This window comes from Ornithodoros turicata, unplaced genomic scaffold (genome assembly GCF_037126465.1).
Source record: "Ornithodoros turicata isolate Travis unplaced genomic scaffold, ASM3712646v1 ctg00001070.1, whole genome shotgun sequence".
NCBI lineage: Eukaryota > Metazoa > Arthropoda > Arachnida > Ixodida > Argasidae > Ornithodoros > Ornithodoros turicata.
In genome coordinates this window covers 119,184-191,272 of record NW_026999458.1, presented here as the reverse complement: position 1 = coordinate 191,272, position 72,089 = coordinate 119,184, and the positions used below count along the sequence as shown (strand labels likewise).

Here is a 72,089-nt window from a genome sequence, read left to right as displayed (position 1 = left end):
CTTGGTCCTCGTAGCATCGTCATCTGCTGCCCTTCAACGTCGCCTGGACGAGGTTGTTGCTTACCTCCACCTAAGGGGACTCGACGTTAACACCACCAAGACGTTCACTGTGTCGCTGGTCGCATCGGACAAAAAGGTCAAGGTTGACACCGAGAGTACGCTCCGGGTACGGGTCCTCGGCGTCCCTGTGCCTGCCATTGCACCTGAATTGGTGTGGCGATACCTGAGTGTCACCTTTGCCGCCACCGGACGCCCGAAGGCCGCTTTGGAGGAGGTTGATACTTGGTTCAAGAGTGTCCTGAAGGCGCCGCTGAAGCCACAACAACGACTAGTGGTACTCAGGTACTGCCTCCTCCCGATGATCCATCACCGCCTTGTCCTTGGCCCGTGGATGATTTAGCTGCTTAGGAAACTTGACGTCACCACCTGCAGCTGTCCGCCGTTGGCTTTATCTTCCGCACGACACACCAGTGGCGTATCTCCACGCTCCAGTCTCAGCTGGGGTCTAGGGATACACACTCTGCGAGTGAATGTTCCTGTCCAGCAGCGCACACGCCTGATGAAACTCACGACGTCACCCAACCCCGCCGACCGGGAAGCCATGCGGTGCGAGTCGATGGTCCAGCTTCTACATAAAGCGAACGTCCTCCTACATGGAGGGAAGCTGCTGACCACTACGAGTGCAACGAAGAAGTACTGGGCTTCCGTACTCTACTGCACTAACGACGGCAAGGCCCTTGCCGATGCTGGACTCGTAACCTATACACACAAGTGGATTGCGGAGGGTATCCGTATCCTGCCGGGACGCCACTTTATCGATACCATCAAGCTGAGGGTAAATGCGCTGCCCTGCCGCACGAGGTCCGGGAGAGGTATTGAGAGCAAAAGAGGATGTCGGACAGGCTGCAAGTCTGAAGAGACGCTGGCGCATTTCTTGCAGACCTGTCACCGTACCCACGGGACCCGGACTCGTCGGCATGACAATATTGTCAAGTTTGTGAATAAGCGGCTGGTAGAGAAAGGCTGGTTCACTGAAGTTGAACCCATCTACATCGTCCCAGAGGGCACACTCAAGTCGGATCTAGTGGCGAAGAAGGATGGGCAGGTGATAGTCGTCGACGCTCAAGTCGTCGGAACGGGCACTAGCTGGAGCTTGCGAACGCACATAGGGTGCTGAAATATGATCGCCAAGACATCATCGAACAGGCGAGAGGGGATTCGTCGGCCGAACCTACTGACAGCAGCATCACACTCACCTTAAGGGGTGTGTGGGCAAAAGCAAGCGCTGACCAGATCCTGGATATGTGCTTGACCAAAGAGGACATTGCGACTATCAGAGTCATCGCACTCCAAGGAAGAGTCACAAGTTACAAAATCTTCGGCAGAATGACGACGGTGGTTAGCAGCCATCGGTGAAGCACCCACAGCATAGTATCACCCAAGTATCATACCCATCATGTTTTTTTTTTTAAATGAAATCCATTGAGAAACGAGTTATAGGCGGTAGTAAGAATAATCTGCTTTCTAAGGCTGCATTTCACAGGCGTGCATTTCCTCGAAGCTGAGAAACGGTGATGATTCCAGAAATACCCGAAGCCGCAATCGAAATGCAGAATTCGCGGCTAGCGGCGAGGATGGATCCATTCATTTGATCACAAGTCAGGATATTAAGAGCAATTTGCCGGGTCTACGGTTAGCGCCTACGCAACAGACAGCGCTACGCAACGTCTACAGCGCTACGGAACGGACCTACCTTTGTCCCCAAAGAGGAGGATGCCCGGGAACCTGGTGATTTTCGACCCATAACGATGGCAGCAATTCTTCTGAGGCTCTATCGAATGTTGACACGCCGGACCCTGTCATTTGTGGACTTTGACTAGTGCTTTTCTGCCCACTGACGGGTGCTGTGAGAATATAACGATTATGAGTATACCAATAGCTGAAGCGAGAAGGAACCGGGAGCACCTGTTTACGGCTAAAATGGCCATGTCGAAACCCTTCGATTGGATTAGCCATCAGGTGGTACTACATGGAGCTGAGGAGGCTGACCTTGCCGAAAATTTCACCTCCTATTTAAGGGAGTTCTACGCTGATGCCCCGACTCTTCTGTCATTTCAAGGGGAGGAGATACTACAGCTTTTTCCGCTCATTTTAATCCATTGGTCACACAATTTAATCAAAGCGCTACTCAATTTAATCCAGTGCTGAACCAAATTAATCCAGGCATCAACCAATTTAATCCAATTGTGTACGACTGTGTATTCATTCGTATTCAGTCATGCCATGACTGCGACTTTCATGATTTCGCCAATGTATCATGAGTTCATGCATGACTACTGATTCAACAACCCCTGGATCTTGCCGTGTCATGCCTTGTTTTATGACTGCTTTTTGTCATTATGACATTTCATGACTATTTTCATGATATGTGCCATGAATCGATTTTATGGGACTGCCACTGCTTCAAACACTGTCACACAGTGGTTTGTGACTACCGAGGGTCATTATGACATTTCATGACTATTTTCATGACATGTGCCATGAATCGATTTTATGGGACTACCGCTGCTTCAAACAGTGTCTTACAGTGGTTTGTGACTACCGAGGGTCATTATGACATTTCATGACTATTTTCATGACGTATGCCATGAATCGATTTTATGGGACTACCGCTTCAAAGTGTCTTACAGTGGTTTGTGACTACCGACGGTCATTATGACATTTCATGACTATTTTCATGACATGTGCCATGGATCGACTTTATGGGACTACCGCTGCTTCAAACAGTGTCTTACAGTGGTTTGTGACTAACGAGGGTCATTATGACATTGCATGAATATTTTTATGCCATGTGCCATGAATCGATTTTATGGGACTACCGCTGCTTCAAACTGTGTGGTCTGTGACTACCGAGGGTCACTTTGATATTTCATGACTATTTTCATGATATGTGCCATCAATCGATTTTATGGGACTACCGCTGCTTCAAACAGTATCTTACAGTGGTTTGTGACTACCGAGGGTCATTATGACATTTCATGACTATTTTCATGATATGTGCCATGAATCGATTTTATGGGACTGCCACTGCTTCAAACACCGTCACACAGTGGTTTGTGACTACCGAGGGTCATTATGACATTTCATGACTATTTTCATGACATGTGCCATGAATCGATTTTATGGGACTACCGCTGCTTCAAACAGTGTCTTACAGTGGTTTGTGACTACCGAGGGTCATTATGACATTTCATGACTATTTTCATGACGTATGCCATGAATCGATTTTATGGGACTACCGCTTCAAAGTGTCTTACAGTGGTTTGTGACTACCGACGGTCATTATGACATTTCATGACTATTTTCATGACATGTGCCATGGATCGACTTTATGGGACTACCGCTGCTTCAAACAGTGTCTTACAGTGGTTTGTGACTAACGAGGGTCATTATGACATTGCATGAATATTTTTATGCCATGTGCCATGAATCGATTTTATGGGACTACCGCTGCTTCAAACTGTGTGGTCTGTGACTACCGAGGGTCACTTTGATATTTCATGACTATTTTCATGATATGTGCCATCAATCGATTTTATGGGACTACCGCTGCTTCAAACAGTATCTTACAGTGGTTTGTGACTACCGAGGGTCATTATGACATTTCATGACTATTTTCATGACATGTGCCATGAATCGATTTTATGGGACTACCACTGCTTCAAACAGTGTCACACAGTGTTTTATGACTTCCGTAGGTCATTATGACGTTCCCTGACTATCTTCATGACATATGTCATGAACCGACACTATGGGACTAGCTTCACACGGCGTCATACAGTGTTTTGTCACTACTGACGGTCATTATAACATTTCATGAGGACTTTCATCATATGTGCCCTGAATCAATTTGTGCTACTTCAAACACTGTCATATTCACATTCTCTGACTGTTTTCATGATACGGGTCATGACTCGACTTTATGCAGATACCTTAGTGTCATGCAGTTTTATGAATATCGATGGTCGCTAAGGTATTCGTAGTCATAAAACACTGTATAACACGATGTGAAGCAGTTGAGTTGCTTCGAGTCGGTCATGATAGATATCATGTAAATATCATGGAATGTCATAATGAGCGTCAGTAATCATAAAACTCTATCTGAAACTGTTTAACGCAGCCGTAGTCGCATAACACGTTTGTACGGTCAAAATTGGAATACGCGGCCGGTATGCGGAGTCGTTATCAGGTGTGATAGGCTAGGCTTTGTTCTGAACAATGCTACAAGGTTCATTTTTAATATACGTGATCGCACAACAAGTATGTCCGAGATTAAAAGGCGGTATAAAATTCCGTTATTGGCAGTGAGACGTAAATAGCTAGGCTTGTTCTTATAAATAAATTATATGATTCGATACAGATAGCACTCGAGAAAATATTATTTTAATTTGTAACACTCGAACTTGTCTAAAAATTTCTATTTTGTGTTCCTTCTTCTCCCCCTTATATAGCGCCTTTACGTAATGGGACTTTAAGGAAATGAAATAAAATAATGTCATGTAATAATAAAATAATGTCGGTTCATGGCACATATAATGAAAATGGCCATGTAATGTCATAATGGCCGTCTGCAGACTCTAAAACACTCGTGATACTGTATGAAGCAACGGTAGTTGGATGAAGCCGAGTCATGACCCAAATCATGAAAATAGTCATGCAATGTATTAAAGACCATTGGTAGTCAAAAAGCACCGTGAATCTGCTTAAAGAGGCGGAAGTCCCATAAAATTGATTCATGGTACATATCATGAAAATAGTCATGAAATGGAATAATGACAGCGAGAAGTTATAAAACAGTATGACACTGTTTGAAACAGCGGTAGTCCCATCAATCGATTCATGACACATATCATGAAACTAGTCATTAAATCGCATAATAACCAACAGCGGTCATAAACACCTCATGACACTCTTTGAAACACTGGTAGTCCTATAAAATTGATTCATGGAACATGTCATGAAAATAGTCATAGAATGTCATAATGGCCATCGGTAGTCATAAAACACTGTATGAAACACTGGTAGTCATATAAAATTGATTCATAAAACATATCATGACAATAGTCATGAAATATCAAAATGACCATCGGTAGTTATAAAACACTATATGACTGTTTGAAGCTACGGTGGTCCCACAAAAATTGATTTATGGTACATACCATGACATATTCATGGAATGTCATAATGACTGTCAGTGGTCATAAAACACTGCATCACACTGTTTGGAGTAGCGGTAGTCTCATAAAATTGATTCATGGCACATATCATCAAAATGGTCAATTCCTGGGTATACTTTTTGACCGCAAGCTCACGTTCAGCCCTCACATAAGGAACCTAAAAAGTAAATGTGGGAAATCTCTGAACATTCTCAAAATCTTGTCACATAGATCCTGGGGTGCAGACCGTGAGGTTCTGCGCCACATCTACACATCTTGCATCCGTTCCAAGCTTGACTATGGATCTGTCGTGTACGGTTCTGCACGAAAGTCCGTCTTGTAAGCTCTAGACCCTGTCCACCACCAGGGACTGCGACTGGTCTTGGGAGCGTTTTGCACATCGCCGGTCGAGAGTCTCTATGTGGAGTGCAACGAGTGGTCATTAGAAAGGCGGAGATTTTACCTTGCCTCCACATATGCACTAGAAGTACGAAGTTATCCAGAGCACGCAGCTTTCTGCTGTGTTACTCAGACACGCTGCAAACAGTTATTTCTTAACAAACCGTCACGTACACCTCCTTTCAACTCGCGAATCCTGCAGGCCTGCTGAAACAGTTTTTCAGAGTACGATTCTACGCCTGTAGGAACCATAGCTGGGCGAACTCACTCATGAGGGCCCTCATGAATGCCCCTCACCCTCACCTCAAGCCTTTGAGGTGAGGGTGAGTGAGGGCAAGCCCGCGATCAGGCCATCCGTGAGTGCACTCATGAGGTTCTTACCCTCATGAGGTCTCCTGTGAGTGCACTCATGAGGTTTTGCCCCTAATGAGACCTCCTGTGAGTGCACTCATGAGGTCTGAGGGGCGCCAGGTCTGTGTGAGTGAAGTCATTGGTGAGGCCTGAGGGGTCTGAGGTCAGTATGAGTGCATTCAGAAATGAGGTCAAATGACACTTACGGGACGTGGGCAAATTATGAAGGCACTAGTGATATGGTTCGAGCGATCCAGCTACCGGCAGGGTGCACTTTAAAGGGCTGGTGTTCCCGTTTTTAGCAATTTCGTCTACATAGCGCTGGGAACAGAGCCACGTGTCCTGAGCTGACTCATTACTTGGTGATATGCTTCCAGCGACCCAACTACAGGCATGGTGCACTTTACAGGGCTCGTGTGCACGTTTTTAGTAATTTCGTCTATGTCGCGCTGGGAACACAGGAAAGCGACCTGATCTGTCTGATGACTTGATGATATGGGTCCAGTGACCCAACTACCGGCAGGGTGCACTTTAAACGGCTGGTGTGTCGGTTTTTAGCAATTTCGTCTACGTCGCGCTGGGAACAGAGCAAAGCCTCCTGAGCTGACTGACTACTTGGTGATATGGTTCCAGCGACCCAACTACCGGCAAGGTGCACTTTAAAGGGCTCGTGTGCACGTTTTTAGCAATTTCGTCTATGTCGCGCTGGGAACACAGTAAAGCGTCCTGATCTGTCTGATGACTTGGTGATATGGTCCAATGACCCAACTACAGGCAGGGTGCACTTTAAAGGGCTGGTGTGCACGTTTTTACAAATTTCGTCTACGTCGCGCTGGGAACACAGAAAAGCCTCCTGAGCTGACTGCCAAGTGCTCTGGGCGTTGCTGTGTTCCCAGCGCGACATAGACGAAATTGCAAAAAAACGGCACACCAGCCCTTTAAAGTGCACCCTCCCGGTTGTTGGGTCACTGGAACCATATCACCAAGTAATCAGTCAGCTCAGAACGCTTTGCTGTGTTCCCAGCGCGACACAGACTAAAGGTAAACACGTGCACACCAGACCTTTAAAGTGCATCCTGCCTGTATATGGGTCGATGGAACCATATCGCCAAGTAATCAGTCAGCTCAGGACGATTTGCTGTGTTCCCGGCGCGACGTAGACGAAATTGCTAAAAACGGGCACACCAGCCCTTTAAAGTGCACCCTGCCGGTAGTTGGGTCACTCGAACCATATCACCAAGTAATGAGTCAGCTCATGACGCTTTGCTGTGTTCCCAGCGCGACGTAGACGAAATTGCTAAATACGTGCACACCAGCCCTTTAAAGTGCACACATGTTGCTGGAACCATATCATCAATGCCTCCATAATTTAATTTGCGCACGTCTGGTATGCGTCATTTGACCTCATTTCTGAGTGCCCTCATACTGACCTCATACACCTCAGGCCTCACCAGTGACTTCACTCAGAGACCTGGCGCCCCTCAGACCTCATGAGTGCACTCACAGGAGACCTTATGAGAGTAAGACCCTCATGGGTGAGGTCTTTCGTTTGTGAGTGCCGTGAGGGTGAGGGCGAGTGAGGGAATGTGCCCGTGAGGGCAGTCAGGGTGAGGGCGAGTGACAGCCTGTGCTCGTGAGGGCGGTGAGGGTGAGGGCGAGAGAGGGCATGTGCCTGTGAGGGTGAGGGTATGTGCTCGTGAGGGCGGTGAGGGTGAGGGCGAGTGAGGGCATGTGCCAGTGAGCGCCGTGAGGGGGAGGGCGAGTGAGGTTTCACCAAAATGCCCACCTATGGTAGGAACTAGTGGGAGCATTGCTCCGTGGCAACCACCGCCCGAACACAATACATCTTTATTGCAGTATAAGAAACACGAAACCCCCACAGCCGTACTTCTGCAAGAGTTTCTGTCCATAAAAGAAGGTTTTGGGGACCACGTCGCATTTTACACAGATGGTTCCAGAACGGACACCGGTGTCTCATGTGCAATGGTTACAGACACATCTTGCAGATCGCACCGATTGCCAAACACAGCTTCCATTTTCACCGCAGAAGTCTATGGCATAATCCTGGCACTTAATCATATACTGCGACTTTCCATCAGGTCATCAGTTGTGTACACTGATTCGCTTAGTTGCCTGCAGGCTATATGTAGCCTGCAACCACCAAAAAACCTGCTCGTTCTGCGAGCAAAACACCTGTCTAGCCGCGTACACTTTGCTGGGTGTCCAGCCACGTCGGGACACCCGGTAACGAGCTGGCGGACACAGCGGCTACCAACGCACTCTCAGATGACATAACCCCCTTTGACGTACCAGCTCAGGATATGAGGTCTGCCTTGCGTAGAGCAATTAATTTAAAATGGCAACATGACTGGGACACACAGACAAATATTAAATTACACTTGATCAAGTGTAATGTAGGCAAGCCTGCAGGTTTTTTTAAAGATAGGCTTTATGAAGTAGTCACGTCTCGGTTGCGTATCGGCCACACATTTCTCACACATGGTTCTTTAATCCTTCAGAAGGACCCACCTCAGTGTGTGCACTGTGCTGGGCAGCTGTCTCATCACACACACACACACACATTCTCACACACACGCACATTCTCATCAGCTGCCCCCTCCAGGAACATCATCGCCAAACTCATTTTTCTGAGTTCTACCAGTATAGAATCCCTCTTCACCCAGCCCTTTTGCTGGGCGATGAGCCGCTTGTCCGTTTTAGCAGTGTTTACAAGTTTTTTAGGGACACCGGGTACCTTAGAGATATTTGAATTCACATACTTTTTCTGTTTATATCACTTTTAAATTGATCGTCTTCTTTTAACTGGTAAATAGATCATGTCTCACAGTATTGGCGCAGTATAGCCTCAGTTGCTCATGCGCCAGTAAAACCTCAATCCTATTCCTATCAGAATGGTCATATAATGTCGTACTGACCGTCGGACGTCGTAAAACACTGCACGACACTGTTTGCAGCACCGGTAGTCCCATAAAATTGATTCACGGCATATATCATGAAAATATTCATTAAATGCCATAATGACAGAAAGCAGCCATAAAACACCGCACAGCACTGTTTTAAGCAGTAATAGTCCCATAAAATTGATTCATGGCGCATATCATGCAAGTAGTCATGGAATGTCATAATGACTGTCGGTGGACATAAAACACTGCATTACACTGTTTGAAGCAGCAATAGTCCCGTAAAATTAATTCATGGCACATATCATGAAAATAATCATTAAATGTCATAATGACAGAAAGCAGTCATAAAACACCGCATAACACTGTTTGAAGCACCGGTAGTCCCATAAAATCGATTCACGTCACATATCATGAAAATAGTCACTAAATGTCATAATGACAGAAAGCAGTCATAAAACACCGCATAACACTGTTTGAAGCAGCAATAGTCCCATAAAATTGATTCATGGCGCATATCATGAAAATAGTCATGGAATGTCATAATGACTGTCGGTGGTCATAAAACACTGCATGACACTGCAAAACCCAGAGGTTGTTGAATCGGCAGTCATAAACTCACGATACATTGGCGAAATCATGAAAGTCTCAGTAATGACATGACTGAATACATACGGAATGCATTGGTATGTGTTGCTTGGATTAAGTTCGGTAGCGCTTGGATTAAATTGGTTGGTGTCTGGATTAATTTGGTTCAGCACTTGATTAAATTGGGTAGCGCTTGGATTAAATTGAGTGACCAATGGAGTAAAATTAGCGGGAAAACCTATAGTCAAGCCTACAGCTCGAATAAGACAGCGTGATACCCTGTCTCCTGTGCTATTTAACATGATGCTGGACAGTTTTCTCAAATCGCTTTCACCAACTATTGGATTCACACTTGGGACGATTAAAGTGGACGCAGTGGCGTTCGCTGATGATGTGGTGCTCTTGGCGTCAACACCAGGAGGCTTGTAGGAGAGACTCGGCATGTTGACACGATTCCTATCTGCAAGGGGACTGACTATAAACTTAAACAAGTCATTGACTATCGGAATAGGCATGGCAGGAAAAGAGAAGAAAGTGTTCGCGGTCATCCGATACCCACAGGGAAGCCCTCAACAAAAATGGCGCTATCTTGGAGTAGTTTTTCCCCAGAGGGGAGGGTGAACCATGTTGCTAAGGGCTTGGATGACTCGCTGATGAGACTGCGGAATGCCTCGTATAAGCCACAGCATAGGTTGTGCATCCTACGACATTATCTCTTGCCTCGGCTGCACCATCGCCTAATACTTGATCAGTAAAATGCTCGTTTATCGGACAGACTCGACGTTAATATAACAGCGAGTCTGATGAATTTCTTACGATTGCCCCACGACACCCCCTGGGCTTTCTTTCACGCTCCAATGCGGCTAGGTGAACTGGGAACCCAATTGTTGAGACTAATGATCCCGGTGCTGGCAACAAAGAATGATCCTAGAGTTAGGGGACTCCTCCAGCCCAGCGGTTGTGGCGACAGTTCAGATGTGGTATGTCAGAGAGCAACAAGAAAAGGCTAGAGTGGAGTCAAGTGATGGCGGTCGGGAGCTGCGGACTCCTCGGGTCGTCGACAAGTATTGTGCGACGAAGCTTTATGCCAGTAACGATGGCGGACCGTATGCCCGTCAATGGCTTCGTGAGGGTACAAGACTGATGGGAAGGAAGCAGTTCGTTGATGCAGTTAAACTCCGGGTTAATGCGCTTCCATATCAAACTAGGTCCCACCGGGGCCTGGAAGGGGAGAAAGTTTGTCGAGCAGGATGCTCTAGTAACGAAACGTAGGTCACATCATATGTCTCTTGCCGCCTCCAGAAAGAAGGCTGGGCCGTCGGGCTGGAGGAGGACCTTGCGACTGCCCGACGGAACCCTGAAACCAGACCTCATAGCGGAAACGGACAACATCGTACGAATCTTAGATGTTCAGGTGGTTGGATCAGGCATCGTACTGGGCCCTTCCCATAAGAATAAAGTGCTTACATATACCATAGACGACCTGCTCCTCCAGGCGGTGGGTTCGGCAGAGAAGGGGGCTCCAGTGGGGAGCGTCACCATTTCGTATAACGCCACCTGGGCTAAAGAGAGTGCAGAAGCCCTATTGAGTTTGGGATTGAAAAAGCGTGATATCAGCTGCTGACTGTAAAGGCGGCGTCCCATAGCCTCGGTTTGAGCAGCAGAGCAACCGCAGCGGAGCAGCAGAGCTGCAGCGACACGAGCGGTCCCGCAGCTCTGGGCGTGAGCAGCAGCGCTGCCGAGCTGCAGAAGTTCCCTGCTGCCCCCGTATCCGAATTTTTGGTTGCTGTGCTGCCGTGTTTCTCTGCAGCCGATCTTGCACGCCAGTCAGAAGTATTGTTTACGTATGGAGCTGCTTAGTGGTGTTCAGTGTTAACAAAGGTGGTGAGTGATGACTTGTTTTCATTTGCGTCGGACGATGTGCAAGTGCTTTTACAAGTGTGCGTTTCAAGTGCAGCGGTTTCATAATTGAATCAAAAACAAAGTTGTATCGTAACATTCGCTTTTCTTGTGATTTTCATTACATGTATATGCAGAATATGGATTACAACGCATAAAGTGTTCAACCCAACCCGTGTTGTCGCTTTATTCACGATGCGTATCATAAAAGGATTATAGAGGGGAGGCTTTTCAGCATTGTGAAGGCGCCATCCTCATTAGTACTTTGCAGGAGATGTGTAGCTTCTGTACCTGTGTGTCATCGCTTGTTCAGGGTCACATATAGCCGACAAAAAGCCTTGAGTCATGGTTCCCATCAGTGTCAATGCTACCAAGCTTCCACTTTGTCAGTCTTCACTATGTTCTGTCCGAGTGACTATCTTCGAGAACGATTAATTCTGGAACTCCAAGTGAGACCCCTTCTCTGGAACAAATGGGATAGTAGATACAAGGATCGCCACGAAGTTTCCAGGTTACGGCTTCAAGTCCAGGAAGCGATGAACCACCCAGAGATGACGGGGAAGAAACACTTTATTGCATAGCAATTTGAAAGCAACACTTATAGCAAGAGTCCCCAAAAGGTTTGGCAAGCTGTAGAATTTGCTTTGCTCTTCCTTCCTGAGTACTCTTACTTCTTAGGAACAGTGAAAGTGTATTACGTGTTTTGCAGCATTTTTTTTAACCAGCGTGAAAACATTGTGCTGCTGTATTTTTTTTATACATTGGCTATGGTTTTCTACTGAGTGTCCCATGTCTCTCTCTAAAACTTCAGGCTCTAGTTACATGTATAAAAGTGAAAAATGTGGAAGCACTAGGAAACGTAATACTGCACACGTGAGATGTTCTAGTATTTGTTCAAAATGTTATACACGATGAAGGTGTAGCGGTTGGCAGGAAAGGAGACGGAGAACTGGTTGCTGTTCTGTCGGAAACCAGAACCGGACTGGCCCGAGATTTATTTCTCGTGCCCCGTGGCTTCCGACAGAACAGCAACCAGTTCTCCGTCTCCTTTCCTGCCAACCGCTACAACTGGTGACCCGAACGTGAGTCTTACCATTACCATCATGTCTACAGGAGACGGCGATCCCAATTTGGCACCACTAACCGCCCCCCTTCAGCCCGGTTCGACAGCCTGCCACCGTCACCGCTGTCACAGTCAAGCTCCCACCCTTTTGGGATCGGAACCCTGCCACCTGGTTCATACAAGCCGAAGCCCAGTTCCATCTGGCCGGCATTACTGCACAATCCACCAAGTTCTATCATGTCATTTCCGCGCTTTCCCCATCGGCGGCTGAGGAGGTTTACGACATCATTGCTTCGCCTCCCTTGGACATCCCGTACGACAACCTAAAGGCTGCCCTGCTCAAGCGAACGACCTGCTCGGAGCGCGCGCGCCTTCAACAACTACTATCGGCCGAAGAGCTCGGCGACCGACGCCCTACACAAGTGTTGCGCCGTATGAAGCAACTACTCGGCGACAGAGCATCATCAACCAGTGACAGTTTCATCAGGGAGCTGTTCCTACAAAGACTCCCGCGGAACGTTCAGATGGTTCTCGCCGCAACCTCGAACCTATCCACAGACAAGCTAGCCACTCTCGCTGACGCTGTCATGGAAGTGGCCTCACCGACTGTAATGAATGTAGACGGTACCACCTCTGATTCCTCCTGCTCCCATGTCTGCTCAAGCACATTCGCATGATCGTTCTCCATGCTTGTCTGCCATCGAAAACCTTACGCAACAGGTGAACAGCCTCACCCACCTGGTCTCTCAGCTAGCCACGCGAAGCCGTTCACCCAGTCCCCGTCGCTACCGCCGTTAGTCGCGCTCTTCCCGCGGCCGCCGCTTCTCAAGCCACCAGGACAACAGGATGTGCTGGTATCATCAGCGGTTCGGCGCCGAGGCCCGACATTGTTTTCAACGGTGCTCGTGGGCGGGAAACGCCCCGCCCAGTCACTAATGGCGGCAGGGCTTTGCGGAAAGTCGCCTCTTCCACGTCGTAGACCGTGTGTCCGGCAGACGATTCCTCATAGACACCGGTGCCGACGTAAGCGTGCTGCCCGCCACTAAAGTTCATCGACGCCATCAGCCCTGCTTCACATTGAAGGCCGCGAACGCTTCGACTATTCCTGTATACGGCCAGCAATCCTTGACCCTTAATCTCGGCCTCCGAAGGGACTTCCGTTGGCTGTTCCACGTCGCCGACGTTTCCAAAGCTATCATAGGTGCCGATTTTCTCACGCAATTTCGGCTTCTCGTCGACGTTTCTCGGAAGCGCCTTCTCGATTCTACCACCAGCCTTTACGTTCACGGAATTCGAAGTCCTATACCACCCTACCACACACTATCGTTCTGCGCACCTCAGTCAGCATATTCGGCGATCCCCGAGGACTTTCCAGAGCTGACGAAACCACCGGACTGGACTGGTCCTGTTAAGCATGACATTGTGCACCATGTCATTACCCATGGCCCACCAGTCCACCTTCGTCCGCGCTGACTCGCCCCCGAAGAATACACTATCGCTAAGGCGGAGTTCGAGCATATGCTCGACCTCGGCATTATCCGCCCATCCAGCAGCAACTGGGCTTCACCATTACACATGGTGCCCAAGAAAACTGGTGACTGGTGTCCTTGCGGCGACTACCGCGCTCTGAATCGTGCCACGGTACCCGACCGCTACCCTGTACCGAATATCCTCGACTTCGCCGCAAACATTGCGAACGCCACCATGTTCTCAAAAATCTACCTCGTTCGCGCCTATCATCAAATACCTATGGCTGAAGAGGACTTCGCGAAAACAGCCATTGTCACACACTTTGAGCTCTACGAATTCCTACGCATGCCTTTCGGATTAAGAAATGCCGCGCAGACTTTCCAGCGCTTCATAGGTTCCATCATCCAAGGCCTTCCATTCGTCTACGCGTATATAGACGATCTTCTAGTTGCCAGCACCACCGCCGAAGAACATGCCGAACACCTGCGAACACTCTTCTCCCGCCTTCAGGATAACGGCATCGTCATCAATGCCGCCAAAAGTGAATTCGGCGTACCGGAACTCGATTTCTTGGGCCATCGCATAAACCAACATGGCATCCTTCCTTTACCGTCGAAAGTCGCTGCGATTCGGGATTTTCCTCGCCCGACTTCAGTTACGCAGCTCCGACGATTCCTTGGCTTCGTGAATTTTTACAGGCGGTTTCTGCCCTCGTGTGCTGCCACATTGGCTCCCCTCGAAGCCCTGCTCACTTCAGGCAAGAAGACCCCTTCAGCCTTCCAATGGACTCCTGACGCCCTTGCCGCTTTCGACAAGATCAAACAAGACATCGCCCACGCCACCCTTCTCATCCATCCTCGGCACGATGCGCCTACCTGCATCATGGTGGATGCGTCCAGTGTTGCCGTCGGTGCGGTCCTCCAGCAGCGTGTCTGGAAGCCAATCGCTTTTTTTTTTCGTGGAAGCTGAAGACCCCCGAGACACGTTACAGCACGTTCGGCCGGGAACTTCTCGCAATCTTCCTCACCGTGAAGCATTTCAGACATTTCCTGGAAGGTCGCCCTTTTACCGTTTACAGTGACCACAAGCCACTTACCTACGCATCTCATAATCTGGAACCGCATACACCCCACGCGAAATCCGGCACCTAGCTTTCATTTCCGAATTCACGACAGGCACACAGCACGTAAGCGGCATCAACAATCCTGTAGCCGACGCCCTGAGTCGCTGGTGCTGCGTGGACTCAGCCCAGGACCCCTCATCAACTGTTCTCTCTCTCGACCTGGTTACATCCGCGCAGTCAACCGATGAAGACCTAGCCGCGCTCCGTTCAAACGGCAACACCAGCCTCAAGCTCGAAGAGATTCATCTTCCTGGCACGGCACGCCCCATAATTTGTGACACCTCTCAGGGCAGTCCCCGACCATTTCCCGTCGTCCGGAAGGACCCACATCACTTCACCATCTCGATAGACGGCCGGCAAGACACCATCTCGCTCCACCGACTAAAGCCGGCCTACCTCGAGCATTCATGCCCTCCACTCGCGCTCTCCGTTCAGAAGCTGGACGCCTGCTGCTCATCTCCGCTGCTTGCTAGGCCGACAGGCCCACCTCCGGCCACTCGCCACGTCGCATGGTCCCCGACGCTTGCTCACTATCAGTGTTATCGCTCTCTGCCTCCAGCAGAGCGCTAGAGAGGGGGCCCTGTAGCAGCCACACTGCCAGCGATACCGCCAGCGCCTCTGGCGCACGGGGCGCGAGAAATAAATCTCCGCCCAGTCCGGTTCTGGCTTCCGACAGAACAGCAACCAGTTCTCCGTCTCCTTTCCTGCCAACCGCTACAAAGGTTTCGAGGACATTTGAGAACGTTGTGGAATTATTCATGATGGCCATACACGTCGCCACCAAAAGTACTAAAGAGTACTAAACTACATACACTTCTTTCATGCCTTAGATGGTCGTCGCTGCAAATGAGGACATGGGCATTGCAGAGCATGATTATTCCTGTGTCTGGCCACCCAGGGCAGGCAGTGCTGTGCTATCTAGGGCAGGTAGTTCGGTGCCATCCATAGTTCCAGCTGAAGAAGAAATGGCGGAAGAGGAGGAAGAAGACGTGCCTCTGACATCAGCAAGTGCAGCGCACAGGGCACGAAAGAGAAGGAGAGTGTCCCAGACTGACGACAGCAACATCGCTGAAGGTCTCCGGGCTCTGACGGCTGAGTTGTATTGCTCGACTGTAGAGCTGCAAACCGCTGTAGATGCCCATGAACATTTTGGGGGTCTTGTGAGTGCCCTGCTGAGGGTAGTTCCACGAGCTTTGCAGCACCAGTGCCGGGTAACAGTCTTGAAGGTGGTGGAGTCATATATGGAAGGCAAGATTGTGCACATTGTAACACAGCAGGAACCGTTAGTAATCATTTCTTCCACTAATATATTGTAGTGAGCTACTTTTCTTTGTCACTTTCGAAATTTTCCTCCCATTTTTTCATACGTACGATGCATTTGCAGACCTTCCTAGAGTGTCTCCTTGACACCAGCCTTCGCCCACTGCCAGGAAACTGCACCTACGGAACTCACAAAGTAGTCGGCAAAAACGTTTCTCACACATGCTGCCTCACGTGAGAAACGCCTTGCAAGCGTCGGTCTGAGGTCCTCCAGGGCATTTGCAGAATTCCTGGCGAGCAGGTTCCTCCACTGGCCATCCTCGGCATCACTGGCATCAATGTTGCGGTCTGCAAACCCTTTAATGGACACAGTCTGTAAGCCACACCAGAAGATTGCAGTTTCACTGGTTTCTTACCTCTTATACAGGGTGTCTCAACTAAGTGCGAACATACATTTTTCTAAAATATATACAGCACTTTTTCTGAGATGAAATAAATTGCAATATAGCATATGCTGAAGGGCACTCTTTAGGAGGGCATTAACAAACTCCTAAGGCAATGTCTTGATTAACTTTTTAATTATAAAAGGTACGAACTTGTCCCAATGAGAATATCTGGTCCCTTCGGTCACCTGATACCGGAGCCGTTCTCAGAACAAACGTCCGTTCGATAGATCAGCCGAAAAAATGTGTGAAGGAACAACATTTTTTTTCTTTGTGTGCTCATTCTGCATCTTCAGAGACGCGTCTTTCCTTCACCCCCAATGTGAGAGGGTAAAAGAGTACACTATCGCCACTTGCGTCCTGGAAATAGATTAAACGAAAACAGAAAATGCGACCCAAGATAAGGGCAGGTCCGATAGAGTCACCCAATACATTTGTTTCCGCAAGCTGAGGCTCATCTTGGACGCATGAGGGGGCACTGTGTTCCTTCGCCCTCTCAAAATGGGGGTGAAGGAGAGACACGTCTCCGAAGATGTGCATTGAACAAAATAAAGGAAAAAAATTGTGTTCCTTCTCGACGTTTTTGCGGACGATCTATCAAACAGCTTTTTGTTATGAGAATGGTTCCGGTATCAGGTGACCGGACGGACCAGGTGTTCTCATTGCGACAACTTCGTAGCTTTTATAATTAAAAAGTGAATTACTGAAAGTGAATTAAGATATTACCTTAGTTGTTTGCTAATGCCCTCCTAAGGAGTGCCCTTCAGCATATACTATATTGCAATTGATTTCATATAAGAAAAAGTGATATATATATTTTTAAAAATAATATGTTCACATTTAACTGGGACACCCTGTATATTATTTCCGTTGAAAACATCGGAAAAAGGGTAGACCTTCATTATTGTTCTGCAATACCCTTGTTTTGTACCTTTTTGCAACCTTTGTTCTACATTAAACATAGTACTACATAACAATTTTAAACTTTGCCAGTGATCTCTTCGCTGTTTAGCATTCAGTTGACACCAAGCGTGTGTACCTATGCACTTATCAGTGGCGTAGCCAGACCTCCAAGGTAGGGGGGCTCGATACGAAAACTCGCCCCCCCCCCTTGCTGATCCTGTGTCGACAACACACACATACTTGTGCACACTGCAAACTGAGGATTAAAAAAAGGAACGATAATAGTTTATTTTGACGTTCACAGTACGATTACATGTATAGGCTGTAACAACCAATGAGGTGGTGTCACGAGATTGGAAGTATTTTCAAAAGCTCATACTTTGAAAACCATTCAAAAGTGCTTCTTAGATAGACGCCATGAACTGCAAGAACTTTCGCGATCGTCACACTGGTCCCCCCCCCCCCATCTATTATGTTCTCGGATTTGCACGATTTGTGTGGGTCGGTCCGTGGCAGGTAGGGGGGGCTCGAGCCCCCCCCCCCCCTAGCACCCCCGTGGCTACGCCACTGACACTTATATAAGTAATACTACAGTACCTATATAACTGAAATATGTTTTTGTTTCTCGAACTGTAAAAGTCATGTTTTGATGTCTATGAAAGTACACAGGCAAATAAAACCTTGTGCAGAATCCAACAATACACATGCATTTTCTTTTTCCCTTCCTAATCCGAAATGTGTCACTGCATAATTTATGTAATTTATGTAATTTATGCAGGGCCTCATGTTTCAGGGCTACACATGGTAAAATCCATTTGTATATCTGACTTACATTATCATCACCCTGAGTAAAGCCCCCATGCCTCCAAAAAACGAAAAAAACGAAAATGGGATTCTGGAAAAGAATTCAGTCACATAGGTTCTGCAACATGCTAGATGTTTTGCACACAGCATAAGAGCTGAGTTTGTTGCTGAGTTTGTTGTGTTCACCCAAAATGGACTTAACATGTCTTTTCTTTTTTCTTGCAGCGTGCGATATCACCCTGTTCTATAGTTCCTCAAAACAAAACCTAATTTTTAGCTCCCAATATATTGAAGAATATTCATAAACACATGAGTCTATATACCGATGCTGCCTTACCTGGTGGACAGTACGCTTCCCTGCCTGGTGTTGCCTCCTCCTGAACCCTGAGAAAGTTGTGCAGAACGACACAGGCTTGAAGCAGAAGGTCCAAGTTTTCCACCTTTACATTGATGGGTCGCCTGAATATCCGCCACCGTGATGCGAGGATGCCAAAGGGATTCTCTACACACCGTCTGGAATGTGTATCAATATAAATGTAATAGCCAAAATAGTCTAAACTAAACTATCTAAACTTTCTAAATTATGAGACCACATCCACATTTATTTATTTATTTATGACAATACCTCACGTGCCCTCGGGGGGCGTTGTGTGAGGGGGAGGTTACATCAGCAAGTATATAATACAGAACAGAAGCAAGTGAACACTTGGCAAAAAAAAAAAAAAAACACTTATGTGAAAACGTTAAGAAAACATATGCGATGATAGGGAAATTAGACACCAAAACTGGCAGCTAGCTGGCTGCTGTTGTTGTTAGCTGGCTGCGAAAGACTGAAAAGTCGGAGTTAGCTACGATAGACTGGGGAAGGTCGTTCCAAGCACTGATGGTTTTGGGGAAGAAAGAAAATTGGAAATGAGATGTACGACATGGAATGTGGTCGATTTTATGGGCATGATCGATCCTAGAGATGTAGTGGGCCATAGTGATGTACCCTCGGATGTGTGCTCGGATGGTTGTGGTGTAGTAGAATTTATGGAATAAATTAACACAGACAAAAGTATTTCCTACGGTGTGCAAGAGGAGGAAGATTGATAGAGGCCTTTAAAGATGTAATACTGGACGGAAAACAATAGTGTGATAAAATAAAGCGAGTTGCCCGATTCTGTAAGGATTCAAGAAGGTCCACAAGTGTTGACTGGTAAGGATCCCAGATGCTACATGCATATTCCAACTTCGGCCTGACTAGTGTTTGGTATGCAAGACGTTTCACCTCAGGTGGAGCAAGTTTAAGGTGGCGACGGATGAAACCAAGTTTGCGATTTGCATCGCGAACAATGGTATGAATATGATCTGACCAAGAGAGGTTTGAGGAGAAATGAAGCCCCAAGTACTTGTAAGAATGAGACTCACGGATGACATCCTAGTCTATGTGATATTGATGTGTTAGTGGTGACCTAGACCGCGAAAAGGGAATATAACAACACTTGGAAGCATTAAAAGGAAGACCCCAAGTAACACACCAGTTAAAGAGAGCCACAATGTCCTGCTGGAGTACTACCTGATCAGAGGAGGACAGTATGGGGCGGTACAATAGACAGTCGTCAGCGAAGAGCCTGATAGAGGATGAGATGGAATGCGGGAGATCATTAATGAAGTCTTTAAGAAATAGCAGGGGCCCGAGGACAGATCCCTGTGGGACGCCTGAAGTAACAGGAAGGAAGTCAGAAAGGGAATCATTCACAATGGTAGCCTGTGTTCGATTAGAGAGGTAACACACAATCCAGTTGTACACGTGGGGATCAAAGTTTAGTAACGAAAGCTTGTAGATGAGGCCAGGATGAGAAACAGAGTCGAAAGCCATTTTAAAGTCAAGAAAAATGGCATCGGTTTGGATACCTCTGTCCATGTTAGAGCTAATATCAAAAGTAAATAGCGACAGTTGGGTTTCAGAAGAGAAACCCTTGCGAAAACCGAGCTGTTCAGCAAAAAAGAAATTGTTCAGTTCGAGATGAGATGAGATAGCCGAGTAGATAATATGTTCGAGGATTTTGCAGGGAATACTAGTCAGAGAGATCGGGCGTTAATTAAGAGGCGATGACTTATCACCGCTCTTAAAAATTGGAACGACCTTGCCCTGTCGCCAGTCCTGAGGCACGTAGCCATATTCGAGACATTGCGTAAAAATGAACGACAAGAAAAGTGACGAAGGTTGTTTGGTGTTTTTGAGTACCTTGGAGTTAATAGAATCTGGTCCACAGGAGTGAGATAATTTCAAGCAATCAATAAGATTCAGTACCCCGGCGCGAGATACCTCGATTTTGGGCATGGGATTTAAATATCCTGTGGATGTGGGAGTCCGGGGGAAACTTTGACGCGTATCGTGTAAGAAAACACTGACAAAAGCTTCATTGAAAGCAGTTGCACAATTGGCGTCAGACATTTTGGGACCATCGGGATAAGTTAGGCAAATGGCTTCCCGTGAAGATGGATTCATGATTTTCCAAAATTTACGAGGATTGCTCAACAGCATAGATGTCAGTTGCGTTGAATATAAGTCACGTTTTGCCTGGCGAATGGCCCTAAGGTATTCATATGAACTCAAACGATAATTTGCGTACGCAAAACTGTACCAGAACGTCTAGATTGCCTGTAGAGGCGCTTTTTTTTTATTGTGAGGTTTCTTGAGACGATTGGAATACCATGGAGCTGTAGAAGATGTTCTTATTACAACAGATGGAACGTATCTATCACTCAGCTCGTTTATCTTGTTGCGAAAAAGCAGCCAGTTCTCCTCGACCGAACGCTCACAACCACCGGTCAAAAAGAATGAATAATAATTAAATAATGCATAATTTATTCTGTCAAAATCGGCTTTGTCATAGAGTCTTATCGTCTTACGAAGCTGCTTCCTGGCTGGACGGTACAAAACGAAGTGGCACATGAATAGCTAAGTGGTCACTCAGATACAAAGGGAAGGAAAGAGGACCAATGATCGAAGGGTCATTAACAAGTAGCAAGTCAAGAATGGTGGCAGTGGTGGATGAAACACGAGTAGGTCCAGAAACTAGCTGTGTCAAACCAAAAGTAATGCAAGCATCAACAAAACTAGATTCCTCAGAAGAGGAACCACAAGGAATCGCCCAGTTTATACCCGGGAAATTGAAATCACCGGTTATACAAATCTTTGCTTTAGGGTGGTTGGGTACAAGTATCGACAAAGCATCGGTGAATAAAGACACAAAATTCACAGAATCTGGCGGCCTGTAAAACAGGCCAACAAGCAGATCGACATGTTCTAACCTTAACTTAACCCAAGACGTTTCTAAAGAAGATTCAACATGTATAGGTGAACACTGGAATCCCTGCTTAACAGCGATAAGGACACCGCCGCCACGACAATTAACACGATCATGACGGTAAAGCACAAAGTTGGGGTGTAAAGAAGAAATTTCATGATTACAAATTTCTGGGGTTAACCATGTCTCAGTTAGGAGAATGATGTCACAACAACAATCGTTAACAACACTGAATAAATTATCTTGTTTATTCATAATACTACGTATGTTGGCAATTAAGACGGATATTTGATTGGAAGGTGGCGGCGGTTGGGGAGCATGTGTAATTTCTTTTGATTGTGATTGTGAGTTTAATGGCGCAGCGACAAGCATGTGTAACTTCTTTCACAGATTGCTATATCTGAACCTCCCGCACGCAGTGAGAACTAAAGTCAAAGGCAAAACACTTGTCACCATAAAACAACTTCTCGAACCGAAGCCTGAAAGGCTGATTAAGTGATCGTCCATATTCGACAAGCTTCGGTCTAGCACGTCGTGTAGCTAAAGAGTAGTCTTGAGAAACAGAAAAGCCTGTTTCACGGAGCGCACCACTCTTCCTGATAACGGTATCCTTGATTTTGGTTGAGACAAATTTAACAATGATGGGGCGGTTTTTCCCAGGTGTGTACCTACCCAACCTGTGGGCACGCACAATTTCATGTGAGGCGATGTCTACTTTCAGGTGGGACGAACAGGCAGACGTTATCAGCCTTTCAGATTCCGCCCATGACTCTGTTGCCGAATCAGACAACCCGAAGAATATCAGGTTGTTGCGACGCGAGCGGTCTTCAAGGTCGCTTAGACGAGACGATATATTAGTGACCGTAGAGGATAAGGCAGATACTGAGGTCTTAACAGCGCAGAGACTTCCCTTCGGTCTCTCTCTGATAAGGTTACGTGTATTGAGATTGAGCTGGGAAAACTTCGAGATTTGTCATGTGACACATGACAAATCTCGAAGTTTTCCCAGCTCACTCTCAATACACATAGCCTTATCAGAGAGAGACCGAAGGGAAGTCTCTGCGGTTTTCTGGCTTTCCTGCATTTTGTGAAATTCCCGGAGCAAATTAGCTTGGCCGTCCTGTACGTTAGCTAAGATTGATATTAGTTCGTCTTGTGATCTAAGAGCTGGAGGCCCCGGGTTTAGCTCAACATCACCCGAGCACAGTAGTCGTAACCAAAAGAAGGGAGAAACAAATTAAGAGTGCAAAATGTGAAGCGCTGAGCATATAGGAAACGACATCGGCCAAAAGCTACATGATACCGTAGGCCCCGGATTGAGTTCAATGTCACATGACAGGGCAAGCAAACGACTAATATATGAGCATATGACACAATGCAAGCAGGTATAACGTTTGCGAAACCCTGGGCACGGAATCGCCACAAAACAAACATCATCGCTCCGAAACGAGACCTCTGATGAAACTATTATCTGCCAATGGTACTTCCTCGAAAAATAAACAAACAAACAGAATCTGCATGAAAATCTGAAAAGCTAATACTTTCCTACACATATGGATTAGACTTGGCATTTATTGACAGAATAGTTTTTTTACTGCTTGTGCTCAGATGAGGACACGTCGCTCTAAACATTTTGCACGTTACATGTTGCAATAAAATAATGATATGAGTGACCTCGTCAAGCCACGTGCAGTGGCTTTTTGTTCCGGGTTCCGGCTTCTTATGTAGGCTAAAACAAATATTCAATAAATAAATAAATATGTTGGCACAACGCACGATGTCTGACATCGAAGGCTACCTAGTGCAAACTTCTGTGGAGTGCATCTGCTTGGCACTTTCCGGAGTCATCTACATAGCTCGACAGCCGTATGTTGTACACACGTTTGGTGTCATTGAGGTCGGCACCTGGAAAGGGCCGCAAGAAATTACGCCGCAGCTGAAAGGCCTCGTCTCCTACGAGAACGTAGGAGGCCTCCTTGCTGCTGGGAGTCCGAGGCGACCTTGTTTCAAGGTCTTAGCCAACGAGCAGGATTTAAAAACCAGGCCGTCAGACTGGGACCCATATGCCCCGATGTCCGCATACAAAAACTTGTAGTTCGCATCGACTACGGCCATATGGACGATGGAGCGAGAGCTCCACAATAAAATGCAGCTTTGTAAAATATGCTCCGACTAACTCAGGCAAATCTCATAATGTCACACCACCTTGTAGTTGTAAAACATGGACCCTGCTCGGTGTGGGGCTTCCCCATCATACGCCGATGGGTTATTTTTATATGCTGCCTCCTATGCTGCTTTATATGCTGCCGCTGCCTCCGAAGGTGGACTGGGGATTCCCAACCTTAGGATAGCCATTCCATCGATGAAGGTACCGAAATATTGGGCAACTACCCTCCGTGGTTCCAACGACGGGGCAGTGCTTAAGAAGTGTCGGAGGGCACCGTTTACACAGGCTTTCATGCGAGAAGGTACGAGACTATTGCCTGGGCGCGGCTTCGTAGACATCAATAAGTTGCGCATTAATGCCTTTCCGACCCTAACAACGACCGTAGGGGGAGAGAGGCTCCAGTCGTCTGTAGAGCGGGATGCTCTTCAAATGAGATTCTTTATCACGTTTTGGAGAAATGCCCCAGAATGTACGGGGGCCAGGATCCGCAGATACAAGAATTTGGTTTCGTACGTGGCAGACGTCCTGCACAATCGTAACTGGGAGGTTACATTGGAGCAGCACATCAAGTCCCAGTGTGGTAACGTGCTCGTGCCCGATATTGTGGCGAAGAAGGATGGCCGAGTAATGGTGGTCGACGCACAGGTAGTTGCTATGGATGTTACTCCTAAACCGGCCCATGCCAATGTAGAGGAGGTGGTGTCCCTGTACATGAGTCCCGACCGACGGTGATGGTATGCCACGGAGAGACGATGACGGTGGCCTATCTCCTTAGCCGTGCCGGTGGAACTCAGGCTGGTGCGCCAGGCGCGTGGCCATCTTCGTCGTTGCCCACGGCCCGCTGCACTGCTCCCCCCTCAGACGCGGAGCGGCGATAAGAAAGATCGAAGAATCCCGTCGACACAGGAGGGAGAGAGCAAGCACGACCGTGGATGACGCGCACTACTGAACATGTCCATGGCACGGCACAGCACACGTGGCAGGAAGAGGTCGATGAGGGGCGAAGTCGTTGAAGTCGTCTGGGGTGCCGCAACTGGCACGGGAGCTAGAGCTCGTTGAGGCGATCCCAGCAAGAGCGAGGCTGCGCTAGCCGGGTTGGCTGCCGAGAGGCCAGCTGAAAACGTGCCGTGGCGTCGGCTGCCGAAACCGGCAGGCGAGCACGTGGCTCTGGTGTCGCGGCCGGCAGCAGGATGAGCGTCGAGATGCGTGAAATGAAGCGGTGGGTTGTGCGGGTCGGTCGGTCGTCAGATTGTCGCGAAGTCAAGTCATGAGCAGGGCAGAGACAGGGCTCGTCGTTGTCAGCAGGTGCCGTTACAGTAATCGATACTTTATCGGTATCGGAGTGCGTATCGCAATACTTTCTTTGCCCACCCTTTCTTCGCCGACCATATTTCTCACTCTTATTCACTGTCAATGTCGTTTTTATGGTCCGCCTAGCCCTCGACACGAAGGTTGTGGACAGGCCTATGTGCTCCGTAACCGGAAGTATGGAATTATACTAAGCACGTGTTCACCGTTTTTCTTTGAAACTGAAGGAAATAACAATGCTGTGTTCAACAAAAGAGTTGAAGTCAACGAAATGAGGTCAAGACTTTGATAGCGCGATAGATAGGATTACACTGTTAAGCTGCCGTGTCACACAGAGTGACGCTCACATACGCTGTGGCACTGTTAACTTCGGATAGGATTCCTTGGTCATTGGACTCCATGGTATGTGTGGGCCTGACACTAACGTAAGCGCTACACTGGCCTCTGCCAGCTGCCGGAGAGACCACGTCTTGCAAGGATGGCAGAAGACGATTTGAAGAACCAGCTATTGATAAAAGTCAAGCATAACGTTTCCGAGCTACATATGAAATATGCTGTCTTTTCACTGCAAAACTGTTCACGTAAGCGATATTTCTATGTTGCGCCATCTACGTATTTCAAACAAAAGTATCGCCTAAAGTATCGCGTTACTTTTTTTAGTAACGGTAGGGGTACTTCGTTACGTTAAAAAAGAAGTATCGATGTCGGTATTTCGATATTTTTTGCTCAAGTAACGAGTATCGGTATCGCGATACCACATTTCGGTAACGGGTACAACACTGGATACAACCACGACTTTGTCCTTCAGAGGCGTGTAGGCAGTATCCAGTGTCAAGAATTTGCTTGATATAGAAGTCAGGAAGACTGAGATGAAGCCAGTGACAGTTAAATGCCTTCACGGTGGCGTCCATTGTTTTCGCATCTTTAACAGAATAACAGCAGTGATCAGATGGTGCAACGACCAGGGTGGCCTGACGGCGTTCTGTGAGTTTCTGTCGCCTAGTTCACTGTATTTTGGTGTAGGGTACTTCTTGCCCGTTTTGTATTGTAAGCGTGGAATAAAGTGGCTTTCCCGAGGCCTTGGCCAATGATGGTGCAAAAAAAAGGGAACAAAAAAGAGCTAAATGACACAAAGGAAGACTTATGTCTGGATTCTCGATTCACCCTGGGTGTTAAGCGCACGCGAAGGGGCCCTTCTGTCCATGCTTCGTGAATGGACGGAAGGGTCCCTGCGCGTGCACTTAATCCTCAGGGCGGAGCGAGAATCTGGGCCCAAGTATTTCTCACCCTGCCTTTTGCCCCCCCCCCCTCGAGGCCCCCCGTGGGCGAGTCACCTCGGTCCACTACTGGCTGACAGATGGAAGTCATGTGCTGCCTTCCTGGACGCCGTTAGAATCCGCATCAACTCCCTACCAACTCATGTAACGATGTCACGAAGGCAGCAACAACGGGACCGTGACTGCAGGGCGGGCTGTCTCATCCAGGAGACTAGGGTTCCTATAACAGAAACGCTGACTCAGATCGCCCAGCATTTTCCACGCACGCATGGGGCCCGCATATGTCGTCATGACGCTATAGGGAATATCGTGGCCAACACGCTTCAACAACAGCGCTGGTCGGTTCTGAGGGACCGGTGCCATCACAAATGCGGGCTGGATGAAACCACACATCGTCATCAACAAGGACGAGGACTCTATTGTGCTGGATGTCCAGGTGGCGGCTGGTTCTGCGCCGTTGAGGGACGCCCACCAGAAGAAGATCGTCTACTACTAGACGCGGGATGTGTTAAGTGCTGTGCGGGGGAGTAGACTGTCACCGCCCAGAGTGACTTCAGTGACTTTGACTTACAGGGGGGGGGGGGGGTGCCGAGACCCCACAGAATATCTTGTGGATTTAGGGCTAACCAAGAGCGACTTGAAAGGGATCTCAGTGCGTGCTCTTGAGGTAACGGCGGCAGCCTGGAGAAAGTTTAATAGGGCAACAGGTCGCACTGATGGCCACCCTCCTTAGGGTTTCGGTCCTCCAGGTATTTGTGAATTCAGGTTTTAGTAGCACTGTCAATTCAGGTTTTAGAACTCTAGAATCTTTAGTCAATGTATTTCTTTGGTGCCCTCCTACCTGAGTGGAGAAAATGTCAATAAACAATTTAGCTAGATAACACAAAGGTCGGCCAAGTATCATTTCCACCATGCTTTCGTAATACAATCCATTCAAAAACGAGTGAATAGCGGCAGTAAGAATAATCTGCTTCCCGTAGCTAAATGACACAAAGGACGACCGAATATCGTACCCACCATGTTTCGGAAGTAGAATTCATTGAGAAACGAGTTATAGGCGACAGTAAGAATAATCTGCTTTCCCCTGACTCTCCCCTTGTATCTGACCTTTGTACAATGGCCACACTGGCACTATGGGATCTGGACTTTGAATTAGATCTGGGTGTTTTTCTGACCGCTCATCTAACAGGAGAAATGCCCCGGAGGAGTAACAGACCTCCCCGTAACCCTGCTTTACGTCCTACTTTGAGTAAGAAAGAGCAGTGTCGGAAGGAATGTGGCGAAGGCTTAATCCCCATATTTCAAGAACAGATGAGCCTGTGCCCACCAAATGCTGGACAAGCACGGAATGATCTGAACTTCATGGCCTACTGGGCGGCCACTTTCACTACGCCTGCCCCTACTGAGCCCTCACATCCTGGACAAAATGAGGGTGTAGTGAAGACAGCACTATGGGATCTGATCACGATTCAGGAAGTTAAGGGCAACCCCCACGAAGAGAATCAGCTCCAGTCCCGGAAGGGTACAAAGCAAACGATCGCAAGAAAGCTGCCAGCAGAGGTACTTGCCCTCATATGCAACCTGCTACTCAAAAACCGGAGGCTGCTGTATATGATGAAGGCTAGTGTCACCTTTGTGCCTAAGACTGAGCACCCATCAGCACCATCCCAGTACAGGCCGACATCTCAAACACCAGTCCTGCTGAGGCTGCTCCATAGTATTTTGGCGAAGAGCATCTCTTGAGACTGCCAGCTGGATCCCAAGCAGAAAGGATTTGTTAGCAGCGATGGATGTGCGGAAAATATGGCACTCCTGCAGGCCCTGATGACGGGATCCCGTAGGCAACTCTCTCTCCTTTCTACATGGCGACATTAGATTTACGGAAGGCGTTTGACATGGTATCCACTCGTGCAGTCAAGGCCGCAATCATTAGGGCAGGTTTCCTCAGGGACTTCTGCGATCACCTGGATCATCTGTATGGGAAGAGTGAAACCATCATCACCTCTGCAAATGTGACTGCTACGGTAGCACCGAGTCGTGGAGGTAGTCAGAGAGACCCTATATCTCCTTACCTTTTCAACATCGTAGTCAACGAATTCCTTGCAATCTTACCAGATACCATTGGATTGCAGTTGGGAGAGTCTCCCGTCAATGCCTTAGTATTCGCGGACGATCCTGTGCTTGTGGCGACAACGGAGCAAGGACTGCAGCTTCTCCTCGATCAGGCAGTGCACTTCTTCACACCCCGAGGCCTGGAGTTTGGGATTGCCAACTGCTTGACTCTCTCCTTGGTGCCATCTGGACGTGAGAAAATGATGAAGATAAAGGATGACCTCTTATACATAGACGGAGTGCCCCTTGCAATGCCCCTAACCATGGACCAGTGGCGCTACAGTAGCAGGGTTGGCAGTTCAGGGCTGGCAGGAACTGAGCGATCTTCTACACCGACTACAAACGGCGCTACTAACGGCGCAACAGCGTCTATATATATTGTGAAGACGTTTCTTCTGCTGAGGGTCTATTACAAGCTATCGATGGGCAGGACCTCAGTACGGCTGCTACGAAGACTGGATGCGGAGACCCTAAGGCCGGTCTGCCAGTGGCTGCTCCTACCACATGGTGTGCCTCTGGGATTTTAATACGGGTCTTGCAGTGACGGAGGGCTTGGCGTTCCATGCTTGGGACTCCTCATCCTGAGGTTAAGGGTGTCTAGGATTCAGCGTCTCTCCGACAACAACGAGACTGCCTTTCGAGAGACAGTGGCGGTTCCGGCGATCCAGGCAGATCTTGCCAGGGCTCAACGCTGCCTCACCAGGGATGGTGACCTTCTGGCCACAGTCAAACAGCAGCAATAATTCTGGGCGAAGAGACTTCATCTTTCTACGGATGCGGCCAGCCTCAAGTAATGCCAGAAGAGTCCCGTTAGTTCACTCCTGGATATTGGATGGCACCCGGCTGCTTACGGGTGCTGCTCTTCTTGATGCCATGCAAATTTGAGCGAATGCGCTACCAAGAAGATCTAGGACAACGTGATGATGAAGCCTTGACAGGGCCTGTCGTGGGGGGTGCCTGCTCCAAGGAACAAGGCAGCCAGTCGCTAACACTGTTACTCATATTGTCCAACACTGTCACCGTGGTCATGGAGCGTAGGTGAAAGGTCACGACGCCTTGGTCAGCCTCGCGGCCAGCGGGTTACAGCAACATTGTTGGCAAGTTTTGAAGGAGCCAACAATCCTAACAGCGCAGGGGCGCCGGAAGTCGGACCTGGTGCTTCACAAGGGCGATACTTCTTATATCGTTGATGGCCAAGTGGTTTCGGATTCAACTCCCCTGTGCCTTATGCATCAACAAAAGGTGGATTGCTACACGACAGAGGACCTTCTGCGTTTAGCGCAAGGTGCCCGGCTCCCAAGACCAAGCGTGACGTCGCTAAGTGTGTCATACAGAGGTGTGTGGTGTTATGAATCAGTTAAGGACCTTCTGAACTTGTGTTTCGCCGGTGGGCTTATTACCGGTTATTTTGTTAACGTTAGGATTCTTTATTGTTCAATTTGTTGCAGTGTGTTGGATTTGCTGGTAGCTTCCTAGTGGAGAAATTCTAATAAACACATTTAGGTAAATGACAGAAAGGACGACCAAGTATCATTCCCACATTGTTTTTGAAATACAATCAATTCAAAAACGAGAGATAGGCGGCAGTAAGTATAATCTGCTTTGTGGGGTAAAATCCAACCTGCTATCTCATCGTGGCACCCCCTGGACCTTGGTGAGCAAGCGTTGCGCAAGCTATTCCCCAAGTGATTGAATCAGACCCTGGTATTAGGCGGTGACATTCATTTGTTGGTACCATTGTGTACCCTGCGTACTTTCTCCTATTGGCGCTATTACTAATCACTTATTTTGAGCCTACCGCCGCTGAGTGCAGGTGACCTGCAGCTACCGAGTGCCCTTGGCTGTCCCTGTGGCCAGTACTACGGAGTGTCCTAACTGTTCCACGACATTGCGAACTGTGATAGGTGTACGCCAGCACCAAAGGATCGCTCATGGCCAGGACCCTGGTCCTGCCCCCAAACTTATGAGTTCCCTTGTGACTACTGTGAGAGGCGTTTCTCCAGTCGACGGGGCCTCTTTTCTCATAAGTCTTGGATGTATCCAGCAGCCGGCATTCAGCAACCAGCAGTAGGGCCCGCTCCGGATCCACCTCAAGAAGTGGAGTATCCGGAGCTCGAGGTCCCGGGCCCAGTACATCTTCCACCGGTGGACTTAACTAAGTCTTCCGTGCATCATCTGGAGATGGTGGCTCCGGCGGCACCCAAGGAAGGCTATGGAACACGACCGCTGCCGAGATCTGCCTCTGCCCCGGGTCAGAGGCCATCACCCATCGGGAAGTGTCCGCAGTCTATTCCAGGATCCTCGCTGGGATGTTGAAATTATTCCTCCGGCGCAGGGATATGCCCGAGAAACCGAATGCCTTCAGGGTCATCTTCTTGGCGAAGAGAGAGGTTCCTTCCCATGCAGGGGAGTTTCGCCCTATCTCGGTGTCTTCGATGGTGCTCCAGGTGTACCATTGGATCCTGGCTGCCAGAATCTCTCGACTCCTGTCTTTCGACGTGCGGCAAAGAGCCTTTCTGTAGATGGCTGTAGCGATAATTCCTGTGTATGCGCTATCTTTCATTTGGAACGACTCTCATCTGGCAGGTCGAGGAACCACAATATCGCGGCTCGATAGTTTGACAATGTCTTACGTTTCTGTGCTGGGTGCTTTATATATCCTTTACTTTATGTAGGCGCAATGCACCATACTTCAAATTCCCAGGATGCCGAAATCTGGTAAACATTCTCGGAGGCGCAGTGCCCACAGTAAATCACTCCTTTAATTTGCATAATTCCAACGTCAAGTTCTCAAAAGCCGCCTAATATTGAGGCTAGGGCAAAAGCAGCAAAGTGACTTTTTGGCAAACATTCCACTAAGATCTGCACTCGCAGTTCTCGAATCTCCTATCCTTATTCCTGAGCCGTTCCAAATAGTTGAGCAGCTGGAGGGATTTGAACACAAAGTGACCAAGCAAAACGAAAAACAACTATACATGTATTTAAATTTTATTGTTCATATTTCGCTGTTTACTTTTCTTTTCTAGCCCATTGAACATCCTTATTTTTCGTCAACATACACTTTTGGTGTTGTAATCACAATATTGTGGGCTTTTCTCTTGTGAGCAGTATTTGAAGCAAATATAGATCCTGGCATGTGTTGTAAAGAGTACAAGCTTGGAGCTTTTCTGTGAAATATTGTGATGGCTTTGTTCTGTTTTCATTGATGCTGGAATGTCTCCTGGAGCCTGCCGTGTCAAGAGGTAGTAAGAATAAGTGGCTAGTAAAATGTTCGATGTAAAATCCCGGGACTTCGGGACGCTAAAATTGGCCAGGATCCCGGGATTTCGGGATTCGGAATATCCCGATTGACAACCCTAATCTGGACATTGTGGGCCCTCCACCTCCATCTTAAGGTTTCCGATACCTTCTCACGTGCGTGGATCGGTTTACGCGATAGCCTGAAGCGGCTCCTATGCCTGACGCCACCGCAGAGACTGTCGCGTGCACATTCCTCGGCAACTGAATTTCCTGCTTTGGCGTCCCTCAAGAGATTGTGACGAACAGGGGCCAGCAATTCGAAAGTCGCCTCTTCCAAACTTTTCCCCGCAGGGGGCACCGGCTTCGGCTGGTGTTTGGTGAGTGGCGCCACCACGGACCCCAGCCCCCAGTCCCAAGGTGTTAACCGTACCGTGCCTAGGGGATGCAAGGTGAAGGGTCAGAAACCTTGAACGGTGGCGGTCGGGGTCTTGGTCAAGCCCCGGCCGATGGGTTTTCCTTAAAACTCCGGGACCTTCCCACATGTATGAATGTGAAGTGTGAGTGACCAATGGGAACATTCATTTTCTTAAACCTCATATGGTTAAAAATTCTATTCCCTCCTCGATCGCGGGCGGCAAGCGCCCGCGGACCGAAGTCTTCAAACAGGCGTTCGACGCCTTTCAAGCAAAATACATTGTCATTATCAGTGCAAGCACTGATAATGAACAGAACACTCCACTTGGAAAAATGTCACCGTTTTTTCATTGAGAAGGCGGTGGCATCGCTCTCAAAAAATGTGACTGAAATTAAGCGCCTCAGATCAGGTGACTTACGGCCGTATTCTTGAACAAGCCTCGACTCGAAACTCGACTCGAGCTGCTCCTCGAGGCCGGTTTTGCGCTTCATAAATAGACCTTGACTCGAAACACTCCTCGAGTGGAGGAACTTCCCCGAGCATTCCTCGAAAATCTCGAGGTAGCATCGGCGCTACCTCGAGAGCGCTCCTCAACTCGAGTTTGGCTGGTGTCATGGCGGAAGATAGGTCGTTCGCTGCTTTCATGGACTGCGTTTTGAGCCAAGATGAGCTCTTTCACCTGGATGCCGACTACGCTACCGGTGTGCGACGACGTTCTTTAAGGGACCATCAAAATCCCTTTGAACATTTTGACGACAATGAATTCCTCGTGCGCTACCGTTTCACGAAGGCAACAGTACAAAGCCTTTTTGAAACATTGCCGCTGGAAAATAGCGTATGCAACCGAGGGCTGCCCATACCTCCCATGCTACAGCTGCTCATCGCAATGCGTTTTTATGGCGCTGGGACGTTCCAAGTCATCGCAGGGGATCTTGTGAATGTGTCACAGCCGACACTGTGCCGCGTTGTGGAAAAGATATCACAGCTCTTCGCAAGGACACTTTTTAAGAAGCTTGTGAAGTTTCCCGAGGCCGCAGAGGAGTTCGACGCAACAATGAGGGATTTCTACCAAATTCCCAGGGGTCACTGGATGCATTGACTGCACCCACGTGAGGATAAAGGGACCCGGAGGTCCCGATGGGGAGGTTTTTCGTAACCGGAAGGGGTATTTTTCGATCAACGTACAGGTAAGTCTGTTTCTGTTTGTTATTAAAAAAGAAAAGCGAAAAAAAAGAAGCTGGGCGGAGTTGATGCCATATATAGTTTAAAGCTATACATTATATTCTAGTACATGTGCAAAAACTGCGCCCATACATCTTATTTGAATCTTGTTTGCAACTACGGCGGCTCAGCTCAGTAACACAGAATTATTCATAATTGTTATGATGTTAATTTAAAAATTCCGATACACCTTCTATGATTACAATGCAAATTTTCATATCGTGGCAGCTTTCTAATCGAAAACTGGTTGTTCCGTACTCAGGCCATTACTGGACCCCAGCTACAGTTCTATGACCTCGTTGCGAGCTGGCCTGGTCCCGTGCATGACAGTAGAATATTCGACAACAGTAGAGCGCGGGTCCTGTACGAGCACCACCGAGTGCCAGGCTTGCTGCTGGGAGACGCAGGCTATGCCTGCACAACATTTTTAATGACGCCTCTGGCCAACCCAGGCGCAAAAGATAGCCCAGAAGGCAGGTATGCAACTCAGATTCAACAAATAATTCGACCAACGCGACATCGAACATGCAGCGTTTATTACACCTATTTTGTGTGTGCAGCAGTGCTTCAAGTGAGGTTTTTTTGAAATTAAGACAAGATTTGGGGGTGAACGAAATCCTTTCGTTTTATGCAGGTACCAGGCAGCGCACATTCGAACCCGGAACAGCGTGGAGCGAGCCTTCGGCGTTTGGAAACGGCGGTTCCCATGTCTTGATATGCGGCTGCAGCACAAGCCGCATCGTTCAGCCGTCATTGTGACAGCATGTGCTGCACTGCACAATTTGGCTCGCATGCTTAATGAGCCATGCCCTCCAGATCTGACGACACCAGCAGATCCCCCACAACGCCAACAAAGGCAGCGGCAGCATCACGTTTTACCTGTCACTGCCGCCCCTGTGGACTCCGTCAACGGCACACAGATGCGCAAGCGCATAATTGCAAGGTGCTTTCAGTAAGCACGCTTTGTAAATGGCATAAATAAGCAATCCTGACATGCTGTTGTCAGTTTTCCTTGTATTTGTAAATATCATTGCCAATAACTCTAGCAAAGACGCTTGAAACAAGAAAAAATAAACATCTCTCCTCTCTATTGCAGCTGCCTGGTCAATGATTCTAGCTGGTTCTGCTTAATTTTTATATCAAGGTGGAGCAGCTCTTTCTCCATACTGTGTCTGTACTCGAGATGCTGGAGCTCTCGCTTGTTGTGCCGCCGCTGGTGAGCTAGTTGGCCCCGAAGCAGGCGCATCCGTAGCTGGTGCTCCAGCTCCTGCTGGTCATTCGTTTTCTGGCAGGCGGCGACGCGGGCCTCCTTCTCCGGAGCAAACATTCGCTCCAGCGCGGCTATGCGTCCTCCACCTCTCCTCACAGCTGGAGTTTCTGGATCACGGTGTGTCTCCGATGCAGTTTGAGGCGCATGACCTGATGCTCCTGCATCCTCGCTGGAAGCACGAAGTGGCGACTGTGCTTGGCTAGCAGGAGTACCTGTATAAAAACAACACATGGGTGTCATTAACAATACAGATCCTGACCGTAAAAACAAAAGTGGAGGGTAACCAGTACGCGAACGTAAAAATGAAAAAAAAAAAAGGTAGGTACCTTGCACATCGTCGAGACAATCATTGGTTGGGTCAACCATTGACTCAAATATTGTTGCTGGTGACAATGACAACACTGGTTGACCGTCATGGTTGTCACTGTCATGAGGGTTCGGCAGCCGTGTTGCCATGTGTGACGCCACGGCCCCCACGAGGACAAGCGATGGACTCATTGGCCGGCATGTGCGTGGTCCTCCTCCTGCCACAAGATTCGAACTATATGATGCGTTATGGACTTATTAAAGCGCAAGACAGTCACCAAAATAAAGCCTGTGGACATACAATACCGGTACTTTACCGGTAGAGTACTCTGAGAGGAACGAAGGGAAACAGTGATAAATTTGATAAATTTTTCAGGGCCGTGCGTGTCATACAGCTTTCTCCAGAGTTATTCAGGTAATGCTAGAAAATGCAATTTGACGGTCTAGTAAATCGTCTGATTAACTATCGTGGAGTTACTATATACAGCACTCAAAACATATCACATTGAAATATTTGAGTTCTGCACTGAGCCATGCTGTAGGATAAACTCTGGACTGACAAAACTGGACTGACTGGAAAGACAGAAATGGCTTACTGACCTGTGGCGTATATGTCGCGCTTCTCCTGAGAGTCCTTCTTTTTCCAGCGGCTCTTCTCATTGTCCCAGCACTTCTTGAGCTGCTTCACGGTCCGTGGCCGAACATTCGGCTGGGAGTTGTAATCTGTGCCAAGCTTCTCCCACGCCTTGTTTTTAGCTCCTTTCGAGGCGTTATTTGTTTTCTTGTTTTCGAGTACAGCCCGATATTTGTTTACGAGGGATCGCAGTATCTCCCTCTCCTCATTTGTGTAAACAAATCTTGCCGTCGCACACCCGTCGCCGTTATTAGAGCTGGCATCATTAGAACAGCAAAAAGCGTCGGTGTTCATCGTGGTTCGACTCCTCACAATAAATACAGGCAAAGAACGTTTCCACAAGTGGATCTACCAGCAGTGCCCACGACACGCCCCTTTTTATTGGCTCGGAACATGGTATGATGTTCCGTCATATCGTAGACTGCAGCTCGAGTCAGTCTGCGCTGGCGATCAAAGTTTTGATAAAAGCGACTCAACATGTTCTATTTTTTTTCTGCCGTCTAGCTAGAGATCGCCTCCCCTTCAATTCAGATAATTGGAAGATGCCCCAGCAGTGCAAATCCCTTTGTCGGGTGACAGGCATCTGGAACCGTCTTTGCGGTTGCAAGCGCAAGAAAAGTTTATATGAGCACCTCGCCGTGTCCCCCCATGCAGCGTCTCCCCGTTTCCTTCGATCAGTTTCGAACTCTCCAGATGCTGTAAAATGTCTCATTTTTATTTATTTACAAATATGCTCAAGGCTCTGGGTCCCCGTGGCAGAGCGGTAACAAACACTCAAAAACTACATTCGCGCTATATATATTGTATTGCAATATCACAACAGCGACAAGCGGTGAATGCACCTTGCATATTCTTTGATACAAGGCGACCTGCCGTGCAGCCTGCCGCAGCAATTGCTTTTTTTGTTTGTATGTGTGTGTGGCCAGACCCGAAAACTTCTATCCGTTTCCTGTTCGAAACACCTGCAATCTTGTTCAAAAACGTGCAATCCCTTATGTTGATGCTTATAAAACACGTTGTTCGAAATTAAATTATGAATTATATTTGTTTTTCATGCCATAAGCGTATTTTAAGCACGGAAATAACATTTACGATGGGTCCCGAAAGACGCCTGGGGACGAGACTACAGCTTTATTCGAGGACGGTTTCTCGAGGAGCGCCTTGGCGAAGAAATCTGCAAAACGGGTTCATGAAACGCATGGGCTCTTCGAGTGGAGGAGCGCCACTTTCCTCCACTCGTTGGAGTCGAGGCGGAGCGTCGAGTCGAGGCTTGTTCAAGAATACGGCGGTTATTGCTTAAATGTACCTCGGAAGACGACTGTGAGCGAATTCTGAACACACAGCAGATGCTCGGAATCAAAATATCATCAACCTTGCATAGGACTCTGAATACCTCCCGTGGTGTTGTGTCGTTAGCTGAACTCATTGATGTTCCGTCAGAAGAAATTCTTGAAAATCTGAAAAGCCAAAAGGTGATCGACGTAAGAAAAATCAAAATCAGGAAGCACAATGAGTACATAACGACACGCAACACAATCCTCACATTTGACTGCCCGACTTTACCAGAAAGGCTCAAGGTAGGGTATCTGACTGCAGAGGTGCGGCCATATATCCCTAATCCACTCAGATGCTGCAAGTGTAACCGCTTTGGCCATCCTTCCGATACTTGCAGAGGTTCTGCATGCTGTGCCCGCTACAGCAAGCAGGACCACAACTCAAAGGAGTGCAGAGGGCCGGATCACTGCGTCAACTGTGCAGGTGACCACCCTTCATACTCTAGGTCTTGTCCAAAGTGGAAGTTTGAGAAAGAGGTGATGCACATCAAAGTCACACAGAAACTAAGTTATCGAGAAGCCAGGAAGAAGGCATCTCCGTTCCAGTTCCAGAAATCCTTTTCATCTGTCGTTAAAGAGAAACCAAAGATGATCTCATGCGCAACACAGACAGAGAATACAACACAAAGTGAAGAAACATGTACACCTCTCTCTGAAACACCACCTCCTGTAACTGTAACCACAGCTTCCCAACCCTCTTCTGTGGCGTCACTCTCACAGGCGCCACTTTCGTCATCGCAAACCGTGGAGGCAAGCTCCATGGAATGCGATGATGACACGAGCTCGCAAGGCTCGTTCGCGAGCGTGAGCTCACAATCTCAAAGAAAGCCTAAGAGCAGTATTTCGGGGAGTGGCTCACTCCCCGATATATCGCCAAAAGAACTCGCGGCTGCGCGGAAAAAAACTCCGAGACAGCCCATAATGCCCCCAAAGAAGAAATAATGAAAGTTTCTTTACACCACAGTCTCTTCCCTATGACGGAAACGCCTCTTGTGCACACGTTTCTCATTTTCTATATTATGGCGATCCTTCAATGGAATTGTCGAGGGCTTCTCACTAATATTGATGATGTCAATGATCTTTCGGACAAGTATGACACACTCTGTTTTGCACTACAAGAGACTTATTTGAATCCACATCGAACACATACATTACGGAGATGCAACTTGTTCCGAAACGATCGGGTTGATGCAACACGTGCATCTGGAGGTGTTGCTATCCTCACATCAAAAACCCTCCCTGCAAAGCACCTTCCACTAAAAACAGCACTCGAGGCAGTTGCCGTTCAAATATGTCTTCAAGGGGTCATAACTGTTTGTTCCGTATATCTGCCACCATCAGCTGTGGTTGCTCAGAACACTCTCGAATCTTTAATTGACGAACTCCCGCCACCTTTCCTCTTACTGGGAGATTTTAATGCCCATAACTGTTTATGGGGCAGCTCGAGAGTCGACCGGCGAGGAAAAATGCTGGAAAACGTATTACTCTCTAGGTCTATCTGCCTTCTAAACAAAGGAAGTCCTACCTATGTAAGCAGCGCTAACCAATCTTTCTCTGCCATCGACCTCTCCTTGTGCAGCCCATCAATGTTTCAAACCATTGACTGGGCAGTAGAGCAGAATCCTCGGGGTAGCGACCACTTCCCGGTTGTCATGAAACTGCATAATACCACAAATACCTTAGGTACACGTCCACCTCGGTGGAAACTGCCACAGGCCGATTGGACTCTCTTCAAGGAGAAGGCCAATATCCTAACATCCTTCCAAGGTTTAAGTATAGAAGATGCCAATAATCTTGTTACTGACACTATTATAAATGCCGCCCAACAGTCAATCCCACAAACATCCGATCGACTCTCTAAGCGCTCCAAGCCTTGGTGGGCGAGCGACTGTGAAACTACACGCAAAGAACAAAATCGGGCGTGGGGTGTCTTTCGAAGGCACCCCACTACTCCAAACTTAGTGGCATTCAGGAAAGCACGTGCAAAAGCACGCTGGACACGAAGACAGGCGAAAAAAGAATCTTGGAAAAATTTTGTGTCTTCTTTAAATTGTAACGCTCCCTCAAAACTTATATGGGACAGGCTAAGAAAAATCAAAGGAGACAACACAAGTTTCTCTGTCCCATTACTGCAGGTAAATGGCGTAGTTTGTCAGAGTCTGGAAGAGCAGGCCAATGCCCTTGGGGAGCATATGCAACATGTATCCAGCTCAGCTCACTACAGCAGTGACTTTTTGAAAATAAAATCATCTGCTGAGAAGCAGACGATTCCAAGCGAGGGCGGTGACAAGTATGCATACAATTCACTCTTTACAATGACTGAGCTACAAAGGGCTCTGTCATCCAGTAAAGTTACAGCACCAGGTCCCGATCGTGTTTCCTACTCCATGATCCAGCACTTATCTTCCACATCTTTAGGATCCCTTCTTGATTTCTTTAATCTTGTCTGGCGAGAGGGTTGTCTTCCGTCTGGCTGGAAGGTGGCAACCGTTGTTCCATTGCTAAAACCTGGAAAAGACCCCTCAAACCCTTCCAGCTATCGACCCATAGCGCTCACAAGTTGTCTAGGGAAAACTTTTGAGCGCGTGGTGAATGATCGCCTGATGTATTTCCTTGAAGAAAATAAATGTCTCAATAAATTCCAGAGTGGCTTCAGAGCTGCGTGCTCGACAACAGATCACCTGCTGCGGCTAGAGACTGCCATCAGAGAAGCATTTGTCCGAAGGCAGCATTGTGTGTCCGTATTTTTCGACATCGAAAAGGCTTACGACACTGCCTGGCGGTATGGTATTCTGCAGGACCTGCACACTCTGGGAATAAGCGGCCGCATGTTTCGCAGCATTGCCAATTTCCTTCAAGGACGGTTATTTCGGGTCCAGCTTGGATCGACACTTTCTCGCCCATTCATACAAGAGAACGGTGTACCGCAAGGATCCGTCCTAAGTGTGACTCTTTTCATTTTAAAGATGAACTGTATAGCAAGTGCCATTCCTCCTTCAGTCAGGTATTCACTGTATGTAGATGACGTTCAGATTTCTTGTTCCTCTTCCAGCGTTGCTAGATGCGAACGTCAACTCCAACTCACAATAAACAAGTTGGTCAAATGGTCGCACGAAAATGGTTTCAAGTTTTCTCCGGAAAAGACAGTATGCGTCTCTTTCTCTAGGGTACGGGGAGTGTTTCCCGAACCAACACTTAAAATGGGCAGCCACGACATTAACGTAAAGCCTGAACATAAATTCCTTGGACTTATATTTGATCGGAAATTGACTTTTCTTCCTCACCTCAAACACCTCAAGGTAAAGGCCATTAAATCTCTAAATCTTCTGAAGGTGCTTTCTCACCGGTCCTGGGGAGCAGATCGTGATACACTCAAGAAGATCTACGTCTCCACTGTTCTTTCCAAATTGGATTATGGGTGTGCTGTGTATGGTTCAGCACGGCCATCTACACTCAAAATCCTCGATCCAATACACCACCAAGGACTGCGCTTAGTACTCGGAGCATTCAGAACTTCTCAGATACAAAGTCTATACATAGAAGCGAATCAGTGGTCTTTAGAGAGACGTAGGTTTTACCTCGCTGCTTCATATGCACTTAGAATCAGGGGTCACCCCGAGAACCCAGCATATCAATGTGTGAAAGATACACAATTCAGACAGCACTTCTTGAACAGACCGTCAGCCGTGCCTTCTTTTAGCGTTAGAATGTCACAAGCAGTCGAACACTATGGCTTTCCAGAATACAACTCTATGATTCTTGAGACAACTAAGAAAATCCCTCCATGGCAGCCCCCTCCAAAATGCAACGTATCCCTTTCCAGATACAACAAGCGTGATACCGCTAACAGTGTACTCCAGCAGGAATTTGAGGTGTTAAAGGATAGCTTTGGCAGCCATGTAGAGTTGTACACTGATGGCTCAAAGACCGTTTCCGGGGTATCGTGCGCTATGGTCACTGGCACAGTTACAAGGTCACATCGTTTGAAGGTCACCATGTCTGTCTTCACAGCGGAAGTGTATGCCATAATTTTAGCCCTGAATTATATCTTACAAAATTGTATCAAATCATCAGTCATATACACAGACTCTTTGAGTTCCTTACAGACTATCTGTAGCATTCATTGCACAAAAGACCCCATTGTCCATCGTGCAAGGCGCATTGCAAGCAGTATAGCTAACAGGGCTTATCGGTTACTGTTCTGCTGGGTACCCAGCCATGTTGGGATACCTGGAAATGAAAAGGCCGATCGAGCAGCTGCTGCTGCCCTAACAAACGACATTACGGCTTTCGACATTCCATCAAAAGATCTCAGGCTATGTTTAAAAAGCAGCATTAACAGACACTGGCAGAGCTTTTGGGACCAACAGACAAGCAACAAATTACATGCTATAAAACCCAAGATAAGCCCTTCCCCATCTGCATCAAATCGACTGTATGAGGTGCTATCTTGTCGGCTCCGTTTGGGACACATATACTTAACACATGGATATCTCTTACGGAAAGAAGACCCTCCCGAGTGCAATCACTGTGGGGAACAACTCTCAATCCTCAATATCCTCATTGTATGCCCAGCGTATCAGCATCTTCGTGAACGTCATTTTGTTTTATTATAGAGAAACTTCTTACCACTGCACCCGGCGCTTTTGCTGGGCGATGAAAGTTTCATACCCTTTATAAAGATCTATATGTTTTTTAGAGATACCGGGTTTTTAAAGGATCTGTGATTTTAATTACTAACCCAGCACTCAACACTGTTTTAGTAAATACACAAATTTTACACAGATAAAACTTACACTGGTATTTGGCGCATTATGGCCTTAGTAGCTAATGCGCCAGAAAACCCCAAATCAAATCAAATCTTCCAAACTTTTACGCACCTTTTGGGCAGCACACGGCTTCGAACATCGGCTTACCACCCCGCCTGCAATGGACTGGTCGAGCGGTTTCATCGGCACTTGAAGCACGCCATCATGGCTCACGACAACCGGACCCGATAGCCCGATCTGCCGCCCTTCGTCCTCCTCGGAATACGTGCCGCCGTGAAGCCCGACCTCGCATGCTCTTCGGCTGAGTTGGTGTACGTTTCTCCTCTCCGGCTCCCTGCCGAAGTTTTAGCCACATGAGTCATCTCTGCCGAAGATTCTTCTTCTTTTGTCGCCCGCCATCGCCGAGCTTTTCCGACCATCTACTTCAACCCAACACGCGCCTCAACTTCACAGGCCTCATTCGTACCGCCCACCCTGCATTCATCGACATACGTATTTCTGCGAACGGATCGCATACGGCGCTCCCTGGCGCCTCCTTATTCTGGGCCTTTTAAAGTGCTCCAACGTGCTCCCAAGGCCTTCACCATCGACGTTCGCGGTACTCCCCAGTCGGTTTCCATTGACCGTCTTAAGCCCGCGTTCCAAGACGACCCACCTTCATGCATCATCGCACTCGTTCGCTCATCGACGCCAGGCAGCGCCTTTAAGCCTCCCCGCAAGTCCGTGACGTGACGTGAGCCGTCACTCCCACCTCGCCCATGCGCTCGTATCATTCACTGTGACCTCCGGTCTCCGAGGGGGGGAAGCTCCTGTGCCGCCACCGACGACAACGCTCTCGTGCCGTGTCGGCTATAGTTCGGGCAGCCGCCGGCTCTGAAGCGAAACGCACCGCCTCGAAAATATTGTCGCCATCGGCTAGCCAGCTCGGAAGATCTCTGATTGACTGAGCATTATATGTATAAATATTTGGATGCTCATTGGTCTCCAAGAACTGGCGTCAGTTTCCTTCGCGCTGATTGGGCGAGAGTCATTTGATTGAGGCGCGCGTATCCAAACGATCGGTCGAACGGAGGAGAAAGAAAAACAACGGAGGAGACATCGCGTCTGTCCGGCCACGCGTGTTCTCTCGGACTTCGGACTGCAACCGTTGTGCACGCAGACGCTAGGGGTAGTTTGAGGGTTTCGAATGCTTTAGATTTAGATTGTGGCGAACTGCTAATGTAAGAACGGAATGGCACATCCACCTGATCATCACAACGGCGGGAAGACGAACATGACATGGAATCCCTGCACCTCCAAAGGACGCAGAAATCGTCAGAGAGGAAGTCTGCACTCTTTCCGCCGTACTGCAGGTGAACGGTATGACAAGTTTGATTACTTTTTTGTGACCAAAGGAAGTAATGCAGGTTTATCACGTTAAGTATTACGTACAACATTTACGAGTCACTCGATACGTTAGCGGCGTTTCATTGTGCAGTGCATTGCCGTAACTTGTACGTTTGTGATATGCCGCTAATCAAATTATGTGTGCTTATGCTAGTTGCTCCTCATGCACGTCGCAGACGTTCATTCACTGTGATCTACGAACATTCGTGGCAAATGCGCTTTGCTGTTCAAATACGAAATCAAGATCGATTGCCTATCATAGCAGTGATTTTCGTGCAGAGTTACGGATCATCAATAGATTTTGTTTTGTTTTGTTTTAGTTCTCCCGCAGCCATCGGCAACGCACATAGCTCAGCATTGGCTTCTGAACTGCCCTTCGATGTCGAAGCGCCTAAAGCTCCAGTGAAGCCTGTTACAAGACAAAAAAGATATGTACTGCAGCTTTTTCGAGGCAGTTCCCGAGGACAAATAAACTTGATTTGTCATACACCATCGCTTTTTGATTGTCTGCTTTGGGACAGCATGATCGTTGCTGTACAGCAATCGCCGAAGACAAACGGAGGAGACTGGGGGGTAGGGGGGACGAGAGGAGAGACGAAAAACCAGACGAGAGAAGGGGGATGAGGTTGAGAAAGGAGGTCGGTGTGCGCATGCGCACTGGGCCCCAGCTTTTTTCCCGCGCAGCAGCTCGGGGACGCTGTGAGTGGCTCCTGGAGATCACGTGGTTTAAGCGCCCGCCATTTTCCTTGGACCATTGCGTAAACGGGAGCTTCCGGCGGATGGTTCGGGTGCGCGAGGCGCGCGAAATAAAACGGTCCACTTTGTTCTGATCAGCTGACGGCTTCGGACCTTTCCTTTTACGCCCTCGACCGCAGACCACACATTCTACGCAAGTAGTTTATTACGCACATGTAATTTGCTAACTCATTTGTTGTTTCTTTAAGGGAGGAGGTGAAAATTGAAAAATTGTAGTTCGTGCACAATGGTGTTTGCAAGTGTGACCAGCAATAATCACATGGGTATTTTAATGCATGCGAAATGCACAAATGTACCAATGGACAACCATCACGCGACGCTTCAGTGCGCCTTTGTAGCCCTTCATTGCGGCCTTAAAAAGACTAGAGCTCGGCTTATCTTATATGTGCCCTTGCAACTGTGTTACCAGCAACCTGCTCCCAATCACAGTGCTATGCAGGTAAGCAGAGCTCAGTTTCTTCAGCGTGCGAATAACGGGTGTGCAGTCGAGGAACACACGAGTCCCGCATACTGGTTTTCAGGTGATACATTTGTGTATTTCGTGTGCTTCGTCTTTTAGCGGGAAGAAATCTCCCCACATGCCATACGTTTCTGGAAACACTTGGAATGGCCACTTGTCAGTATGCTCTACGGCTTCCCAATAGGTATGTTGCAACTTCCTGTCAAAATGAGGTAAAGGAAGTTCCAATGTCATGTGGATTTAGGCTTTCGGTTTCAAGTTCTGCTGGAGTTGTATGGCGTCACTATGAATTCAACGTAAAATAAGCGGATGCTCAGCGTTTAACAGCACTAATTGTGCGGAAAGAGGGCCTAATGCATCACGTACCCACCCTGGGATCCTGAGTCCTTGAAAAAAGATTATCAGTGTAAACGAAAGTTCAACAAAGGGGTGTAGGCCACTTGTTACCGAATGCCTTGCTATGTATGTACTTGCCACGTTGAATTGTGCGTGGCTGTGATAACATTATCAACTGGCAATACGAAAACAATATTACTAAAGTCACAACCTCGTCCCAAGTTAAAGGGAACGATTACATGCGCTCTATTTTCAAAGTGCAGACGATTGCTGGGTAAAATGCTGCCTGTACATTTTCTTGTGCCATATCTGCAAAGTTGCTTACCTTCCTTAAACGTTACCTTTCTTATCTGAAGTGCAAAACTGACCGCACTGGAACACAACATTTTGCACAGCAAAAGATAGCAATTTCAAAGCGCACACCAAACGAAACCGAAACATACACAAAGTGACACAAAATCTTGTCTTTGCCATAAGAAAAGTATGTGTGAAGTATTTGTTAAAGTACCTTAAGCTAAGGCTCCTAAGGCTTCCCCCGATGAACTCGTCTTGGTTAACGATGAAAGATGAAAGTCACTGAAAAGGTTAGCCTCGTCTTGGTTGTCATTTAAGCCAGAGCTTATAAAGTTTTGCTTTGCTCCAAACGAGCGAAATTTTGAACCGAAAGTTATTACTAAGACACAGCATACGTAGGGCCACTTCTCAACTTGAAAACCACCCATTAACACCCCAGCTCTAAAGTTGATAGCTAAGATGTTAGCAAATTAATGATGCATAATTATTTAGCTGTACAGAAAGAAAGACTAGAGGTAAGTAGGTGACACCCTCAAATAGGTTACGTTCCTAGGTCCCAAGTATGCGTTTGCTTCTTGTTAGTCTGGACACCCCATATATGTGCGGCATTTACAACATGCGGAACACTTGCTGTCCTTTTTGCACATGGGGTATAGCACAATTTGGAAATTTCATAGATTTGCCACAGTACCTCATTTCCACATGTTTTTCTTTTGTGTGTGTCTGCTACATGTATCATAGTTTGGTTAACGTGTTTAGCCTGTGTGGCGTAACTCATGATCACAGTTTTCTCGCGACGTAAGGCCACATGTTATGAAAATTGCAGTACTCGTTATTTTGTGTGCAGCTGCAGTGCGCTCCCGAGCAACCTTTTCTCGGGCTACGAAGTTTCAAACTGAAGCACAGATAAAGGAGGGGCTCCGCCATGCCCGTGAAAGAGATGAAAAGAGATGAAAAGAAGTCAACTTAAACCAGGTACCTCATTTGTTCTTCAATGCCATAAACTGCATTTAGTGGTTGGTGTCCTTTCTCTCTTGAATCTTTTACACATTTGCATCTCAGTGACTATTCGAGCGTTGCATCTGTTGTGGCTCAACGAAGGCCCCTTTGTAAGCAACCCGGGCAGGAGTTGATATAATTTTTCCGACGGCTGGGCTACAATGTGGTGGAGTGGAATAGTGTCACTTCTCTCTTTAGTAGATAACGTTGCTATTTTTGGCAAGCCAGATTATAAGAATACATTGATAAGTAGTACACACAGAATAGACGTATGCAAAACTCAGCGCCCTCTCTCAGCGCGCTCCCAAACTTCTGTCACTCCGCCATGTATGAGGCGCGCGAACTCTGAAGGCCAGAAATCAATAAGGCTGCAAAAACAATTCTGTGTAATGTGCTAGCGTGACGGTGTATGATGCCTCACACCAGTGCCGCTCCACTATGTCACTCATGAGGTGAAAAGGGAGCTGCTAAAGAAAACGCTACCAAGGCAGGAGCGCTTTTAGGTGTTGCCCTGTTTTCCATGCAGCGAACCCAGTGCTATACGGATACCAGATTACCAGTGTTTTTCGTATCTTTGTTGCGGGGCTTACCGTAACGGAGAGCTGCGATGCTTCGGTTATTTTGTGACATCTTTAGCTTGTTCCGTTATCTTCTTCTTCGTTGGCGTCAAATCTGAACAGCTGGCACGAGCCACACAGTATCGATCACTGATCTCTATGTATAAAGGATCGCGTATGGGAGAGGGGCTCGTGGGGGAGAGGCACGCATTCGGGCCGCCATGTTGGTGGGCCCTAAAGCGCTATGTGTGCCCATAGAAAACAATGGGAGGCTGCAGAGATGGTGAGTATTTATTGCGCTGCAAGCGTTGATCGTTGTTTGTCATTACATAATTCTCTAAGGTGCGAGTACAGTGATGTATTATAACCATGTTTCACGGGTGTCCTGCCGTTTTGTTTTTAATTACATCATGGTTTGTATTCCGAAACTTGGACCGTCAGTGCAATGCAGAGCTGGGGGCTTATGTACCGAACGTTCCACAGCCCATATTTCAATAAGGAGCGATGTCAGTTCCACAACAACCATGCATAATCTCTCATACTGGGCTCTGGGCAAAAACTGTTTCCGAAATAGCGGTAAGGAAAACATTTTTCTACTGGCATGGCACAAAGAAAATGGTCCCGTAGGATCGTAGAATCGAATTGTTTTAGAGACGTGTTTGCGTTTGGAATGAACCATCGCCACAGAAAGAATCGTTTTTGAACCAGCGCAACCCAAGTAATTAGTTCACGTAGTTAAAATACGTCAGTTGGGTTAGGTTAGGCTACTTAGAAAGAGGTCATATTTTCTTGAATATGATGAACATATAAGTCGATAACAACAACACAAGACCGTTTGAAGCTCAAGCAAATGTTACCTCTTTCTCTGCAGACAGTAGCTAGCTTGCACCATTATAGCTTGTTCATGATACGCATGTTACTTTGGTTATGTCAGGAGGTTTGGCTATTTATGTCAGTTTAGTTGGGTTAGGTCAGGTTAGGCGACACCAATTGGCGCAGTCTACCAGGGCCCGGGCTGCACTGGGAGACCCCAGCATCAGACCATGCCAGAAACTTATAGCCTGGAATATATATCAATGAGTCACTTCTCACACACGTCTGATTTCCTGCAACGACAAGCCCTACCCCTGAAAAGTTCAGTTGTCCGTAAAACGTAGCGCATGACTTTTGCAACTCATAAAAACCTCAGTGCAGGGACACCGAAAAGTACTCGTCTTTGTGTCTGCCTTCTCATTGTCCTCTCACTGTTTTCGTTTTGTTTATGTTTTCTTATTTTATTTTAGCGTGTGGCACCACCCGCTTGATCCTAAACAGCTTAAGGCACCACAATGGTCCCCTAAGGCATGGGACAGTTTTTTATACCCGTGCAAGCTGGGACAACTATTTCTGGCCCAGTTTTTCACTACATCCCCACAGAATAAGTTGCTCACACGTTGCTCACGACAGTGCACTTGATTGCAGTGGGCACCAGCCCAGTGGCACAACGATGTGGGCAACCACACTTGGTAGGCATGAGACAAAAACCAATCATTTGTTATGACACAGCAAGACGGTCCAGCAATATAATCTTGGCTTTCTTTCTGTGCCACAGAACTTCAAATGCAGTGCTAGAAAGCATGCACATGAAACATGAGGTAAACACTATTCTTAGAACCCCAGGGTGTCAGGAAATATTTTTTCGAGAAATGGGTTGGGGGGGGGGGTAGGGTAAAAATTGGGGAAATGAATGTGTGCTCTAAATCAATATGAATTCGAATGAAAAAAAAACTTCCAAAAAGCTAAATTTGAAGGGGGGAATTGGGCTCTATTACTGTAACGAACTGCACTGTTTGGTACAAACGGTGATGCAACTGCGTTTACTGCTGAACAAGCCGGTGTGCATTGCTACAGACATTTCAGTAAGGGCAATTTGCTGGATAAGAGTCAGGTTTCACCCTTAAGAGGCCACTTTCAATTTGGGTGAACATTAGAGTGAAACCCTAAAACTTTAGGCTCTGATTTATTTTGGAGAAAGTATTAGTATAGTGCCGAAGAGGGTTAACACAAGTTTAGTAACAGTTGTCCCTCTTGAAAGCAATTACTACAGGAAATTAACGTGGTACAAGTAATGAAGATTGACACAAATGTGCCATATGTATACCAGGTGCTTTTTAAAGGTCCTCTGGTTGAATAATTCATAAACAAGATGGCGCTATCAAAGAACTTTCATTTCACTGATCATTCCTGAGGCATTGGCCAGGAACTCAGCAGTGGGAGAGTCATTTTGCATGCTCTCATTGATTGACTAAAGCTCCTTTTAACCTTTTAAACTTGTTAACTTTTTACTGCAGATGCCTTGAGTAATTGTTTTATTGATTTGATTATTGATTTGAACCTTCAGCAAAAAAATGTTCCAGACAAAGAAACACAGTGGTTACATTTTAGTGATTTCTAGTTAATTGGTTTCTGCGTACATATTTCTTGGACGGAGCAGTGTATTGATGCGCTCTTACGCTTAGCTATGAGGCTGCCAAAGAAAGCTTTCTGATAGCATCACTTGTTTATGAATTATTCTGCTGGGGGACCGTAGTGAAACAGGAGGTACACTTGGGCTCTGACTGCCAGTAAAATTTCGAAAAATCACCTTAAGAAAATGCAGAGCAAGACATATGCCAGTTAGAATTGTGAATAAGTAAAACTAAAAAGTAAGATAAGCACAAAATCCCTTGTACTTATTAAATATGAAAATTGGAATCACTTAGGAAGTGAACGTGAGTAGTCACTGATTGTTAAAAACTATAATTCTCGACAACCTCTTACGCAGACGTGGCCTTGTAGTCACCTTCTCCGTGTACTGTTTGGCAAGGTGATAAAGTCTAACCTTCCCATAACAGTCTGCAACATGTTTTGCAAGGCGAATGACATGGTTTTCGTCTGCACTGCACTCAAACATGTGCTGGCTCAAAGTAGGAAAAATGTCCAGTCTTGCAGACGTGCACAGGATGTCCTGCAAGACGGCCCTTGTGAGAAGCTGCCCAAGCTGAGCATTGGATGGCAAGGTTCCGTCTGAGATATGAAGTATTTGACGAACACGTTTTTCTGTTTTTTACAAATGGTGATGACACTCTGAGACGCACTAATCAGACCACCTCGAGACTTTCGACGAAGAAGAGCACTGTGTAGAGTTCTGTCTGTGAGAGCGTCAATGCAGTCAGCACAGGAGATCTTTCTTGTCACCATCTTGACAACGTACCCCGCGATGTACCCCACAACATCTTCAACAAAGGTTGACAGTTGCTCTGTATCAGGTACATCCGCGTAGTCGTGGTCTTCAACACGTTCACTCGGTGCAGTACCAAAATAGCGTGATGCATGAATGTCAAGTTCGTCAAGGGAAGTAGCTGCTGCTGCTGCGGCTGTCACAGTCAGTATACGTGTGGAGTCTTGGACGATACAATTACCTCGTGCTGTAGGCTCGATTTCATGGTGAATAAGGAGCCTCTTGTATGCAGCCATGAAGTGTCCTTCCGTTGGATAGTTGCACCACCCACCTTTACCCCTCAACGCACAAAAGAAAAGTTCGAGGTGGTCTTGAGAGAGTTTGTATGTCAGCAGATACCTTAAGAGTGCATGATCTCCCGAAAGAAGATGCTTTTCCCATAGGCTTTGAATGCTTGCCATGTTGATCAGGAACCCAAGGAAGCCTGTTTTTCGTGGGGATTCTAATATTGGCTTTCCAGATGCATCTTTCAGGTTGCCAATATATGCAGTCATCTCGTTGAAGAATGGAATCCAAAGGTGGCGGGTTGGATACCGGATGGGTGCTTTGAAGTTCTTTGCCAGGGGATTGCGGGAGTTCATGATGTCGAACAGACGATCGAACTTCCTGAGGAATTCCACTGCTGCCTCACATCCAGGAAACATGGGATTGTTTATGTCCCTGTCACAGAAATCCAGAGCATCCGCAACACTTGAGCTGATTGTCTGAGCTGCCAAATTCACCTTCATCTTCTGACTTCCCCAGTCAATGTGAGCAGCCTTGAGCTCGTTTCCGGCGTGAACCCCATCTGATTGCTGCAAATTTTGGAGGCATACGACCTAGGCCCACTGTATTGTGCCTCAATTGCTGTCTTTCAGGGTCCCCATTGCTGCCAGGGCATTACGAATGAGCTTCAGCATGTGGCAAGCATCGAGGATTACATGAACTCTCCAGGAAGAATCAGAAGGGTGCTGAAACCATGGCCTGATGTCAGGGCTTTTCATGTTTGCACCACGGTCTTGAAACATGGTGAGGTTAGAGCAAAGGCCGTCACTCACAACTGCAGCTATTAGAATTCCAATGTAGTGTAGCTTTTGAAGGCAGAGGCTCACAAGGTTTGCCTTTTCCTCCCCACTTAGGCTGTTGATAAGAAAGTATGCACATGGCACTTTCCAGTTACTGTCCAAAGCAACCACAAGGAATACAAGAGCTTGCGTAGCTGGTTCCTGACTGTCGTCGTCAATGCCAGTGCCTAGGTTTATGAAACCATTAAAGGACTGTCCTGTGAACTGAATCTGTTATGCTCATTTCATCAAGCATTAGTGAACACACGACACGTTTAGATAGCTTCCGCTGCTCTTCTACTCTTGATTTCAAGGCATCAAAGGCTTCCTGTGTAAATCCTGGCTCACCATGGATTGCACTGTACCATGACCTGATTGTTGCCTGGTGCGGAAGAGCCAAATTGAATGTCTTTCTCACATACTCATACGCTTTTGTGGAGTAGGACTGCAGTGTGACAGCAAAACTACGTAGGGATGGGGGTACTGCTCTCTGCTGATCTTCCCATGTTTGTTGTGTATAGTACGTAGCACCAAACCCAACTGCACATCCGAAAGGGAGCCACGGAGAATGTCGCTGCACTGCTTTGAAACCAGTGACTTTTTCTGGAGGTCTTCTATTACACTTTCTGCAGTTACCACCTTTTTCTTTAGTCTCAAATTCTTCTCCTGGGTATGCTTCACTTTTCTGCTTGCACTTGCTAGTGCCTCGACTGCGACGTTCACCTTCCGTTTTAATGTACGAGGATTCTCTTGCACTACGTATATATGGTCTGCTGCATGACCACATGAGGCTTGTGACAGTTCCGATGATGGCCCTGGTGTGCCCCAAGATGGTCCTGGCTGTGACGTGCTACCAATGGTATCCTGCTCTACGTTATGTCTAGTGGCAGGGGGCTTTCTTGGTTGTACATTCTGTGTGACAAAGATATAACGAAATATGGTTTCGTAAATAAGTTCCAAGATGTTATGTTGTAAGAACGAAGACAATAAACAGTTTTAAGTTCAGCAGTTATTTATTGCCATTATGCATTTCTAAGGTACAGGGAATGTGCAAGGAGACGATACTTTTATTTCAGGAATGATGCCGTATGGGGCAGTATGCAAAACTACTGAATCCAATTTCACATTGGAAACACCATCCTTTTATTTATCCATGTATGCTGATCTCTGTACAGTGGGCTCTCATTAATGTAAGCTCTGATAATTCACACTTGTGGGCAGTTTATTTTGCCTGGTTACTTTAGTGTCCTGGAAAAGGGGACCAAACTACTGTAGCTCAAACAAGTTCAAAATTTTGGGTCTCCAGGTTATGTGTCCAGTGTATTAAAAATTGAAACAGCACTTTTGCTAATGTTACACTTTTCATTCCCTTGTAAGATATGCCTACCTTGAAGAAATGGCCACCACATATCTGCTCCCGTAAAACAAAACTTTCAGTAGGTCGCAATCTGACAGCCTCTGCTGTTGCAAATTTCCAGAATGTGAAATCTTCAAAACTGTGTCATTTCTTAATATGTTGACAGCTTTGAAAGCAGTTGAGATGCTGACAGGACACTCCCATTGCAGCTAAAATGATTACAGAGAGTTCCAGAGGTCCGAAAGGAAACTTGTGGCAGCATGAAGGTAACCAACAGTAGATGTACGCAACGTGGGTGACCCACGACACTAATTCGTGCCACACAAGTGTGCTCCCATGACCTAATTCTTCCTTGCAGCCCACGTTTAGATGCGCATGTCTAGTAATTGACACAATAATCACCAGTCCCTTGCTGGTTTGAATTACTGAGAGTCCACTGTACATATATGGTTCACATCTTTGACAGTTAATGCAGAGCAATCATACACTATCCAGCATAGCTTTAAAATTTGGATGTGATTCATAAGCTTTTACTTTTTGGAGATGCTGTGGGAAATCAAACTTTGTAGGTACTGCGTCGGTCTTAAGGCGCACTGTCTGCCCAGTCCGGTCAAAGCAGTCTTCCTCAAAATGCCTGCTGCAGATCACCGAGGTCCTTGATGGTGTCCAGTCTTTTCTGCACAGGTTCTGCACCCATTTTTTGAGTATGACAGGGCGGCTATGAGGAAACCTGTATCGAGAGATCACGTCTTATATACTGTCCCAAATAACATTGCATGCAACCAATTATTAATGCAGTCATTGCAAGCAGCTGACAACAAAGGTCAGATACAAAAGAGCTAGATGACGCATCCCAGTGAGATTACCGCAACAGAGACATTCTTTGTCCGTTCATGATCACAGATGTAATAGCGATAAAAAAAAACAGTGTGAGGGGACAACGAGAGGGACAAAGGACGAGACAAACCCAGCACATGCTTCACAAATAAAAGTCTTTGGTTGGCAATACATTGCTGTGTTTGTCTCGTCCTTTGTCCCTTTCGTTGTCTCCTCGCATTGGGGTTTTCTCTCGATTTTAGAATGGATCACCAACCCGTCCAGATTTTAACTTTGTTTCAGGATCACAGTTGTCTCGCGACGTAAAGCTCTCACATCCCTTGCTACGACTTAACACTAAAATAGTAAAGAATACAAACACATAAATGATGAGAGTGTACCGGGCTAGCAATGCACGCAGTTTAGCGCTCGAGTGCCGCACATACACGGATGACAACACTACCACTGTAGAGTAACGTGTTCCCTGTAACATATTATGCCCTCAAACTATCATTCCCGCCGGGTAAAATACGAGGGCGTTCGCTTGAGCCTCAGAAGAGCCATCTTACAACTTGCATCAAGTGCTGGTTTCGTGCAAAAAAACAGTTCAAAATCGTCAAAGGAATGTACAGAACGAACGCCAATTTATTCCTTGATAACGAATGACTCACCTGTGAAAAGTTGTGCCCTCTCCTTTGCCCGTACGGCTGGTGCAGCCGTAACTACAACAAGCCGGCATGATCGCTCGCGGCCACTGTTTTGGGTACAGTAAGATGGCGGCCGGTTGCCGCACGCTCGCGCTCCCTATCCGCGATCCAGCCTTTTACAATCGAGATCAGTGGTATCGATCGCTCACGAACTTCCTCACCATGTTGCCTGGAAAATCTCATTTTTGCATATGATTTTGCTTGTGATTGCTTGAAAATCTGATTGTGCTCGTGATTGTTGCTCGGCAGTTTGTGCGAGAGAAAAGTCTCATGTGTTTCATGCCTTGCAGGTTACGTTCCAGAGTCTCCCACCAGCCAAAAGTCCCAGCACGACTGCTATAAGACAGAAGTGGCTAATAGCTATCAAGAGACAAGACAGATTTCACATTGACAGTGCAAAGGTCTGTTCACGGCACTTCACAAAAGCGGATTTTGTCCCAGACGTAGCTAGCGGAAGGAGAATCCTCTATGAGGGTGCAGTGCCGTCAATTTTAGCGTTCAAGCAACCACCTGCAAGAAAACCACCAAAGCAACGTGCACCACTCCAGGGATATCAACTTTCTGCAGTGCCAAGCCTTGGTGACAGACAGCCATCACACCGTGACGACACAGATGGCATGGAAGCTGTAACTGATCAACCACAAGAATGTGTGCCAGGGGTTTCTTCTATCTGCTAATGTGAACATCTTCAGGAGCTCGAAAAGAAAGAAGAGGATCTGGTAAGAAGCGGAAGCAAAATAGCTGCACTAGAGGGAGAACTAAAACATATCAAGAAAGAAGTACAAAGAAAGGAGGGTGACACCAATTCTACAAAAAAAGACAGTTTGAGAAGGTTAGCTTGACTTCCAGAAGCTTCTGCATTGAAGCCTGCAAAGGAAAGGATGAAGATATGATGTTCTACATTGGACCTCCCAGCTATGCAGTGTTCAAGGCACTTCTGGAGTATGTTTGACCCATGTTCAAGCACCTACGAAAAATTTGGAACCGAGTCTACCTCGGCAATGGGTCGTCGTGCGACATTAGCTATTTAGAACCAGTTCCTGCTTGTTTTGATGAAACTACGACTGGGACTCTTTGAAAAGGACTTTGCCCAGCGGTTTCACATACACCAAAGCACTGTGAGCAGGATATTCTGTATGTGGATGAACCTTCTCTATGTTAAACTTTCTGCTCTTCCTCTGTGGCAGCTTGGTGAAGTAATTGACAGTAACATGCCACAGTGCTTCACAGAAAAATATCCTACGACGAGAGTGATAATAGATGCAACTAAAATGAGATGTGAAGTTCCAAGTTCTCTGGTTCTTCAGTCAGAGACTTACTCAAATTATAAGTCTGTCAACACATTCACAGGCCTAATAGGGGTTTCACCTGATGGTTATGTGACGTTTGTTTCCTCCTTGTACATGGAAGCATCTCTGACGTTGAGCTTGTTAAAAGGAGTGGGTTTCTAAAAATGCCTTTCAATGAAGGAGACTCAGTCATGGCAGACAAGGCATTCCGTATAGCTGTCTTGCTATCGCCACTTGGTGTAACACTGAATATTCCACTGTTTTTGAGCCAGGGTCACTTGTCTGCCATGGAAGTGTCAGAAACTCCGTCAATAACATCACTGAGAATACATGTCGAACGCAGAATACGATGAGTGAAGTCGCTTCACGTTTTTGACCGAATCATACCAATATCCTTCGCACCATTGCAAATCACATGTGGACCGTTTGTGCTCTTCTGACAAATTTCGAGCCCCCCCCCCCTTATAAAAGGGGACTCAGATGACCCTGTAGAGAATAATTGATATACTGAAACTCAATTTGAATTGTACTGCCATGTCCATCATTTAACTTTGTGGCCAGGACAAGTCATGTTGCAACACTGCATTTAATGGGAACACTGCGACTCATAGCAGAAAATTCAGTGACATACATAAATGACAAAAAGGAAACTAGGTTTCTCACCCCTAAAGTTTGCATATAAAAGTGTATCACAGTAATACAAAAATGTGTATCACGGTCAAATATAAATGTGTATGTGAGTCACATATAAGAGTATTGCACTGTCAGAGTTAAAATGCAGTTTAAGCTCACTGCCTTAAGCTACTGCACTCTGCAAAAGCACTAGGAGGAATGACTTCTTATAAAAATGTAAGCATCTGTTACAGTTCAAATTGTGAAAAAAGTTTGTCACTGCCTGTAAGTGCTTGCTGTTCGATACTCTGTTGCTTGTTTTCGTGCTCGTGTTACCCCGGAGGCACTGGACTGCAACATTAAAATAGAAAGTAGTTATTTTTTCCATGGCGGTCTGGCAAAAATGTGATGAGAATTCCACCCTAGTAATTATGGTCCATGAGGGTGAAAAAGCAACGAAGTATGACCACTGCAATCCTGCACAATATAGCTGTCCCTGCACTTCATAAAAATATTCACTTGTTTGTTTTAAATACGGTTTCCCGTGCTCTAACTCAATGTAAAAGTCTCTTTGCTGCAAGGCCTCTTCCAAGGAGCATGAACGCTTTGACCAAGGGCATTTCACTTCTAACAGTCCAAATGGGCGTGCCTCCTGAGGATCGTATACAATTTTGTCAGGTGGTGCTCCCACCCATGCTGTCTGTGGTGAGACCATAAGACCACACGGCAAGGTTTGTACATTGTGCCCCTGTTCTTTCATGATCGCTGCAAACCTGACCACTGCATGCTCTTCACTTTCGATTCCGTACTTGACTGCCAACACCTTCGAGATGTCTTTTGCTGCAAAAATGCTACCTAGAGCAGCTGATGTCCATTTCTGCTGCCTTTTCCAAACTTTTCCAAACTAAGAGGCTGTCACACGCTTCCTTCTGGCATCCTTCCACAATGGATTGGCCGCTTGTTGAATGGTACTTCTTTCTAGTTGACGGGCTTCCTCACCAGAAACCACGAGGTCCTGCAAAAGCATGATATACTTGAAGGTATGCATTTTATTAGGCACATTAGTTAAGCCACACCAAATCAGATGATGTGATTGTGTTACCGTTGAGTTCACTTGAGACAAAACACAGTGCCAATAAGCAGTAATACACATGTGCTCACCAGTAACATGGGGTCTGAACCACTTAGAACCCAAGCCTGGACATCATGAAATAGTACAATTTCAAAGGCCTTTGTGGTCGTGTTCGCAGCCGGGATATTTAAAAGAGTCGTGACGCTTTTCACTGGGAGTTGGACATGCATGGCTGAGCCCACTGCAGCTGGACCAAACTTCGTCTGCGTAAATGTACAAGTACTTTCCAAGGTTTCAATAATGCTGTTGACTGCCCCACCCTAGTCACGTAGTCGAGATGCAAGCTTCCTTACAGCCTCTCTTTGCTCGTACTCGTTTTTCCTGTTACGTACGTCATATAACTTGCACGGTAGAGGGTTTGTAGCACTTCCCTGGGATACTTTCGTCCAGTTCACATTCAAGATATTTTCAGCACCAAGAACACGCCGTTGACTATTCTAGGACTGGGGAAGTTCTGTAGGCAACAGTCCCTTTGGTGGACATGTGTAGCTGCACCTTTGGACAGTAGACAGTGAGCGGAGTAAAGGGGTGGGGGGGATATAGGTTTATTGCAAAGAAGAAACAAAGAAAGAGGGGAAAGGTTACCCTGGCTCCAGAAGCCGACTTGCTATTCCCGCGTAAAAAAAAAACGAAAAGAGCGAATGAAAATAGGCGCAGTCTCAGGCTCAGCGCGAGCCCTGTGTCAGTCAGAAAGCGCACGAGTTCCCTTCCGACGCCACACTGAAGGGGGCGTGGCAGGAGGCCCAGTAGCGTTGCCAGCGAGACCTCCCTCAGCCCCAGGCCAGCTAGCCGCTCCATGAGAGTGGCACGAGGAGCGGCGGATAGGCGACAGTGGAGGAGCAGGTGGGAAGTGTTGCCCTCGGTAGAGCAGGCTGCGCATGTAGGGGTGTCAAGCATGCTGATTTGGAAGAGCCATGTTGGCGTTCGAGCCACGCTTAACCGCAGACGGTGGATAGCAGACGCCTCCCTCCTCGTGATGTTTGGGGGAGGGACGGAGTACAGCTATCATATGATTAAATGTGCACTGCTTCCGGCAGGGCACTGACAACTTGAGAAGGTTATTATGCCTTCTCTTGACAAAGTTGTATGGACTCTGTATGAAGGACTGTTCTTTTTTTGGCTGCGATGACATAAGCACTGCACCTGGTGCAGCACATCAGAGAGGCTGCAGAACGAAAACACACACATAAGTTTATGCACGTAAAAAATCATTACAAATCCTCCTGCTTATGCATAGGCAAGCTTATTATCAAAAATACCCCAGTTGCTCCTTTCGTCATCCAACATCTGACAGAAGCATCTGTGACCCGTGTAATTCGCTACATTTAGTGTCATACAATCGTATTCGCGGTATGTACGTGGAGCTTTGTTACCTTCCACTCGCACTCACGTTATTTTCATCCCTCGCATGTTCGTGATTGTTCGTCAGCGTGAATTGCTTATTTCGAAGTGTACAAAAAGAGCTCCCCATCTCCAGTTGCTTCCCCAGTTCACGCTAATATGACCGCAATGAGTTTGTTTTTGGTCACATGTGCAGTTTGCTTTCACGAACAAAATGTACATGCAAGCACGTCATGAAATGTGAGGGAAACCAGTGCTGCCAACATGCCTCGATATTTCCTCGTCCGAAATGCAGAAACGTCAACATAGGACTCTGTGTGGAATTTGTAGGACCGTTTTAGATGCCTTCCTGATGACATCTTGCTGTCATAAATTTTTTTCTGCATTCGTCGGTGAACAAGAAGAGCTCGGTAATATCTGTCACCCATTCCGAGTTCGGACACATGAGGTGTAAGCGGTTTTATAATATTTTTTTCAGCCGTAAAACGCACTGCACACCATTGACAAACAGCTCCGCCTGCCTGAAACATGATGTTAACTAAGTTGGGCGCCGACAGGTGGCGGTAGATTTGCATATCGTGTATTGCATAGGCGTGCAGGCTGGTCTATCCGGTGATCACGCCAACACCGCTGAAGCATTGAAACGCAACCGTGCATATGAATCTGAACTTAGGAGTACGAATCTGTGCTGGGTCATTCCACAAGAAGCCATCCAATCGCGTGGCTCGACCATCACAAATTTTGGCAGTTTTTTTTTTTTTTTTTTTCTCAGATTCGTATCATGGAGATAGAGATACCCAAAGAATAGTTTTGCCGGATTCGGTATGGCTGAAGCGCAAGGCGGCGCTGGAAGTCAACTCCTGCTCTAAAAGTGGGGTGCATATGAGCACGTCTCCAGGAAAAACGGCTGAAGATATTAGAGTCCGGTCACCGTCAGCGAGTACAGGAAGCATGTTTCTTTCATTTTGGATGAAAAACATCCAAGACGTAAGCGTGTTTCGTATCGAGCTGGGGGCCTAAAAGTGTACATTTTCACCAGAACTTCCGCATCTTTTTGCTGCTCACTAGGTTAAGGTAGTAAGATGAAACTCGGTGAGCTGGTAGCTCAGGGAATGGCAAACACGTGAAAAAAAATCACTTTGCTAAGTGCAAGGAAAGGCTGTGAAATATTCAGCCGAATATGGTAATTTTACCAAAATTCGCTATATTGGACCGGAAAAAAACGTTATGTGGGCATCCTGTCTGCTTACATCAAGCCGCGAAAACATTAAAAGGCTTATATTTGTTGTCTTTTAGTAATCATTTTTAAAGTGCGCTTGTGGGCCAAGACTACTTGTTAGCGCACCAGGCACACTTTCGGACATTACTGCTCCGTATGTCGCCAAAATTTCGGTTCAGGTACTTGTCTCACATTTGGAGCCTCAGGACGTTCTTGTTGAAAGACGCGTTTTGTGGTGGGCAGAAAAAAATGTAGATGTTGTAAAGATGTAAACGCAATAATCCAGCTGTCGTCGAAAGCTAACAGTCGTACGCTCTCTGTGTCGGCAATTATTGCTGGTTACTATTGTAAGATGATTATTCTGCAATACACTGAAGCTTGAGGTGAAACGTACTGTTGCAGAGGAAGCATCTCGCTTCCGATCGCATCTTAGCCTTGAGAAATGGCGCCACGGGCAATAAACTGCATGGGGAGTTTACAACACAACACAGAATGCCGCACGCAGGTTTAACTGCCTCACTCGCAAGCGAATTCATGTCGATCCCTCATTGCGTATATCAGAAGGATAGACGCTCAGAGTGTGTTGCCATACCAAACCACGATCTTACTGGCGTGGCCGACCTCGGCGAGCAGTTTTTCACTATCACCACCACCAACAACAACAACTTACTGGCGCTCCTTCTGGGAGCAGCATTTCTTCAGGCGGGACCATGGATGCATGCATCGACTTCAGCGCAGGCTAGCGATGACCCATACTGCTCCTTTGGCCCGAAGGGGTGCAACACCTACGCACGTACACCTTCTCTAAGCAAGTTCAGCGATCTTAGTGAACATGACCAGCATTTGATACCCGCACGTGCAAAGCGCGCGCCTTCTTCAATCAGTGATCTGTGCGGAAGTCATTACGCGCTGTACATCCGAAAGTACAGCCAGAAGGTGACAACACAGTGCTGTGTCAACCCGTTCGGTAAACACAAGAAGAACGTGCGTGGTACAAACATAATACCTTCAACATTGGCTATGCGCACAGTGTCGCTTCAACTGGTCCCTGGAGACAAACAAGTGGTGTCCAAGTTGTTACATCGAATGCAACAAGCATGAAGAGGACACCACATCAGGTGAAGCTGAACAGGCGTTGATCCCTGGAACACCATCGGGGAGCCTATGGCAAGACTCACTCCGTTCACTGAACGAATCAATGGAAATCCTTGGTGAAATCCTGTAACACGAAAAAGGGCCATAGCACAACGACAGAGATACGCAGAAGCGAAGTTACGTAAAATAGAGAAAAGAAAAGCTCTAGAGACGTCTCTAGCAGAGAGTCGAACCGAAACGTTTAACGGTCCGGTTCGGGTTTAGGTTCGGCGATAAGGGTTCGGACCTGGTTCAGGTCCAGAAGGCAATTATAATGGTTCAAACCGGTTCTTTCCAAACGGTTCGGTTCCCGAACCGGTTCAGGAACGACGGGTGCGAATGAAGCACAACAGGCAGGTTAAAAGAAGCTTCCGTGTGTGTGTTACAGTGTTTGAAATGGGCAGGAAGGCGTCAGTGGTGGTTCAGGATTTTTAAGGAGTTTGTGCGACATGAAAGACAAGATTAGTAGCGGGTATAAGAAGAGCATACCCATGAGTTACTAGTCTGGGTTTACTTTCCCCGCACGTAGCTCAGGTTGCGGGGTTGTTAGCGGAATCTCACCAGGAATATCTGTCAACCAAGCCTGCTACCTTGGCCTAAGCCATTTAAGTAATTGAAATTATTCGTTACCAGTCAGGATCGCGAATACACGTTAATCACATAACGACGCTTCATGGTATGTAGTTGAATTCGAATGGTGCGATCGTGAGCTCGGGGACTTTATGTGTAAAGGGCACGTTATTGTGTCAGCACTGACCGCCGCCGTGCTCGGCGTTAGCGTGAAGTGTATGTGTAACAAAGACAAAGCAAGTGCAAACACAGAGTTCGACTTATTTTCTCTTGTTCTCATGTTCTCAACTCATGTTCTCTTCATTTGACCAGCATGAGTGTGGCCGGTGCTTTACTTTCTTACAACTTAATGCGTTAAACGGAATGACAGTAACTTCACCTCCTGAGCAACCATCGTCCAATGACTGCGTTTTTGCAACACGCCCCTGCTTTTAACAAACCAGGGGGCTTAATCACTTGCACGCGTTAGGAGCTAACGTGAGGCGGGGCACTCGTCGAGAAGGGCACGTGATAAAACACGTGCACGGCCGCTCTTCGCGCGATACGTCAAGGGCGTGGGATACGTCACGCGCAATGTGTCACGTGCCCATCTTTTCGAATTTCCCGCCGCCTTTTTGAATTTCCCGCTGCTCGTTAGCTCATAAGTCATAACGACTGTAACGACGATGAAGCGATTAAGCCCCCAGGAGAGAACGACACCACACAAGATTATAGTTGGTGAGGAGGTGAACTTACAGCCATTCCATTTCATTACGTGTGGCTAGCGTATAAGGGGCTTATGTAAGTTCACACGCGCACACGTTGGGAATTATGCTGCAGCGTTGTATACACGAATACGTGCTAGAGCTGAGCTCAGGTAGTTTGCTTTCGCAATGCATTACGTGCAAGAGAACAGAAGAAGAAAAAGAAAAAACGGAGGGGAGAATATTTGAAAGACCGGAGGTCGCACAGCCGACGACATATACGTCGGCTGGTCCGCGTATTGCTATTTATATACAGGATGCTTGCGATAACGGTAGAGATGATCTCGAAGACATAGCGCTGTCAAAGAAAAACTGACAGGTTTTTGTTGCAACGGACTCATCTTGAAATGCAGCGCAAGGACACCTTGTGTACAGCTGACTCTGACCAGTATATTATTATAATATGTCACTTAATGACTACTACTCAAAACTGTCTCTAGTGTCCTGTTGACCTTTAATTCTTATATATATTTATGTGTATGTCTTAGACGTTAGTAGTCCAGGCAGTTCAGTTACTATCTGCTGCTATTTCGTGACTCGAGAAGATCCAAATCATTGTTGCAGGGCACGACTTCTTCGGCAGGAAAGACGATGTCTACGAAGCTAATAAATGGAGAAAAAATACGAAAAATAGTTTTTGTGTTCATGCACAACATCCAAACTTTCGCACTTAATTCCGTGTGAACCGTTATTTGAACCGGAAACCGGTATTTTTTTACCGGTTTAGTTCCGGTTCAGCTCCAAGATGGCGTCGACTCTTTCGGTTCGGTTCAGTTCCGGTTCGGCCAAAAATAACAGTTAATAACGGTTTTTGGTTCGGGTTCGGTTCGACTCTCTGCCATGGCAACTGCACAGCCGCATCCACACTGTGGAGCCAGTCCAAAAAATCCTGCCTGCGTTACCTTCCCATCTGGCTTCGATATAAAATGCTGGCAGTCCATCCAGCTGCTGTCAACGTTCCACCAGGGACATGGGCGGAGGCCACTGTGGGTTCTACTCCCAGGCTCCCTGTGCTTCACAATAGTAATTCCCAGCACTCTCCTTGGGGACAAAACTATGAGCTCACTACGAGCTGCGATCACGGTTCTGCATGTTGCACCCTCCTCTGAATCACATTGGACTATCTGTCTACTCTCTGCTTCGGCCCGCCCATGGAACCTGCTCGGCCAGCGCTTGTCCACACCAGTCGTTCTGCTACTGCCTGTTCAGCACAAAACGCATGCCCAGCCGTCCTGCTTCCACGTGTCACATTCCTTTCTACTCTTCATGTATCTATGTGGACCTCAACCGCTAGCTTTCCACTGCTCCACGTCTGAGGAGGGAGTGACGTGGCTGCCCGTAGACAACGAAGATGCACTTCTGCTACTGCACCTGCCATGTGACACCAGACAGATCTACCTGTTCCGTCCTAGCGTGAGACCACGAACATCTGCCCGCTGGGAGATTTCCATCATGGCCGGTCAGAATTCATGCAGAGAAACACCAGTTCCTCTACAGGCTCTTCGTTGCCTTCTGCATTTCCCTCCATACCTGAAAATAACTAAAATTAAGCCACGTCCTCAGATTTACCACATTCCTCACGTGTTCTTTATCATGTTGTCCCAGTTATAATGCATCATGACAATTCAGAGTAAAAACACACTACAAAATAACAGGAATAATTAAGCACAGAACACAGAATAAAGATTATGAAGAAGGTAATAACCCTCTGATGGAACGGTGAAAAAGTACCCCCCCCCCCCCCCCCCCGTTTGAACACTAAGACAACTATAGATGACTGAAAATGTTCGGAGCCGCGACCTTTCTTATTTACCTACTTCGGTATTATATGTGTTGTGTTTGACTGAGGTGATATAATTACACACCTATTCATCCAGCGGGGCGGCAGTTATTTCCAATTAATCCCTCACACCTATAGTTTTAGCAAAACTACTTCTACAGTAGTTACTACCCATCACGAATAAACATCAGCATATGTCCCTCAACTATGACCGATCTGCTTCTGAGTACATCTGAGCTACACGGACGAGTCGTCACGGAGGCCATACAACTTGCGGTAGGCATACAGTGCAAAAAGCTAGATTCGAAGAGAAAGAAAGAACTCGCCAACCGACTTAGCGGAACTGGGCAGCATGGGTGTACTTTATGGACTAGTACTGTTGGTTTATGCCACTAAATCGTTTGCTGCAACAATGCAAAATAACTGATATGAACGCGAATGGTATGTGTGTACAACAGAGCATACGACATACTTACCAGATACAGAATTGCACTCCTGAGTCTATAAAATTCACATGGAAGTTGTGTGCATCCACGTGACGCTTGTGCAGCTGAGAAGGTCGCAGGTCGACTAGCATTTGTTGAGCCCTTACCTGATCAGGGCGGCCCATGGAACAGACTCCCTGAATGTTTCCTTGTGTATCGATCCAACACACGTATGTCGTATAGATCAACAAGCGTCCAGCGAGGTACGCACAACGCAGCTTTCTTGAGGTTATGTTGTTGGCACTGCCTTGAGTTTGAGGGATAACACAGGACGAGAACAACACATCACCTCTTCGACAGTTTGTTTTGATTTTTGAATTACTCATGACGTCACTGCTGGTGCATGCGCAGCGCAACAGATTTTACCGACTGCATTGCGCATGCGATAAAAGTGACGTCCTCTGCCGTATAGTCGTCTGCTTGTCGCACGCGCGAATTGGCGCGAAAACACTTTCGCTTGAGTCGTCGTGGCCGTTCATCTGTCTTTCGCTCGAGAAAACTGGCGAGTTAGATGCCCCTCGACAAATATCAGGTAAGCAGACGCTGACTATGTTGCCAATAATAACTCACAATTCTGTTTAAACCCAACTTTACGGTACCTCAATTTTTCCATGAGCCGATCTGTTACCCATGCAGGTTTCCAACCGAAAATAATGGCCACAAATTCGGCTGAGAAATCGTATAAATGCAACAAGTGTCCGTCAAGCTTATCTCAGCTGCGCCCACTGAGACAACACCATGTTGATAAACACAACTTTGAAGTCAATTACCAAACTCGTGAGTTTAATTGCGAAACCGGTGAGTCCACCTTTCATTTTCCTTTTCTTTTTTTTTTTCGCCAATAAATCCCTCCACCGGTGAGTACGTCTCCTATTACATAATAATGCACGAATGACATCCAGCTTTTTTTACCATCCTTTTCTTTAGACTGCGAGTTATCATTCTTATTTGTGAGTGTTTTCACTCCATTGGGATACTGGATTTGCAATTTAAAAATTTTAGTAAAATAATGCTGGAAGGAGTTGTGCATATGTTCTGATTTCAGATTTCAAGGCATGGAAAGAGGGGTTAGAGAAGGCATCCAATAGCCATTTTATTAAACGGACAGGGGCAAAGAGAAGTCAAGATGGCAACTTCAGGCACTATTACATCTGCAACCGGTCAGGCCGTTTTAGTCCTCGGACGACAACTAGTGACAGGAAAAGAGCAATAAAGTCACAAGGATCTGTGAACTGTGGGCGAACGTGCCTTGCAGAGATGTCTGCAACATTCCACAACGGCAAAGTTTCCGTCATTTTTCAATCCTCCCACTATGGACATGAGCTTGAGCTGTGTCATACCCTATTGACGAAAACAGAGAGAGAGATGCAATTGCTGGTAAGCAGAATTTTCGAAGATGATTATGGCCCGGTTTCACCAACGCTGATTACCATTTAAACCAAGATCAGCTGTTCCTTAACTTGAATTTAACGCTTAACTCTAGTTCACTAAAGGAAGTTATTGCCACTGAAACATTCACTACGTCACCAACTAGTTTGCAAAGAAGAATTGAGTAGTTAACTACAAGTTTTAACAACACTTGATCTTGGTTTCAAGTTAACCGGCGTTGGTGAAACCTGGCCTATGTCAGAAAGAAGAACGCCGGCCTTGTTACACATATATATTTATGTATGTATAGTGTGCCAAGTATTTCAAAGTGCGATTGTAACTGGGGCACTTTCATTTTAAATCAATCAAAGCTGAGAATTCGTATTTTAAGCTGAGCAAAGAAATGAAACTGGTGGAATAGACGGCAGAACAAATTGTAAAAATCATCTTATACGAGACCCGTGCAAGTGATCGTTTCTTGACGTAGAGGAAGAAACATTCAAAAGCATGCATTGTTAATAAGGGCGGCATGTTGGTGTCTGAGAACGAAGAGCAGAAACGTATGAAAAGCACAACATACACGTCCCGTCTTGCTTGTTTGCACAAGCTACGTCAGCAGTTACATACTCAAGGAAATGTTACTTCTTTCTACGGTACACCGGCTCACTTGCACCATTCTAATTTGCTCACCACTCTTCGTTTAGAACACACACCAGAACATTTTACATGCTGTATTTTATTATCATTTTTTTATAATTTCGGGTTAGCGCCATGACACAACTGTGACTGTGAGCAGTGTACAGATGTGGACACACGGTGAGAGGAAGGAGTGGGGGACAGGGGTGTTAGTATGTGTCCTGGTCCGACTTCAGGGGGAAGTCGCCTGGAAAATCTTCAGAAAACCCATGGAAGGCTTCATGCAGCACAATCAGCAGCTGAGACATAAGCCGAAACCGCGGTGACTGGGAACACAAGGAGTACATTTCACGTCAGAGAGCCACTGATTTGGAGCAATGAAGATTATGGTGTAGGTACTGCTCCGCTGGCCAGATAAGCCTGCGTCGTCGAGGGTGATGCGCTCCTTATGCGTGCTCTTTGGGTTTCAGCTCATTTGAGTATCAAAATTTGGGGATGGATACTTTAACACGTGTGCGTTTCAGGATTCTAAAAACGTGGAATGGTGTTCAACTAGGATCCACTTAGCATTACAGCTTGTTAGAAGGTACTTTCATATGACATCCCCCACATTCACTAACCGTGCTCACCCAGAAACATAAACCACTGGCACAACCAACTAAAGGTAATGACCACTTTCCTGTAGCCTTCAAACTACATAATGCTCCAAGCACCGTAGGAACACGTCCACCTCGGTGAATGAAGTTCATTTTGAATACGCCTATCGAGACAGAACAGTCTCTCATTCTGATATCTCGCTTTTGCATAATGAAAGAGTTAATTAATAAATTTTATTTAATTAGCCACTGTGTAGTTGCATAATTTCTTCCAACTCAACTGCATAAACGACATTTATGCAGTTCTGGTAGCTTTGTTACAAAATATCTGTTCAGGATGAAACAAACACCCGGTGCATATTTTTTTATTTTTTTACTCAGTCCAATAATACGAATTCTGCATGTTACTCAATTGAAAATTAAACTGTTTGCTGATGAACAAAAGGCTTAATTATGCTCTATAACTGTTTTCTTGTTTTGTTTTTTTTAAACCAGGTAAACTACGAGATGGTGTTTCATTGAACGTCGTACTTGATGGCATCCGGGCTGTACTGGCTGGCGCATTTCAGTGAATTCACCTGAGCACAAGACAGGATTTGTACAACATCATGCGGGACTACAACATATGCTACAATGAGAAGATGCACGAAGACGACTACTGTAGTGTTGCCCTTTTGGTCAAGTCCATGCAAGATTACCAGCATAATAGAATTTATTAGTTTAGTCACAACACTTTTTTCCTATTACAACGCTCAGTTGAACTGCTGCCACAGATACGTGAGGTAGGAAGAACATGTTTTTCGAGTGGAAGTCGAAGTTCGTTTCTGCACCATAGAAAAATTTAAGGTGCATACACCATTTGTATGCCTGTGTAGAAAAGGGGCCTGGTCTGAATGTCTATCCCACTAACACACATGCATTTCCCATTTTTACCCTCCTGTAGGAGGGTCAACAAATTCCAATATGGCCCTAAATTTTCTCTGGCAGGTACATACACACATACTGCTATGTAGACGTCATTGCAACAAAAATACTAAAAAGAGATCATTTGGCTTATCCCCTTATTGCATACAGAGGCTCAATTAATAGCCATATCAATCAGGTGTCAGCACCCTTTTAACTTGCCTCTGATTTCAGCATCTTGTACTTGATGCCACTTTCCCCTGCTACATTTCATCCTATCAGCTCATACACTTGATGATTAAATGAAAACTTGAGGAAGTCACTGATTAAAAAAAATGTAGAAGCCCAAAAAACAAAAAGTACTGTAGTTCACGGATACCATATGTACTGCTTCAGGCAGAGGCAGAGTGTCGTCCAAAATATGTATACTGTTGCAGGAAAACAAATATTTGCGTGTGTTTTCTCTTTTTTAAAACTATCATTTTCCAGAATTTGGTCGTTGCAGCTGTGTTTTACTGGGGGAAGAACTTGATTGAGACAAGGCAAAGCATTCAGGCTCAAAGAGAGTTGACCACTTCTGTAAAAGAAACGAAGGGGAGAAAAGGAGAAAAGCAACGAAGAAGGGGAGCATCGAAGACAGAGGACATACACAAGGGGAACACGAGGGCAGCGTTTCCCAGAACATGTGACATTTTCCTCTGTCCCAGGAATCGGACACATACAAATTGATGCAGCTGCGAACACGAGGGCTCTGTGAATGGGCAGACACTTGACCAAGCGGAGCATGTTCCTTTTTTTTTATAATGTAACAGTTTAAGACGGCGGTTTGTCCCACGATTGCTCATATGTTGTTTTTGCAGTAGTTAGTGGTTCAGAACTCCAAGGGATAAGTCTAGCACCTTGTATGTTGGAGGGTTTTGGAAGCATTACATCAGGGAAGTGCCGGCATGTATGGGGCATAAGCTATGAGTTAGTACAGCTAAAGTCAATGATGCACGTTCGTCCAGTTAAGGAAAAGGAATCAGCAGAGATGCGCTGCAGCTACTTTTTAGTAGTTTAACTATAACCACTGCGTAGTGTAACTGTAGTGTAACTACTAGTGTAACTACAACACAGCAACATCAGTTGAAGTTACTTTCCAACTACTAGGATGTAGTTGTTTAACTACATTTGTAACCATCGTCGTTCCCAGGATTTTTTTCCAAAAGGGGCAAGTGTGCAATCCCCCATCCCCTACCACATCTTTTTCTGGAAGCGGACGTCGCACAGTGTGTGGGTGTTCAGATGTTCCTGTCATGACATCTGAGAATAATCATTACGACCTATGACTAAGGAGTGCACTATTTTCACAAGCTACCTTAGAGTTCCGGGGAGTTGGGCACAGCCAACCCTTGTTGACCTCTCGGTATGCCCATGTTTGTAGTACTCTGATATTTTGCGTGCGTCGTTATATCTAGGATGGCTTAGGCATAGAAATAGCATGCGTGTGAATGGGGAGCGAGAAGAGAGTGAGCACACACACTCGGAACAATCATAGCACAGCATGCGCCCCTCCATACAATGCTGATGTAGTCATGTCATGCAATGATACAGTCATGGCCTCCCATCTGATGCTGGAGGGGCGTAAGCTTTTTCAATGTGCTTTATGTGTCGATCGTTACATACCCTGATCAAAACAAAAGACATGCCTTCTGCTCGTATGCCGCATCATTTCTGCATGCAAACTTGACAACGAATGTCTCTATTCTGTGTCTAACCAGTGGAACTCAACCTATTTGACCAATGGTCAGACGGCTGGCTATCCTGTTGCAAGACGTCGGATACGGTCTTCACTCCCTGTCGAAACCGCTTCGCGCATAACGCGCTCTTGCACCAGGCGAAGCATGCCTCTCTTAAATCCGTGCACCTGCGTAGAGCATTGCAGTGCGTCATGAAATTCTCTCCCTGAATGACAATGCTGAATCAGCTTCTGCTGCATGCGTTAGACCGACAGTGCTGATATTTTGTCAACGTGTGTGATGCGCAAGATGAAAAACTTCTCAGAGTTGTCGCTAATAAGCACAAAGAAAGAAGGCCGTCAAGCACACGTAAGGCTAAGTGAAAAAATGTGAAGTAGTTGTAGCCCGCTGTAACCTAACTACTGTAGTTAACTACAAAAAAATGTTTAACCAGTAGTTGTAACTACCATTTTTGAAAATAGTTTCTTAATAATTTTTAGCTACCATGCAGTAGTATGACTAGTAGTTAACTACTCAAGCAGCACAAAGGACTGGGATTCGGCTGGGAACGTAACGGGGGTGATGGGTTAGAGGTGGCCGATATCGCCGTCACGAGCCCGACTGCTTCCCGACCATGTGAGGGGGAAGAATTGAGAAAGATGGAGAATACATAAAATTATTTCCCGATAGATCCCCGTTCGTGTCCCGGCCAGGATTCTTTCCCGATGGATCCCCGTTAACGTCCCGACCTGCTGTGGTGTACTGGCTAAGTATTTCTTCCCGCTCCTCTCCCGATTTTTATGCAGATTCGGTAATACGTGTTCGGATGGTACAGCTTGAGACAAAGTTTCTGAAACACGGGTATTCTGTATTGGACTTCTCCCAGCCACCTTTGGGGAATGCTTGTTGAACAGAATCCTTGGGAAAAATCTGCTCAAGGATTCTGTTCAACAAGTGTTCCCCTTAGGCCGCAGGGGAGGCGTGGAGAAGTGAAATAGAGAACACCCGTGTTTCAGAAACTTTTGTCCCAAGCTGTACGAGACAGTGAAGCATCCCTTCAGGAAGGAATTTGGCTGTCTGGTATGAGGTAACTCTTTCAAACATTGGGCTGCAGTTCACTTCATGTGTTGCATGGTTCGCTCAGTTTCAATGACTGAAAACATGCACACCCAGCAGCCTGAACAGAAGTATTAATGGAGCCTCACTGCAAAGCAGGCAAGTACAAGATACTCGGGAAGACTCGGCCACGCCCGAACGAAACGACCGAATCCCCCGAAACGAAAAACTCACGTGAAACGAAACGAAGAGAGCTTTAGCAAGTCGAACTGATCGGACGAAAAACCCGTTTTGCAAAGTTTGGTTCGGAGGGAGTATGGAACGCCGTTTTGTGGTCAACGTGGCCAGAGTGCCTCAAAAATACTCCTGCCGCATTCTGGTCACTGTTATAAGTGTGTGTCCCTGACACCACCAGCAGCTTTTAAGTAGATTCATGGCACATAAGGGACCTGTGATGTACACGATCGCACACAGTCAAGAAAATTGTAGCTTTTAACCTTGCTTTCCTTGATTATAACAAAAAAGAAAAAAAGAGAAAAGAAAGAAAGAACGCTAGAGAAAGGGTCGGCAAAACAGTGAGTGTTTTGATTCCATCGATCTCTCGCTGTCAGATTGCACTGCCGATCTGTTGACAATCATAACGAACTAATAGCTTAGCTTTGGCCAATCTCATGTTGCAATTTTGCTTCAAACACAACATTCAGTGATTCTTATGAAAACAGCAGCATTTCTCGAAAGATCCTGGAACGGCCACTATCTCAAGAGGTAGTACGATTCTACCCGTCATATGTCGTCCGCCAAGCCATTGCACGGAGATGTTGGCTCCATGCCCATTTCAACACACGCTCACCCGCACTCGCCCGCGCTCGCGCGTCGTCGCTTGTCTTCCGTGCCACCAGCCAGCGCTGCCTGTCGCGCATGCGCTGTTTTTGTTGGGTTCGCTTTTACTGCTGTAACGGTCGTTTCTCGTCGCCGCGTGTAGTTCGCGTAATTGCGAGCGTTCCAACAAGTCTAAAGGTCCAAAGCGTTTTAGAGGCTCTGTGTTGTTGTTCTCACCTGATGCTGTCGTTCTTGCAACCCGTCCGATATTGCAACTGTCCGTAAGTGGAAGCGTTTCTTCTAACCGCGAGCAGACCAGTCGGTCTCGTTTGGGCTGTACGCCGAAATAAATCTTTTAAAATAAAACATTAAAAAATCCACGCTTAAAATTCCACCCTTCGAAATCCATTTTCTGAAATAAACCGTTTAAAAATACACGTCCTCAAAGTAAACGCTGTTAAAATAAATCATGGTTAGGCTTAGGAAGTTAATGCTCCGTATCATAGTAGTGATAGCCGTATGGGCGACACGATGTTCTTTTCGGCGAAACATGCTATTATGATGTTTCTTACTCATGTTTGTATTGCTATCAATTACATAACAACTTAGGATTTCGAAATATTCAGCTTAAAAGTGATGACGACGATGCGCGTATGAATACAGGACACGCACACTTGATCATACCTGGGTAGTAATGAAATTGCAGTAATGAATTACTTTTTCTGGTAGTTTGTAATGTAACGCATTACTTTTGACATTAGGTAATTTGTAATGTAATTAATTACATTTGGCCGCTGTGGCGTCGCTCATGATCTCAGTTGTCTCGCGACGTAAACACCCAATTATTAATATTAATATTAATTACATTTGGGCTGTAATTTAATGACATTACTCATTACTTTTTACAAAAGAATCAAATGTGTGTTCTG

General features: G+C 46.7%; 1 protein-coding gene and 1 pseudogene across 1 annotated transcript; one reads left to right on the top strand and one right to left on the bottom strand.

Moving 5' to 3' along the window:
- The first annotated feature begins 32,868 nt into the window (after nucleotides 1-32,868).
- Nucleotides 32,869-34,566, top strand: LOC135376385 (putative nuclease HARBI1; annotated as a pseudogene).
- LOC135376379 (myb/SANT-like DNA-binding domain-containing protein 3) lies at nucleotides 34,564-36,009 on the bottom strand. Its single transcript, XM_064608881.1, has 3 exons — nucleotides 35,653-36,009; nucleotides 35,073-35,270; nucleotides 34,564-34,958 (listed from the first exon to the last, which is right to left on the bottom strand). The coding sequence occupies exons 1-3, from the start codon at nucleotides 35,978-35,980 to the stop codon at nucleotides 34,564-34,566; spliced, it is 921 nt and encodes a 306-aa protein (XP_064464951.1). The 5' UTR covers nucleotides 35,981-36,009.
- Nucleotides 36,010-72,089: the final 36,080 nt, after the last annotated feature.

What these genes read in the sequence shown, in the direction of transcription:
- LOC135376379 (XM_064608881.1), bottom strand. Translation starts at nt 35,980, where the DNA reads ATGAACACCGACGCTTTTTGCTGTTCTAATGATGCCAGCTCTAATAAC. An exon ending in GCGCGACATATACGCCACAG is followed by an intron (nt 35,271 to 35,652) that starts GTCAGTAAGCCA and finishes ATCTTGTGGCAG; the next exon opens with GAGGAGGACCACGCACATGC. An exon ending in TTGTCTCGACGATGTGCAAG is followed by an intron (nt 34,959 to 35,072) that starts GTACCTACCTTT and finishes GTTTTTATACAG; the next exon opens with GTACTCCTGCTAGCCAAGCA.